This window comes from Schistocerca americana, chromosome 2, assembly GCF_021461395.2.
Source record: "Schistocerca americana isolate TAMUIC-IGC-003095 chromosome 2, iqSchAmer2.1, whole genome shotgun sequence".
Taxonomy (NCBI): domain Eukaryota; kingdom Metazoa; phylum Arthropoda; class Insecta; order Orthoptera; family Acrididae; genus Schistocerca; species Schistocerca americana.
In genome coordinates this window covers 899,092,778-899,164,866 of record NC_060120.1, presented here as the reverse complement: position 1 = coordinate 899,164,866, position 72,089 = coordinate 899,092,778, and the positions used below count along the sequence as shown (strand labels likewise).

General features: G+C 42.9%; 1 protein-coding gene across 1 annotated transcript; it reads right to left on the bottom strand.

Moving 5' to 3' along the window:
- Positions 1-13,903: 13,903 nt before the first annotated feature.
- On the bottom strand, positions 13,904-41,378 carry LOC124595133 (velvet complex subunit B-like). The gene is made up of 2 exons (XM_047133730.1): positions 41,201-41,378; positions 13,904-14,505 (listed from the first exon to the last, which is right to left on the bottom strand). The coding sequence occupies exons 1-2, from the start codon at positions 41,214-41,216 to the stop codon at positions 14,003-14,005; spliced, it is 519 nt and encodes a 172-aa protein (XP_046989686.1). The 5' UTR covers positions 41,217-41,378; the 3' UTR covers positions 13,904-14,002.
- Between the last annotated feature and the right edge of the window lie 30,711 nt (positions 41,379-72,089).

Here is a 72,089-nt window from a genome sequence, read left to right as displayed (position 1 = left end):
GTCTATTAGAAAACCATATTCTGGTCACACGAGTCCCGATTTCAGTTGGTAAGAGCTGATGGTGGGTTTCGAGTGTGGCGCAGACTACACAATGTCATGGAGGCCAAGCTGCAAACAAGGGGCTGTGCAAGCTGATGTTTACATGGAATGTAAATGGGTGTTCTGGTCCAACTTGGAGACCATTTTCAGCCATTCACTTACTTCATGTTCCAAAACAACGACGGATTCCTTGTGGCTGACATTGTACTGGGCCACAACTGTTCACTGTTGGTTTGAAGAACACTCTGGACAATTTTTCTCGAGCGAATGACCTGTCCACCCAGAATCCATGTGAATCCCATCGAACATATGTGGAACACAATCGAGAGGTCAGTTCGTGCACAAACTCCTCCGCTAGCAACATTTTCGCAGTTATGTGCGGCTGTAGAGGAAGCATGGCTGAATATGTCTGCTAATTGCCTTCCAACGATTTGTTGAGTCCGTGCCACGTCGAGTAACTGCAGTACACCGGACAGAAGGAGCTTCTAAACTACATTAAGAGGTATCCCGTGACTATTGTCACCTCCCAGTATGTCGGAACTAAGTGGATTCGAACGTGGGCAAACTGAGGATGCCCGTGTGGTCAGTGCTTTCATAACCACGATAGCCAAAGTGTTCGGTGTTTCATGAGGAACTGTATCGAAAATATACACCGCATACAGGGAAAGCGGAAAAACTTCATCTGCTAAGTCACTATGCGGTCAAAAGTGTGTGTTGAGTGATCGTGACAGACGGTCATTGAAGAGGAATGTGACAAAAAATAAAAGGATAACAGCTGAAAAACTCGCTGCAGAACTGAATGTCACTCTCTCAAAGACTGTGAGCACCAAAACAACATGAAGGGAGCTCTAGAATGAAATTTTCACTCTACAGCAGAGTGTGCGCTGATATGAAACTTCCTGGTAGATTAAAACTGTGTGCCGGGCCGCGACTCGAACTCGGAACCTTTGCCTTTCGCGGGCAAGTGCTCTACCAACTGAGCTACCCAAGCACTACTCACGGCCCGTCCTCATAGCTTTACTTCTGCCAGTACCTCGTCTCCTACCTTCCAAACTTTACAGAAGCTCTCCTGCGAACCTTGCAGAACTAGCACTCCTGAAAGAAAGGATATAATCTGCCAGGAAGTTTCATATCAGCGCACACTCCGCTGTAGAGTGAAAATTTCATTCTAGAAACATCCCCCAGGCTGTGGCTAAGCCATGTCTCCGCAATATCCTTTCTTTCAGGAGTGCTAGTTCTGCAAGGTTCGCAGGAGAGCTTCGGTAAAGTTTGGAAGGTAGGAGACGAGGTACTGGCAGAAGTAAAGCTGTGAGGACGGGCCGTGAGTCGTGCTTGGGTAGCTCAGTTGGTAGAGCACGTGCCCGCGAAAGGCAAAGGTCCCGAGTTCGAGTCTCGGTCCAGCACACAGTTTTAATCTGCCAGGAAGTTTCATGAAGGGAGCTCCATATACAGGAAATTGTAGGGTGAGCTGGAATTCCAAAATCTCTAATCAGTGAGGCAAATGTCCGCAACTGGAGAACTATGGAGCAATGGAAGAAAATCATTTGGTCCGAAGAGTCCTGTTTCACCCTGTTCCGGCCGAGTTTACGTTCGAAGAGTGAAATATGGCGGGGTTTTGGTGATGGTTTGGGCAGCCATACTGTGATCCCCATGCTTACTCTGCAAGGTTGATCAGTTCCATCTAACGTACAATATTTCATCCCCAAAGGTAGTGCTTTGTTCCAAGACGATACAGGGCCCCTGTTCACTCATTTCGCATCGTCCACAATTGGTTTTGTGAGCACGAGGACGAATTCTCGCATCTCCCCTGGCCACCACAGTCACCAGATCTCAATGTTATTGGGCCTCTGTGGTCTACTTTGGAAAGAATGGAGCGTGATCGCTATCCATCTTCATCATCTTTACGTGAACTTAGCACTATGTTGCAGCTGCAATGGTGTAAGGGTGGTGTAAGAGTCCCTTGAAAACCATACAGTGCCAGTATTTATCCATACCGAGACGAATGGAAGCTGTTTTGAATGCCAACAGGTTTTCTACTCTTTATTAGGCGCTGTAATGCATTCTGTATTTGGTGTATCCATATTTTTGTCCAACCCCTCTTGGTACATAGACCTCCACGACCAATGTCAATTTGAGTAAAATCCCTAGGCCACATCTTCATAAAATATTAACCAACTATAAAGGTGATGTTTCGGCAGCCTTTGCAGTCGTCTCTTTGGTACAGACGTTCTGTAGACGATCGCTGCAAAGTCGGTCGATTTTGTACGAGGGTCATTCAGTAATTAAAGAGACAAATTCGTCTGAAAAAAAGCGTTTATTTTTACAAAACAATACTTTTTCTGATTTTCAACATAATCCCCTTGAAAATTCATGCACTTGTTCCAACAGCCTACAAGGTTTTTTATTCCGGCTGCAAAGAACTCTTTACCTTGATGTTTGAACCAATTTCTCACAAACTTTTTCACGTCCTCGTTGTCCTGGAAGATCTTCCCACGCAATGCCTCCTTCAGAGCACCAAACAAATGGAAATCACTAGGTGCTAAATCAGGAATGTAAGGGGGATGAGGCAGTACTTTCCAGCCCATTTCGTCGATGGTTTCACGGGTTAGTTGAGCAATATGAGGGCGTGCGTTGTCTTGCTGAAGAACCACACCTCTCCTCTGATATTCACGACGTCTCTCTCTCATGGTTCGTTTCACCTTGTTTAAAATCAAATCTGAGTAGTATTGGCTGTCCTTCGAAATAATCACAAAAAACTGGACCTTCAGCATCCCAAAACACCGTCAACATGGCTTTTCCGGCTGTTGCTTGGGTTCTGAATTTTTTCTTGACAGATGAGTTGGTGTGCTTCCACTCCATGCTTTCTCTTTTTGATTCTGGCTCATAATAGTGAACCCAAGTTTAATCACAAGTTAAAATTTTGTTGAGTAAGTGCCCACCTTATCTTTCATAACGTTCCTTTATCTCTGTGGACACTGTCAACCTTGTTTCCTTGTGTAGCCGCGTTAACTCCTTTGGGACCCATTTTGCACATGTTTTGCGGTACTTCAGCTTGCTACAGATAATGTTATGAACTGTACCAGTATTAACTTGAACCTTATCAACTATCATTTTCACAGTCACACGGCGCTCGGCACGAATAATGTCATTAATTCGACTTTCAAGTGAGAGAGTTGAAACTGCAATTGGTTGGCCAGATCGGTGTTCGTCAGTCACTGAGTGTCGACCATTTTTCAACTGCTCTATCCACTTGTAAAAATTATCACGGTTCATACAACCTTCACCATAAACTTAAAACATTTTAAGGTATGTATCCACTTCTCTCCTGCAGCAAGTAAAAAACGAATAACAGAACGTTGCTCAACTAATGTGAATGTTTCAAGCGGACTTGCCATCCTGAAATGTATTTTTGAGGTTATAAAAAAAACAATGTTGATACACCAGCTGATCAGGGTGCATCCCAGTGGTGCCAACTTAAAGCCATAGAAGTACCAAACTTCCCCTACTAACAGTTTTTCCCCAGACCAATTTGTTTCTTTAATTATTGAATGACCCTCGTAATTATTTCAGTGATTTATAAAGACTCAGTCTTACATGCAACGGATTATACTCAAAGCTGCTGCAATTTAAGTATCTAACTAAAGATTTCCATTGAAGAATTGCTTTCGTGGTCTCCAAAATGGAATAGTATCTTAATCTCTTCCATATTTAATATGAAGTTCACAATCAGTAGTACATTACTAAATCGAGCTCAATGTGGCAAAAAATAAAGATATTTTTACGAAAATTGCAGTGTTTATAATCATAACAAAATTTGGCTTTATAAATGGTGGTCACCTATCTTCACCGTCGCACAAATCTGTGTTCCAGAAGAGGACAGGGCTAGGTTCCGGATATGTTAAGGCACTGCACAGTATTTGCTAGCAGCGGGGCTCAAAACGACGTTCAGCATCCACAGTTTGTATTTCCGTGGTTTTCCTTGAGGCGAATGCCACTATAGTTTATTCAAAAAGGCAACGCATGCCGTCCTGCCCAGTCTTGTCTAATCCGAGATCTTACTGCCACTGTAAACGGCTTGGCAGTAAATAAGCGGCTGCACACATGCACACACACCAAAGAAATAGATTACCCCTGAGGGGGATACCGCAACAACAGTCAGACAAACTGAACAACTCTCTGTCATGTTTTATTTTGCAAAGACAAATGGGTGAGGTTTAAGATAGTGACAGATAATGTGTCAAGGAACTACAAAATAACATCTAAACGTTAATATTCATCAGTTTCAAGCAGAAATGAATTACCCCAAATTGCAACGAAAGAGCACTTTCAACAGTGATTGTTACGTATAGATATAAATACTGTAGTCCCAAACAATCGGTTGTGTGACATTCACAGCGAGAAGAAGCGATCTGGAAAATTTAATTTTGGATCGGTCTTCATGTGGCTTAATGTATCCTTTCACATAGCAATGAGGACACAAAAGTCGTGGGACAGTGATGTGCACCTATGCAGATTGCAGTATGATCACGTACACGAGGTATAAAAGAGTAGCGCATTGGTGGACCTGTCATTTCTACTCTGGTGATTCAGGTGAAAAGGTATTCGACGGGAATTAACAGACTCAAACACGGAATGGCAGTTGGAGATAGACGCACAGGTCCATTTCGGAAATAGTTAGGAAATTCAGTATTGCGAGATCCACAATGTCAAGAGTGTGCCGAGAATACCGAATTTCACACATTACGTCCCACCTCAGACATCTCCGTAACCGATGGCCTTCACTTAACGACCGAGAGCACGGGGGTTTGGGTGGAGCTGTCAGTGCAAACAGGCAAGCACCACTCCATGATATAAAACCAGAAATCAGTTGGGACTTACGAGGAATGTATCCGTTAGGACAGTGCGGTGAAATCTGGCGTTAATGGGCTATAGCATCAGACGACCGACATGAGCGCCTTTGTTGACATAGACTAACTCAAGAGGGAGCAGCGCTTTTGATGGGGGAAGTGGCCTTTCCCGGAAGAACCTTGCCACTGGTCTACAGGGCCACCCAAAATCAGTTGCCCGTTGCCTGTCTAGCGGTGTAGATCGGCGTGCAGTGATATGCGTCGTTTCTGTTTATAGGATCTTAGTTGCAAGTGTCAGTCAGTTGACTTTGTGTACTCACTGATATACGTCAGTATCCGGAAGTGATGGATAATCGCCCTGCATTTGCAAGAAAATGTGCAGAATACGAAGAAGAGGAGGTATTGCAGAGTAACAAGCGTTCGATCGTCTCTAACGTTTTTACAGCATGTGTTAAGGAGGCGACACAAAAAGAACTGTTGGCTAATATTATCAGTCCCAATCAAAGGGCTGCAGTTTATGCAGATGTCAGCCTTGCCACAATAGGACGCATAGGAAGGAACGCGAAAACAAGCCGCATGGTTTACTGGAATTGCCACGAAGGACAACTAATAATTTATGGAGGAAAACCATCGTTATAGACAGTTTCATAAAATCCCACTTGTATGCTCTTGGTTTACTCATAAGAGATTCACCAAAAGCAATATTTAACATTCCTAAAAATTTGATACACTTCATTCCATTCTTATAAGAAAATTTAGTACAGATTCTCTAATCTATTTTTATACAAAATAAAAAATAGTTCATGCTACCAAAACCCATATAACGTTTTTGACAGATGACAACAGGGTAAATACCCAATATGCAAAACATTGCACAGATACTTTTCAGACATGTTTATGAAGACAGTGACAAAAAAAGCAGTGCGAATCGAACTAATACAACACATGAAATTATAAATTTCTGGTTACTTTTTAAACACTCTTCATGTTGCAAGAATTGTTAAGTTTCAATGCAGCCCTCAAAGAAAACTTCTACCTTTTGGTAGAAACACAAAATAAGAACAAGCCTTAAATTCTACAGATTGATTGCACTATGTATACGAATAGAGGAACATAAATTCGCATGAATAGGTACTCGGTTCTATGTTTGTAGTAGAATCCTGACTTCCATTCTTACGTTAATATTATTTACTCTACAATGTTTTGTTTCAAAGAAGCTATCGTCTTTTGTTTTCCTTATACTCTTACGGCATTTGTCTAAAAATAAACGCAGCCGAGACGTATCTGTACACGACGCCGCCACAGATTTAAAGCGCGCGCCGCGGCAGGGCCGGTACTATGTTGTGAAACAGCCTGTAGAAGCGCCCTGTGACGTAGCAGGGTACGCAGAGTGGGGACTCGCTCGCTCACTCTTCAGTTTACCGACAGACTATAGTGCGACACCGCCTGCAGCGCCTCTCCTGCGCTCGTGACCATATCAGTTGGGTCCTAGACGACTCAAAAATCGCAGTCTGGTCGGATCAGCCCCAATTTCAGTTGGTAAGAGCTGGTGGGAGGTTTCGAGTGTGGCGCAGAACCCACGAAACCATGGACCAAAGTTGTCAACAAGGCACTGTGCAAGCTGGTGGTGGCTCTGTAGTGGCGTGGACTTTGTTTACATGGAATCCTGGTTATGTTCGGCTGCTTGGAGACTATTAGCAGACATTCGTGGATTTCACGTTCCCAAATAACAATGGAATTTTTATGGCTGACAATGCGCCATGTCACGGGGCCACTATTGTTTGCAATTGATTTGAAGAACATTCTGGACACTTCGAATGAATGATTTGGCCACCCAGATCGCCCGACATGAATCCCGTCGAACATTTATGGGACATAATCGAGAAATCAGTTTGTGCACAAAATCTTGCGTAGGCAACACTTTCGCAGTTATGAACGGCTATACAGGCAGCATGTGTCAGTATTTCTGCAAGGGACTTCCAACGATTTGTTGAGTCCATGCTACATCGAGTTGCTGCACTATGCCGAAAAAAAGAAAATCCTGCACGATCTTAGGAGGTATCCCATGACTTTTGTCTTCTCAGTGTACATAAGATACATCCAACGCAGAAAAATTCCAAAAGAAACAGTTTACTTTTATATAGATTGTGCTGTAGTGATCTCAAAGGGCTCACCCCTGGCATGACGTGACATGCGGATAACTAAGGAGATCGACGCTTCCTCCCCACTAGGAGCCAATAATGAAGTAATTGCTGCATTCATACAGTAAAATCAAACAGTGAAAGGTTATGAGAGTAAAGGATTGATATGCGAATGTAACAGATTAACTGGAGGATTACACCATTAAATGTTTGCTTTTATTACAGTGCCTTTTACATAAATTACAAAACCTCAGGGCCGATTTGACAGGGCGTTGGCACAACTCAATTATTAAGGGGTAAGACGGGGGAATAAATCGTCTCATCATTCTTTGTAATGGTTTGTCGCATGGTCACCGCGCTAACTGCTCGCCGTGGCTTGCCTATCCGAAGCGGCATGACCGAATGTTAGGCAAGTCGAGCGCTGGGACGTAAAGATACGTCCGTTTGTCAGGGAACATGAAAAGAATAAGTCACACAGTGACAATGAACATTCGGATGGGACTAAGGATCAATATCGAAGTCACCGGACTAAGGAGACGATGGGTGGAAGTGCCTGCATATCTTCTTGCTTTTGTGCTGTCTTATCTAGCGTCTTCACTTTTCATCACACTCCTTAGCTCACAGACTACTTGAACTTTTTCTCCTGTCTCCTTTTGTCGTCATTGGCGGACTAAATTTGTCGTCATTGGCGGACTGAATTTGCAACGCCACTCCCAGTGCAGGGTGGAAATTTTCTATCTTCTGTGGGCTGAGGTGTGACTCTAGAACTGGTGTTTTTCTCACGAATTCGCTGTGAAGGCCATTCCCAGTGTTGGTCGCAATCAGTCCAGCACATTATCCAGATGTTTTTACGCTTTCTTTAGCTTCTGTGACATCCTTTTAACGGTTCTCTCTGGGCAGTCTTAAGTTTGTGCTTCGTCAAAACATCTGCTGGCGTTCGAGGCTCGTAAGCAATCGTCTTACCGCCTAGCAGACTTTCTTTAAGCAGCCTGATTCTTCTTCCGTAAATTCATTCTGTCACTTGTTGCATGGCAGACGCTCGACCAGGATGAGGCTTCATGATTTGACGAAACAGTGGTTACAATGATTTCTGCACCAAGTTTCTGACAACGTACTGGAACCTGGCCACACAACCAGTTGTGAATATGAGCATGTATCGGTGACAGTCTGTAGCACAGCCGTGCCAATCCTTCTCAACATAAGACGCTCACATTTTCGTTCTGCCGAAATACTTGGACGACAAAATGATAGAGGCGAAATGGTGCAGCACGAGGTGCTTACATTTTCCTGCTCATGTACAGCATGCACTCGTCAAGGCATTGTAGATGGAACAGTTCCTCGATCTTTTAAGGTCCTTGAACGATATCGAAGGGCAGGACGGCACATGCAAAAGCAACGAAGACAGAAAATAGTGCGCCACAAGAGTTTGCGCAGCGCAGTGACAGGCAGAATCCGCACAATAACGGACGAAGGAGAGAAGAAGGGACTAGGTGAGAGCTGGATAGACACCGTGGTACACACCAGGCTGAGAAAGGCAGCATCGAAGCGCCGGATCACGGACGCCACTTGGATTGCGTGCAAGCGTCGCATAATGAGAGAAGGCGAGAGAATAATGGAGGCTCACCACCCCTAGTCCCAACTCAGGCAGAGGTGCGTGAGATCGCACAAGCGAGTGACCGAAGACAGTGATATATCGCTGGGGACATCTCGGTACAGAAGGGACATCACATACGCAGCACGTGGCTGGATTTGTATTTGAATTTGAAATACATTTATGTTAAGTGAGTCAAATATGGAAACTCTGAATCACATATCAGGAATAATACGACGTGGACCACCCGGCCAGTCGAATACGAAACGAAACTGTTGGCTGATCGTTAAGTTTGTGGAGTTAAGGCTCTTCTCCTGTGTCAGTTTATCCCCTATTCACTATAACGTACCAGATTTGTCAAAACGACTATTCACTTACAAAATGATACCAAGTTTGTTTCTACTTCTTACTTTGCATCCAAAGGGCTCCCTTTACAATCTGAAGTTATAACTGTCTATTTACATAAAATTACGTATCTTTCTGTATGTAAAACACAGTTTCTCATTTGAAAGCATCGCAACCCGCACCGCTCTTTCGCCATGATTCTTACCTTGCCGGCCACTGTGGCCAAGCGGTTCTAGGCGCTTCAGTCTGTAACCGCGCTGCTGCTACGGTCGCAGGTTCGAATCCTGCCTCGGGCATGGATGTGTGTGTTGTGTCCTTAGGTTAGTTAGGTTTAAGTAGTTCTAAGTCTAGGGAACTGATGACCTCTGATGTTAAGTCCTGTAGTGCTTAGAGCCTTTTTTTCTTATCTACGACAATGACATTCGCATTTTCAGAGGTGGACTGTGTCAGCTGAGCTATCTGAGGCGGCCTGTTCAAAGTTTGCATCTGCCAGTTCCTGCCTTCTGCAGTAAAAAACTCCGCATGCATTCTGTGTGGTGACGGTGGTGCCCCGCTTCATAGGAAGAGGTCAAGCAGCATTTACAACGGCTTGACTTCAATCAATGTGTGTCTCCAGGGTGAATTACTCCAACTGCAGAACCGCGTAGACCTCGATAAGCCTATCTCAAAACTGTATCCCAGATCGATGCAAATGCTCGCTTGACTGGACAATCAAAACAGAAGTGTAAGGTCAGTTCATCTCACACTTGCAGCAAACAGGTCTACTGTAGTAACTCCTCGACTACCGACATTACGGTCAATTTTACCGCATTCTAGTCAAAAGTTACCGCGCCTAGTGCCCTCCTGGTCTCTTCCTTTTACAAACTGCAGTCTAGGAACGCCTACGCTCTGTATGCGTAATCGACGTAGAGTATGCGCAAAAATATCTCGTTGTTCAACGTCTACAAGATAGTCGTGCCAAAAACAAACGCCTGACACATTATCTGGCTCGATTTACACCGCAATAAACATTAAAGCATCAAAATTAAAATACATACAGATCTACTAAAAATTTCGAAACTCTATGTCCGTAACCACGTTTATTTCAGAGTATAGACGAAAGGTGCATCAGTAGTTTTATTCAGGAAAAATCTAAATGTGCTTCCCCACTATGTCCTTTCCACAGGAAATTATTTTATCTGTAATTTTCGTATAATCTGTAGCTTTATATGGAGGTAAACCATTGAACAGATACTTGGAGTGAATCGTGATCTGTCAAATGAAACCGATGAAACAGTGGCAGAATTTGGTAGTAAAGGTGTAGGGTGTCTGTCTATATGTGTGTGTGTGTGTGTGTGTGTGTGTGTGTGTGTGTGTGTGTGTGTGTGAGAGAGAGAGAGAGAGAGAGAGAGAGAGAGAGAGAGAGAGAGAGAGAGAGAAATACACCACACACACACACACACACATGTAAGCACATTCACGCACGCACCCAAGCATACCACTGGAGGAAAGACTCTATTCCAGCAGAAACTGCCTTTCAGAAGATGCCCACAACTCCACTCTGGCAGTAGCCGAAGACTGGGGATGCCTGGAACAACAAATCGAGCTCCTTTTCTGAAGAAAGCTTTCTTGGCTTTCCAGACTACCTATGATGCCTCATTTGCTTCGACCATACCACGATATGTTGCTTCATAGTTAGTTGAATTCTGACACATTTTTGCTACGTCTTCTGCAAATTTGTCTGTTGCCAAGCAACTATTGTCCTTTACGTCACTCTTCATGTCATTTTTTTCTTCTCTCACATGAAGGCTGTCCAATCTGTCAAACTGTTTCATACGTCCTTCCGTTCTTCGTAAACAGTGCAATGTTCGCTAGACTTAGAAGTGGTGTTTGTCCCCTAAATCGTTTCTTTACTGCTTCAGAACAATGTATCCTTTTTACCATGCCTTAAAACAAATTTGTCTTGTTGTATTACATATTTACTAATCCTACTTTCAATGCTGATTATTCGTGTGAATCTTCTCAATATTTGTAGTTTTATTTCTATAAAGCAGATTGACAGTACTTGGAGATTTACAAGTAGTAGTCGCAAACGATGGGCGACATCAAACAGTTATGTTGGTCGCTATAGACAAAGTCCAAACAAGCAACTAGTAAGAATCACAACTAGTTGTTCTTGTAGCACTCTCTGCTAGGCCGTGCTATGCTTTGCCATGTTCGCAGAGGCTACCAAGTGTGTCTGCTGTGATGAAAGAGGTAATGATTGATGTAGCTGACCATCTGAATCCTTTTCCAGTGCCGGCCGCGGTGGTCTCGCGGATCTAGGCGCGCAGTCCGGAACCGTGCGACTGGTACGGTCGCAGGTTCGAATCCTACCTCGGGCATGGATGTGTGTGTTGTCCTTAGGTTAGTTAGGTTTAAGTAGTTCTAAGTTCTAGGGGACTGATGACCACAGCAGTTGAGTCCCATAGTGCTCAGAGCCATTTGAACCTCTTCCAGTGATCGCTCCTCGTTCGCGGTGTCTTTATCTTCGCTTGTCTCAGGTTCATAATCGTCATCAGTGAAGTGAATTTCCGATTCAACTTTGAAATTCTCTGAGAGGTAACACTTCATGAAAGTCCACGCTGACGATACATGTTCGGAACCGTGTTTCGTGTACAAATACTACACTGAAGAGCTAAAGAAACTGGTACACCTGCCTAATATCATGCAGGGCCCCCCGCGAGCACGCAGAAGTGCAGCAACACGACGTGGCATGGACTCGACTAATGTCTGAAGTAGTGCTGGAGGGAACTGGCACCATGAACACTGTAGGACTGTCCATAAATCCGTAAGAGTACGATGGGATGGAGATCTCTTCTGAACAGCACGTTGTTCATGTCTGGGGAGTTTGGCGGCCAGCGGAAGTGTTTAAACTCAGAAAAATGTTCGTGGACCCACTCTGTAGCAATTCTAGACGTGTCGAGTGTCGAATTGTCCTGCTGGAATTGGCCAAGTCCTTCGGAATGGACAGTGGACATGAATGGATGCACGTGATCAGACAGGATGCTCACATACGTGTCACCTGTTAGAGTCGCATCAGGGGTCCCATATCACTCGAACTGCACGCACCCCACACCATTACAGAGCCTCCTGCTGACATGCAGCGTCCATGGATTCATGAAGTTGTCTCCATACCCGTACACGTCCATCCACTCGATACAATTTGAAACGAGATTCGTCCGACCAGGCAACGTGTTTCCAGTCATCAATCGTCCAATGTCGGTGTTGATGGGCCCAGGCGAGGCGTAAAGCTTTGTGTCATGCAGTCATCAATAGTACACTAGTGGGCCTTCGGCTCGGAAAGCCCGTGTCGATGATGTATCGTAGAATGGTTCGCACGCTGACATTTGTTGATGGCCCAGCATTGAAATCTATAGCAATTTGCAGAAGGGTTGCACTTCTGTCACGTTGAACGATCATATTCAGTCGTCGTTCATCCCGTTCTTGCAGGATCTTTTCCCGGGTGCAGCGTAGTCGGAGACCTGATGTTTTACCGGATTCCCGATATTCACGGTGCACTCGTGAAACGGTCGTATGGGGATATCCCCACCTCATCGCTACATCTGAGACGATGTGCCCCATCGCTCATGCGCCGACTATAACACCACGTTCGAACTCACTTAAATCTTGATAACCTGCCATTGTAGCGGCAGTAGCCGATCTAACAACTGCGCCAGATACTTGATGTCTTACATAGGCACTGCCGATCGCAGCGCCGTATGCTGCTTGTTTATATATAGCTGTATTTGAATACGCATGCCCATACCAGTTTCTTTGATACTTCAGCGTGTTGCCTGAATGACACAATATAAACTGCGGTAGATTAGAATTTACACTTGTCAAGTTGCAACAATAGGCAGCAACTGTTCTGCATGACTGCTGTCTGTTGCCGGTTCAGTGTCACATAATTTACAAATATTCAGAAGAGAGATTTGTGTGTGGTCAAATTGACCACTTCCATCAGTCTAGGTATATCGAATGAAATGACAGACAAAATATAAATATTTTGTAAATGCTAATACATCATCCTAGAGAGGAGAAAAATATAGGAAAACTCATATTATTTCATTAACGAAGTAAATAAACTAGATATGACAATGAAGGAAAACATTATGGAAGGGGTCATTTTGTCCATCTCCGTCGCTGCAGTGTTAAGTAAGAGCCTGATCAGCATTACACACAGGTGGTAAAAGATATCGCATTAGTTCTTTCACAGCCCATTAGAAAGAACCTTTGTTTTTCACATGATGTCCATAAAGCATTAGCTTACTTTGAATTCTTGACTGAGATACACAAGAAGAGGCATGAGTGCAGCTTACGCGTCACGTTGCGAGGCCGTTTCTCTGTCGGCGTCTAAACATAAGAGGAAATCAAAGTTATTTGTACAAAAGTGAGTAACACGCTATAAACTATGTAAAAACGTGTATGACTTTGAAGAGCGTGGCTCAGTCGGTAAAGTGTCTCAAAAACTGGAAAAAATTATTATGAGTCTTATTTCTGGGAACCCGTTCTTAACACTGCGTCAAGCGCAAGCAAAATTCACTTTGAAACAGCTGTCAACGCAAATTCGACGCATTTGGAGGTCTCTTGCTTGCGAAAACTTAGTTTCAAGCATGCCTTGCGGACACCAAGCAGTTATCGACACAGTGGATGACTGGATGTATTATCAAATGGCTCAAATGGCTCTGAGCACTATGGGACTTAACACCTGAGGTCATCAGTCCCCTAGAACTTAGAAGTACTTTAACCTAACTAAGGACATCACACACATCCATGCCCGAGGCAGGATTCGAACCTGCGACCGTAGCGGTCGCGCGGTTCCAGACTGTAGCGCGTAGAACCGCTCGGCCACTACGGCCGGCTGATGGGAAAAGGTTGTAGATAATAAAAACGTCTGTTCAAGTTTATGGAGCCGTTTACTGTCGCGAAATCCAACAAATGGCTGTCTAGTGCTATACAGTGGTGGTAGCTGCAGCGTCTGAAATATGAAGTCATTTCAGTGGGAATCGGTGCAATTTTCAGAAGATGCGCATGAGGCCGGCCTGCCGGTAGGCGAAGACGGGTGCGCCCTGAGGCAGCAGGTCCTGGTAGTGGAAGCGCGCCAGGTAGCCGGGGTCTGCGGGCAGCGACAGCCGCTCCGGCAGCAGCGGGGAGGCGGCGGGGGCGGAGGCCGAGGCGGGGGCGGCGGGCCCGTGGGCGTAGGTGATACGCTGGAGGCGGCCGTCCGGCTGCAGCAGGTAGTACACGCCGGACTCCAGGGCGCGGGAGCCGTCGGCAGCCGCTTCTGAGGGAGCCGTCGTGGTGGGCAGCTCGGTGGTCGTGGTCTCGGCAGCCTCTGTCGTCGTGGAGGCGGGCGGGGGCGGAGGGCCGTACTGCTGTGGCGGCGGCGCGTACAGGCCGGAGCTCCTGGAAGGCAGGAAGAATTGGCGACCTTCCGGACGCCAGCCTGAGGGAGGGTACGGAGCCGCGTCTGGTGCACCGTACTGCTGCGCAGGCGCTTCTGGCCGCGCAGAGGCGCACCCTGCGAGTAGTGCGATAGCCGACGCTACGAGGAGGTACATATTGCTGTCAGGGAGATGAGCAGGTACGGTGACTGATGCCGCACTGGGCGCCACCGCCGTACTTACAGCAGCCCGCTGACATTGACCTCCATAGCGTTACGACGCTGGCCGTTGTCTCGCTGGCCGAATGAGGCGGAGGTCTCGCAGGAACGTGGCCGGCTTGCCAATGTCCGTCCAACGGCCCCCGTGACGAAGGCATGTGGATATCGGACTTCCCCGTACCAACGACGTAACAGATACGTGCAGCACGTAACGCGTGCAATGTAATATTTCACAAAAGATTCCAGATTCAGTTCGTGGCATTCGGCAAGTGATACAACTCAAAGATATTAGCAAAAATCTTCTATGTTGGATGTTCTACAATTTGCATACTCTGTGTAAAGCCCGTTCTGCACGATACGTACAGGGTGACAATTATTGTACTGAATTGAAAAAACGTAAATCAGTTACAAACTACGGCGTGTGCACACTTTATTCAATATGTAAACGTCACTACAGATATTCGAACGAAGGTTATGACATGTTCGATATGCTTGCACCAATGGCGATGATGTGGCGGAGACAAATGGCGAAATTCTGCATGTCCCGTTCAGTTGTCGGAACATACACGTTGTCGATGACCCCCTGAATAGCTGTTTCCGGTTCAGCAATCGTTCTGGGGTTATTGCTGTACACCTAGTCTTTAATATAGTCCCACAAAAAGGATAATAATGCGGCCAATCGAGACCCATGTCAGTGGCTTCTGGGTACCCCAGAGACGGAATGCGGTCCTCAAAGTGCTCCTCCAGGACATCACTCTCCTGCTTCGATGGGGTCGAGTTCCGTCTTGCATGACCACCTCTTGTCGAAATCTGGGTCACTTTGGATAATGGAGATAAAATCACCTCCCAAAGCCTTCACGTACCATTCAGTAGTCACAGTGCCATCAAGAAATTTCGCACCGATTATTTTACTTCTGCCAGTATCTCGTCTCCTACCTTCCAAACTTTACAGAAGCTCTCCTGCGCAGGAGAGCTTCTGTAAAGTTTGGAAGGTAGGAGACGAGATACTGGCAGAAGTAAAGCTGTGAGTACGGGGCGTGAGTCGTGCTTCGGTAGCTCAGATGGGAGAGCACTTGCCCGCGAAAGGCAAAGGTCTCGAGTTCGAGTCTCGGTCGGGCACACAGTTTTAATCTGCCAGGAAGTTTCATATCAGCGCACACTCCGCTGCAGAGTGAAAATCTCATTATGGTTTCTCTTCTTATTACAGACGCTTATTCGCCCAGATCGCTCAAAAAAACACAGTGATTACTAGTTTCAGTGAAATAAAATCGCCACCTTCAGATAATTTGTATTGATTACTTTTCGGGACCATTCCATTTTATCGACTGTTTACATTAATTGTACACAACTGTAATGTATATAAACGTACAATTGCGGAAAACTCTAACGTCAAACCAACATAAAATGCATAGAAATTCAAATTATACATACCTTGTAGAGACGACATTCCATAGTCATGTTAAATCTAGACCTCGAGCTACGTTGTATTTAGTAGCTTGCTTTATTGTGACCACGTCAAACGAGGTAAAGATAGTACACTTTGTGAAACGGTAACACCACTTGTATCTTTTATTACTCGTCATATTCTACGAAGTTGGTACTTTTATCGATATTAATGCGGTCTGAAATCTAGTATTTAAGCTTTGTAGCGCTTTTTTATGTACTGAATTGGTAGTCTTATTGTATATTTTATCTGTTCCACGATATAGTGATATTACGCTGCAAGATGCTGTAATAGATTAAAACAGAGTTCACCAGTGTGTTTCATAGATAATGACGGGCCACCTGTTGTGTTTTTATAGTTCCATCTTACAGCCCTTCTCTCTCTTTTTAATTTTAAAGATGGAAATTACTACGAAAATTTTGTATAATAAGTCAGTATGTAACCTTATCGTAACCTAGACCATCACTCAGATAAAAGACGTTACCCATGACCGAGACCCCGAGCTACTCAACACACATCAGCTGGTCACTGAAGATACGTTATTATATAAGACTCTACATTCGCATGTAGTAAAGTTTCATATTCTGAATCTCTATGGACCAAGAATTTATTATTGGGGTGTTAATAGCTTACCACTTTATGTAGATGACAGCAATAACACTGATATAAGATACAGTAATAATATTTTTGTAATAATTTTTGACGTATGTACTTAGAAAACCAGGTATATAATTCTTTTAATTTTATGGATTTTTACATACATAAAAATATAAAAAAATGAAAAATATAAAGTTCTTTACATTATATTTCGAAGACGTAATGTTGTGATGTTAAAGACTGCTGTCGTCTGGTGGTGTGTCAAAACACGATGTATTCCTTTGATTGCCTCGTAAGTTTACTCACAGTTGTCAACAATGACACAATATGAAAACATTTTATATACGTCTTATGTATTTTATTTTTGACAGTTGTACGATGAGGGAAGGTGCTATGGAATGTTGTCTCTATAAGGTATGTCTACTCTGAATTTTTATCCATTTTATGTTAGTTTGACGTTAGAATTTTACGTAATTGTACATTTATATACATTACAATCTTGTCAAATTAATGTGAACAGTCTACAACACGGATTGGTCCTGTATTATTTTCTATACGAATGACCTGAAGATAGCTATTTAATTTCGCTGAAACTAGTAATCATTGTATCTTTTTGTGCGATCTGGGCGAATAAACATTTGTAATAAGAAGAACAACCATGTTAGGGATTACTTATTCATTTCTGTGTAGTCATGTGATATAAATATATCGGCAATGTATATGCCTCTTGGTGTTGCAAATACGCTCAATAATGGCGGCATCTTTAATTCACCTCCACTTCAGGGTCACACTTTAAATTTATCGCAATTAAGCCTCCACATAAGATATGTCAGGTGAAAGAGCGAATCATATCCATAAGATTTTGTGTCCTACTCCATACTGTATTATCAAGATTCGATGAACCACGATGGCAATTTGACAAGACAAAAAAGTGATGGTTCGCGGAAGTCTCCAATTTCGAACTGCAAAGTAGGAAAAACTGCAGGTGGATAAAAATTAGTACCATACACCTTTGTTACAAAACCGAAGCACCTACGTGATCTTAACTAAGATTACGAAATACTGATTATGGCAATCTGTCTGTTGTATAAAGGAATTAAGCAGCCTGCTTCGTGATTTTCTAGGTATATTTCTGGAATTGATAATATAAGGGACGGTCGAGGGTAAACGAAGAAAAGAGCAAAGAAGAATATTTTGGTCAGAGAACATAAAGCAGTGGAAAGAACTGCCAAGTGTGTATCAGCTGCTACATACTGCGTTTCATGAAATAAAGATGCTCTGTGTGGTCGCCAAAGTCCATTAATGGATAGGTTAAAGAAAAAGACGAAGAAGAAGAAGCTGTTCGTGGGAGGCTAAGCATTCTGGGAACGATTTTCTGAGACACCGTTCTGATCTCTGAGCCACGTCCCCACAACTCATACAGCCTGGGTAAGGCTGGACGCTAGGCACACACATCCTTCTCTCTGACGTCTGCTATGTGCTCAGTAGGCGCGTGGTCAGCATTCCTGAGCACACGCGACTCGTATTCTCTTCGCGGCGTGACGTACTGTGCCCTCAGGAGTACACGTGTATCTGATGCTCTGGTGGAAACGGCTGCACACTGACTTTTATTCGTCTAGCACTGGTGAGTAGTTGACTGCACTGTGATCTGTCTAACCCCTTTAGAATCCGTGGTAGTCAGCGGCACCCTCCATCACCAACAACTTGTGACACAGCGGTTGACTACAGTGGTGTTACTTTCTCCAAATCTACTTCCTCACTGCACACAATTGACTTAGTAGCAAGTGAAAACCCTAGTTCCTGCTCGACCTGCAACAGATGTCTAGCGAGATGTCCACGATGAAAGGGACTGACATAGAGCCTCTTCCCTATCTACACTCAACTGATGGCCACTATTAGGTCTGAGGACAGGCCAGTCACGTGTTTTGGTGAGAACTTCCTTCGGTTTCCGTTTATTGCTAGGTCCCATTACAGTATCCCTACAACTTCTTCACTGGTCTGTTTTTCAGTGTCCAGTCATTGTCACCTCCGAAAAATACTGAAGCAAGGAATCACTAGCACCAGCACAGTAAATGGTGACTGAGTTGACACAATGAAAATGACTTAATGAATAGGCTTACGTCGAACAACAACCGACCAGAAATACAAAGTGTTTTCTTCGCAGGGCAACCTCAGTTGTACATCTCCATTTTCACAAAACGAAGAAACGCTACCGCAATTTTTGTGGTTTTCTTCATTTTGAGAAATGACCCGAAATACTATCACCTGCCTTACGAAGAACCAACAACAATATGGCCCCATCGGCGACACGAAGTCCGCAGTGTCTAGACAGCGCCTCCTCGCTCCGCGCCTGATGTCACAAGCCGGCCTGCTGGTTGCTATCCGTTCCACAAGGCATAGAAGGAAGCAGAGGAGGCATTTCCTGTGGCGCAGGACTAGAGAGCGCTTGCCCCCCCCCCCCTCACCCCTCACCACCCCCCCTTCCCCCGTTTGGTACCTACCACGCCTGGCGCAGCACCACCAGTCTCTCTGCTGTTTTCCCTGTGTTTACTTGTCTTACTTACTACCTCATCTCGCCTTTCTAACGGGTTTCCTTTAGGTTTGTTAGTTTTTAAGTAAATTATAACCTCTTCAGTTTAATATAACTACTTACGGCAGCACGCGAGACTCGACTTTGTTTACGTACAGACCGGACCACAATATTCCACAGTACACGATTGACGCACGTGGCCCGGCAGTAAGGTTATACCCATAGCGCGTTACTGCTTCTGCGTATTCTTGGCGTCTGTCACAGTGGACAGTCATCGAGCAAATATACGTATCGAGGAGTAACCTGAGATGGAAAAGTGTTGATAAGTAAGGCAGTTCAGTTTTGTCGATAAGAAAAACGGAAAGTTTTGCTTCGTTTTAAAAAATATAAAAATATTCCAAGCTGAGAGGGAGGACATTGTAAAATGGCGTGCACACATTCCTAGAACAATGACAGATAACGAGAAAGGAGAGAAGAATACTAAACAGTAACCTAAACACTGACTCCAGTTATTAGATCGTAAAGCAAGTTTTACTTTAATTTCGTGCACTTCAGTGTGTGGTAAGCGTCTATGGGATCAAACTTCTGACGTCATTGGTCCCTAGGCTTAGACACTACGTAATCTAACTTAAAGTAAGTTACGCTAAGGTCAACATGCACACCCATGCCCGAGAGAGGACTCGAACCTCCGACGGGGGCAGCCGCACGAACCGTGGCAAGGGGCCCGAGACCACGCTGCTACCCCGCGCGACTCGTTCACTTCTCTGTAGAAAAATGTATTCATAGCCGATATATTACACGTTCGCTTCAGTTATTAATAGTAACACAACAGCTTTTTTTTCATTTTCTGTGCTTTCCTGCTAAAGAATAAGAGATCAAAAGCGAAAATTACTCTTGTATCTTACAACCACAGCTCCACCGTTCGAGAGTAATGGAAGTTTTATTTTCCTATTGTTCATTTCGATTGTTTTCTGTAGAGGAATGTGTTAACAGAATGTATGTTTGTTTTACCTGCCGCATGTATATGAAGCACAGTTCAGGAACCGTGTTCCATTTTGATGGAGCACAGTTATATCGCTCGGGCGTCATTCGAAACAACTGAATGAAACTATCAATAGCGGAACAAGTCAGCACTCGTTGCTTGCTCAGCTAAATGGAAGTTGTAAAATAAACAGGTTGTAAATAAATGACCGAATAATTTCAATAACATGAATCACGTTGTGAACAAAATAATATACGATACTGGCCGGTCATTGGACAAATATATTATACTAGAACTGACACGTGATTACATTTTCACGCAATTTGGGTGCCTAGATCCTGAGGAATCAATACCCAGAACAACCACCTCTGGCCGTAATAACGGCATTGAGTCAAACAGAGCTTGGATGGCGTGTACAAGTACAGCTGCCCATGCAGCTTCAACACGATACCACAGTTCATTAAGAGTAGAGGCAGTTGCTCGGCCACCACTGAGCAGACGTTTTCAGTTGGTGAGAGATCTGGAGAATGTGCTGGCCAGGGCAGCAGTCGAACATTTACTGTATCCAGAAAGGCCCTACAGGACCTGCAACATGCGGTCGTGCATTATCCTGCTGAAATGTAGGGTTTCGCAGGGATCGAATGAAGGGTAGAGCCACGGGTCGTAACACATCTGAAATGTAACGTCCACTGTTCAAAGTGCCGTCAATTCGAACAAGAGATGACCGAGACGTGTAACCAATGCACCCCATACCATCACGCCGGGTGATACGCCAGTATAGCGATGACGAATACATGCTTCCAATGTGCGTTCACCGCGATGTCGCCAAACACGGATGCAACCATCATGATGCTGTAAACAGAACCTGGATTCATCCGAAAAAATCACGTTTTGCCATTCGTGCACCCAGCTTCGTCATCGAGTACACCATCGCAGGCGCTCCCGTCTGTGTTGCAGCGTCAAGGGTAACCGCAGCCATGGTCTCCGAGGTGATAGTCCATGCCGCTGCAAACGTCGTCGAACTGTTTATGCAGATGGTTGTTGTCTTGCAAACGTCCCCATCTGTTGACTCAGGGATCGAGACGTGGCTGCACGATCCGTTACAGCCATGCGGATAAGATGCCTGTCATCTCGACTGATAGTGATACGAGGCCGTTGGAATCCAGCACGGCGTTCCGTATTACCTTCCTGAACACACCGATTCCATATTCTGCTAACAGTCATTGGATCTCCATCAACGTGAGCAGCAATGTCGCGATACATTAAACCGCAATCGCGATAGGCTACAATCCGACCTTTATCAAAGTCGGAAACGTGATGGTACGCATTTCTCCTCCTTGCACGAGGCATCACAACAACGTTTCACCAGGCAACGCCGGTCAACTGCTGTTTGTGTATGAGAAATCGGTTGGAAACTTTCCTCATGTCAGCAGGCTGAAGATGTCGCCTCCGGCGCCAACCTTGTGTGAATGCTCTGCAAAGCTAATCAATTGCATATCACAGCATCTTCTTCCTGTCGATTAAATTTCGCGTCTGTAGCACGTCATCTTCGTGGTGTAGCAATTTTAACGGCCAGTAGTGTATGTCGACAACATGGATTCCTGAAACCACGCAGCATAGAACGTAAAAACATACAGTGAGCGACTCCCGGTGTCTTTTCATTTCATTAAGTTTTTCTTTCATTACCAGCTTCGGTTTGTATCGGGAGCAAACGAAAAAGTACAACACGAGGCTGCTCCGCATTCCGCATAGCAGACAGCAATAGCGGTGGGTGTGGCGCGTAGGTCCAAGGTCGTCGCGGAAAAACTTCAATATGCCTAACGTATTTTCTTTAGAATCTACTTCTCCCTCCAGTGTATGAGTGGTGTTGTACGTTACTTTGAAGTATCACAATAACTATGGGCCATAATGAAAACAACTTCATTATCAATCTACAATGTGTGCCTACAGCGAATAGTTTCCTCAAAATCGAATGAGAAAGACTGCATAGTGCAAAACACGCGCTGACAACGAAACAATGTTCTTTTTTTTTTTTTTTTTTTTTTTTTACACGAAAAGTTTTGCTGAGAAACTAACTACAGAGTCGGATGCAGCTTTATCTACATAAAAAAAAATTTAAGGCAAATGGGATGACTTGAAATTTCACTCGCCGTGTGTCGTGCTATACGATCTGCACGGAGCGACCAGAAACTCTATGGTTGTGGGTACCCAGAGGGTTGGGGAAGCTTGACACACCTTACCCAACCCCCCTTCCCCTTAAAGGTTACTCTGTTTGCTTTTATGCTCTGTGGTCGAGTCCAGCTCCCGCGGAAGGCAGTCCGCGGGCTGCGGGTATCCGTCCACGTCGGCTAAGTAGTCCAGTCAATGAAGGAAAATTGGGGAAAAACTTTGAAGAGTCGCAAATTTTTTATAGTTGTAGTTAGGAGTGCCATGAACAACAAACTAAAAATCCTCACAGGTAGAATATGAAGGTAGAGGGGAGAGGGGGCGGCTAGTATGAAGGTTAGCATTTTTCGTTTTTCTTTAATAACTTGAATATCGGGCTTTTATCAAAAATGTTTTTCGGTGCAAAATTAAACTACATCAAATTTCCTACAAAAAAGTGCTATTCCTTTTTTCCTCTAGGACAAATAGTTTCCACGTCGCAGGGGCGGAATAATTGCAGTTTATTAAAAACTTTTTGAATGGTATAAAATTAATGTTTATTGTGGAATGAAGTGGGTTAAGAACAAATATTAAATGTTCGTATCACGCGTTAGTGCAGTAGGGCTGCATTGAGGAGTAATTTATGTTTTGGGTGTAGAGCAGGGTGCGGGAGGGGGAGGGGGGTGTAAAAGGTGAGGTAAGTAAGTCGCTGAATTGAAGCCATGCACTTTCGTCTTTCATAGTACTGCAAGTTGAAGACCGAGCAGGCGCCACCCTATATAACCCACTACGTCACAAGAAGCAATTTCTGGGTGTTTCACGAAGTTATCTGAAAATTTTGCAGTGCGCCTTATGAACAACTGGCGACGCAGTACACAGACGTACCGGGGTGTTTACTTTCCACAAAGTGCTTTAATACTACATGGAATACAGATATAAGTTATAAATAATACTAAGGTAAGAAACGTATGTGGGCAGAATTTACTTCTCCAGTTTTTTTATTTGCGTAGACAAAAATAACTTCACTGAGATAAGTTGGTACTTATTTGCAGTTACACGAAAGATCCTCCCCCAGCAGCATGCTGTCAATATGTTTTCGACAATGTCGAGTAAATTGTCTCCATCACCAATGACTGGAATACGCTTCACAGCGTGAGGGGTATAAAACGTATAATCCTAGCATTAGCTCTCCCAACATCTGGAGCGGCCCAGAGAATTAAACTGGAACCCTCTGCAGCAGTAGCAGGTCGCCAAGTTTTATGGAACTTCACAGATATTTCAACATAAGTAAGAAATGCATTACATCAGATTACTGTTCTAGACTTGAATATGATCAGTAACATTCCATCATATATATTGACACCCAATTTCCAAGATATACTGTGGATGTATGGTGGGTGGCTCCACTCAGTGCAGCCAACCCTACAAGTGCCGAACGGAAGAGATTTGTGCAGTCTACCAGTAACACTGTTAGTGGTGAAAGAATTGCAGTAACTTCCAGCTCACACAGTAATTCACCAAGTGACTACTAACTGGTTACATGGCTTTACAATACACTGTCAATGATAGCCACCAGGAGGGTGCCACATTTACCAGTCCAATTCCTTTTCCATCAACGCTACGTAGGTCATTGACAACATCATTCTTACAAATTTAATACTTCTCAGTCATTCTCTATACGAACGAATTTTACATAAAATCTCAGTAACTGCATATAAGTACTCGCTTAACAAACTGAAAATAACTCCACTATATAGACACGATCTCCTTGAAGTTATTTTGCCTACTCACATAAGGAAGCGGGACAGAAAATTCTGCAGAGGTATAGTTTGTTTAAACTGAAAATCGAGCAGCACTCGTGATATGAGAAGTCGCCTTTCCAAGAAAAACCCTACAACTATCATAAAGGAAGACTAAGAATCAATTTTTCCCACTAGCAGTGTAGAACGGTGTGCAGAGATTTACATAGAATCTGCCCACACACGTTTCATGCCACGGCGTGTCTGCACATAGGGTGGTAATGACTCATAAACTATGAGAAAACTGAAGAAGAACATCGAAGCGCTGAAGATGTGGCGCTATGCAAGGATGTTGAAAATTAGGTGGAGTGATAAAGAATGAGGAGGTTCTCAGCAGAATCAGCGAAGAAAGGAACATATAGAAAACACTGACGAGATAAATGGAGACGATGATAAAAAATGTGTTAAGTCGTCAGGGAATACCCTCCTGGAACTAGAGGGAGCTGAAGAGAGTAAAGGTTGTAGGGGAAGACAGAGACTGGAATACATCCAGCAGATAACTGACAACGTTGTGTGCAAGTGCTACCCTGAGATGAAGAGGTTGGCACAGGAGAGGAATTTGTGGCGGGCCGCATCAAACCAGTCAGAAAACAGATGACTCAAACGAAACTAGCACAGCTGAAAGTATAACAGATGTACGTCGGGTAAATTTAGAGAAACTGTTTTCTAAGTAGACTGTGTGAGAATTTTGCTACCTGAGAAATATGTCTTACACAGAGAACATCAGAATGCAATAAGAGCATTGGGGTGCACACGGAGGCGTAACTTTTCCCACGTCCGATACCGTACGTGATAAGGCACTGCATTTAGGACAAGACAGTGTTGGTGCGAAGTACCATTCACCGTGCACTGTGTTCTGCATAACTGAATATGTACATACGTAGATACAGATATTGGAAACTCAATATACAAGCAGACTACGTACAAGATATTACTGAGATTGATTTAGTTAAGGTATTATTAATCACATCCCTCAGAACATGTAGAGAAAACCTATTTTCTAAATCTGCCTGAAATGTTTACGTAGATTATTATCGGGCCATTGCGCACACCGAGCGAGGTGGCACAGTGGTTAGCACACTGGACTCGCATTCGGGAGGACGACGGTTCAGTCCCGTCTCCGGCCATCCTGATTTAGGTTTTCCGTGATTTCCCTAAATCGCTTCAGGCAAATGCCGGGATAGTTCCTTTGAATGGGCACGGCCGATTTCCTTCCCCATCCTTCCCTCACCCGAGCTTGCGCTCCGTCTCTAATGACCTCGTTGTCGACGGGACGTTAAACACTAATCTCCTCCTCCTCCATTTCGCACATCCAGTTGAAGAATCCAGACGGCTATGTGGTCCTATCCGATGAAAACTGAACAAATTCTAAAGATTTTCTGTAATGTGCTTAGATAACTGCTCGTACAGTCAGTTCCACCAGAAAGTTTTCGCCGTTATCTGTATGAAATAAAAGACACTATTATAAACATATGATTATATGGAATTATATGTTGTTTCTATTTGCACTATTATCTAACCCAATCGCAGTCATTATCGATTATAGCTTGGCATCTTTTTGGCATGCTTTCCACGAGATTTTCTGCAAATTCTCTCGGTAATGATCTCCATATAATGCTGATTTTAATGACAGCTGTTTCAAAGTATATATTGGCTTTTCTTTATGCTTCATCTTAATATACGACCAAACATTTGCGATCAGATTTGCATCCGGAGACTTTGCAGACCAATCAATCGTAGACACCCCATTGTCTTGTTTACACACTGTACAGAGACGGCTGCTCCTGAAGCACACGGTTTGCCTCGTTCGAACCACACAGCTTCTTAATGGACCTCAGACGGCATTTTAGATAAACATTTCACATTTTTAGCGTTTAAATTGGCTGTAAATAAGCGCAAATAGCCAAAACTGCAACCGGCAAAAAAAACATTCAACCCTCACACTGTTTATCTACACACTGTTCAAAAGCGCATTGCGTGCAGACTCGAGACCACTACCACAGATGTCGGTGCCGACGTTACCTTTAACATTATGTCGTACACTTTCTAGTGGAGCAGACTGTATATCAAATATTCACCTTTCCTGCAGAAGCTTCTACGTTGAGAAGATGGCAGTGAAAAATAAATAAAGTCAGGTCTGCGCAGTCGAGGAAATTGTTATACACAAAATATATTACCAAGCACCTACAATTTTCGGAGAATAATATCAGAAAACACGAATAAAACTTATTTGTCTTCATTTTCCACGATAAATTGTAGCAACGACAATCGACGTTACCTTTCCTATTGGTGGTATAAACACTCAGCCACTCTGATGATGGTACAGGATAAAGATGGAGCTCGGTCATAATTAACAATGAAATTTTCAATAGTTTACATCCTTTTTGCTTTGTGTACACAAGTACAATCTGTCTAGTGCACATAGGAAACAAATATTATCATAACGCACCCCGCAACGAAATAAATTTTAGCAAGCAGCGCTCCAGATCTACTGCGGATTATGAATCGAAATCCTTTTTAAGATGTGCTGCCCAAAAAGGAACGAAGCACTGAGTTCATTACGAAATCATTCGACCGCAGCAAAACAGCCCTGGAAATTTTCATAATAGCAACATTTCCGACCGTGAAGATCTGCGTTCTGTAACCAGATAATCTTCTTACCTAAGTATTTGCTGCTAATACCCTACACGCTAATCAGAAATTTCTCCTATATTAGTCTGAGAGCCTGTACCAACATCTTAAGCACTGGGATTATACTTGTTAATGGTCAAACCGACATTTTCCTTTACTCTCAGTCCTGAAGGTTCTTGAGCTAGTTATTTTCCGCACACGGCACTAGTTCTGTTCACTTGCTTCAATAGTGCTTGCGTCTCTGTCACTGTTTTTGCGCCTTTTATAACAAAATATGATGTTTATGCGTTGCGCCATTGCACTAATGCAGGGGCCTCACGCCCTTGCGCTTGAATGCCTGTAGCAAATTTTCAACTTACAAGGGGAGGCCACGACGTTTGGAACGTGGATTTACTTCAAACTTCGTACACTCGTAGTACTCCATAAGGACAACAAAATGTGTAAGCAGTAGCGCGTACATCTCAAGCGTTATTGAGAAAATCGCAATATAATTTCGGTCGTCAAATATATTCCTGTGCGCGGCCATTCTTATCAAGAAGCTGCGCAGCCGAGAGGTTAGCGTTCAAGCCCTGTAATCGCTGGATCGAGTTCCGTTTTTTATTTCTAACACAGTCAATTTCTTTACTATTTATATAACAATTGATATAATGGGAAAAGTTCGTGTAATCGGATGAACTTTTACTAAATTTACAATGTGCATAAAATGCATAAAGTCATACTGAAAATGTATGCTTGTCTGTGATTTGAGAAATCCGTTATACCTGGAACGAGCCCGAAACGACGTGATACCTCCAAGTTTTGAGCGGCACAGACGGCTTTCGAAATATGTGCAATTAATCATCGCTTTCGACATTACAAGTACAAGTTGCAAGATGGTATTTTTCGTAAAAACATGGAAAACATGAAGTTAAGCGTCACCAGCTGCATTGAATAAATGCTATGTTTCCGGATACGCAAGGTCTTTTGAGGTTTTCCATGGTAAAACAAACCTCGTTACCATATTCAAAAACCTCTCTTTCAGACGATGATTTGGAAGCAATCCATGCATAACGAAGCATTTCCCTAAATATCGGCGATGATAATTGGTCTTGCAGTATCGACTGTATTTTAATAGCGTCTTCAAGAGAAGCAATTTCTCGTTCTCTTTCGATTAAGTACGAAAAAATTTGAAGACACAGACAACCATATATTTTCAGTATCACTTGATGCATCTGGTCGTTTACTAGTCGATAGTTATGAATATTATATTATTTGTGATAGTAAAAATTTGTAGACAAATAACATTGTAAATTTAATAAAAGTTCATCCGATCACACGTATTTTTCCCTTTATATCAAAAAAAGGTTCAAATGGCTCTGAGCACTATGGGACTTAACTACTGAGGTCATCAGTCCCCTAGAACTTAGAACTACTTAAACCTAACTAACCTAAGGACATCACACACATCCATGCCCGAGGCAGGATTCGAACCTGCGACCGTAGCGGTCTCGCGGTTCCAGACTGTAGCGCCTAGAAGCGCACGGCCACTGCGGCCGGCCCCTTTATATCAATTGTAATATAAATAGTAAAGAAATGACTGTCTTGAAAATAAAATTACGGGGCTTGAACGCTAACCACTCGGCTGCTGCCGCTTCGTGGTAAAAATGGCCACGCACAGGTTTATATTGGACGATCTTAATTATATTACGATTTTCTCAATAACGCTTGAGAAGTACGCGCTAATGCTTACACATTTTGTTGTCCTCATGGAGTACAACGCTACGCGACTCTTTACGCTGTATGTGTCCATTCAGTCGCACACTTTTTTTTAACAACGTTGCCATTTAACTATCGTTACAAACACTGGACATTTGGACGCATCTTGCAAAACCTTGACTTTTCTCGTGTAGTTTGAATAAATATTTATCTGGGTGAACTTAAAATTTATTTTCGTTTCGTTGAAGACTGCTCCAGATACATGAAGAGTCTGTGATTTTTTGTTGTGCGTCGGTTCATGTGAACAGTTTTTATGCAGGTTTGTTGTTTAGGCAATGAAATGATAAAAGTTAAAACCCTCCATCATGTGTGGTCTCTTATTCTCGTTGTTCTTTAGGTCGAGGAGACTTCGCATGGGTCATGGGGTCAGCGTTATCTTGCTGCTGAGCGGCTTACTACGAACTCATGGCCGAGGTCGCGCCTCTTGTGATGTAATCGCCGCCACGTTCTACGCTCCAGAGCGCGAGTTTCTGCTGGCCTGAAGTTACTGCAGGTAACGTAGCTTAGGACAGGATCGAATCTTACATTGTACTCTACGTAGGTTCATTATCTACAACTATTACAGTCAATCGCAGATTCAGCAGTTTTATGAAAGTTCGTTAACCGTGAAACAATCTCCAAACACAAACCAATAGAAACGTTTAGAGACACATAGTGAATGGAAACCATGGGCCCCATAGATCTTTCGAATATTTTCCAACGTCTAAATCATTAGACAGGGTACGACCTGGAACTGGTCAAGAATGGGAAAGATAGTTGGTCATAGTGTTTTTAGGAATTCATTTCAGCTTCGTCGCAGTGACTGAGAGAAACCACGGAAAATCTGCATCAGGAAGTCATACGGGTATTCGAGGTTCGTTTATTTCTTCAGTACGAATCCTGGAGGTTTACAGAATTCTCCTGAGCTGGGGCACGAATTATTGCAATGTTTCCGAAACTATAGTTTCAAAGACATTCAACAAGAATACCTAATATTACCACCGGCTAAACGATGGAAATTCTAAGTTACCACATAGCACTTTGATGCATTCAGTGTGATCCCCGTGTGTAACACGACACACGTAGAAATGTTAGTGTCGTTTTCTGCAAGCCCTGCTGTGATTTTACTCGATGGCTGTGATACTATACATTCTCAATCATACGAACGTCATGTTTGGAAGTGAAGAAATGTGACCACTGTCATTGAGAAATCCCCGTAGGAAGAAATCGTGAACAGAGATATCCGGCGAGTTGGGTGGTCAACTGTTGAAAAGATTACCTGGTGCCGATATTCGCTCTATTCTTCAATCTTACAACAGTTTATTAGGTTATCAGTGGGCCTACGTATTTTGAAACGTTGGAGACTGAGCAATTTTCCCACCTCTAATGCGAGTTGTCTTTGATATTAAGTAATAGTCCCGAACGTGTCCAGGTATACATGTCCAGTCGTATGTTTCACCCATTTCTCTTCGCAGAGAAAACTACGTGCTATTCCAACAATTGCATGAAACACGTTTACTTCTGGATTGTCACATTCGATCTAAATCACTGTACACAGTGACCTGGACTGTGTCCTTTCTGGCAGTTTTCTTAGTTTTATCCGTTGCTGTCAAGTGTTGCTTCCCTGACTGTAATACTTTCGTAAAATAAAAAACAACAACGGTCCATAAATTTCTTAGACCTCACAGTTGTTAATGAACAGCGAGAACATATTCTTACATTTACCGGAAACCAACCTACACTGATATCACACCACATGACTCATCACACCATCCAAACACACACAAGTATGCTGCATTTACATCCATGTTGGACAGAGCACAAAAATCACCTTTAAAATTCGAAGCACTAAAGCAAGAAATAGACACACCAAAGCAACTAAATGGATCAAATGGCTCTGAGCACTATGGGACTTAACATCTGAAGTCATCACTCCTCTAGAACTTAGAACTACTTAAACCTAACTAACCTAAGGACATCACACACATCCATGCCCGAGGCATGATTCGAACCTGCGACCGTAGCGGTCACGAGGTTCCAGACTGAAGTGCCTAGAACCGCTCGACCACACCGGCCAGCACCAAAGCAACTGCAATAAACAATGGGTATTCAGAAAAATCAACTGACAAACTATCCAACGAAATACAGGCCAACATCAGTTATAAGAACACTACAGGTAAAATAATGCAAATTATCACAAGCATTCCCTATTTAGGCACAGCATGACAAAAAATGCTAACTTATTCAGAAATACCAATATAAAAATATATTTCTCCATAAACAACAAACTTAGACATCACTTCCCCCACACAGTAAGCATAAACAACTGAAAAACAGAACATAGTGGAATATATAAATTATAGTCCAACAGTTGCCTTTCAAAATTACATAGGGAAAACAGGAAGAACGTTCCATACACACTACAAAGGACACACAATACTTTGACAAACCCACAACAGCTAACCACATGTACCACAATAGATACAGACTAAGTGACATCCACAACAGTCTAACTTTATTCCACACGGAAAGTAATGGTAGAAAACTTGATGTACCAGACAAATTAGAAATAATGTTATACAAAGAGAAATCTTCTGAAAACATGAACAGGGTTAAACAGCCGAAGTTTTTTCAGAGAGCTCAAAAGTTATTTCTTTCCTCAAGAAACAAATATTTAACAGCCCAACCGTTCCATAACATATAGTCACATCTGATATTTATATAGATAACTGCTCTATATATAATTTGTAATGTAACATTTTTGTGTCTTCTTTTAAATAACAATACCTGTGTATATGTAGAAAGTTAGCATTTTTATACGTTGATATTCATTTACTTGTTTTGAATTGTATTTACAAGTGTGCTGTAAGACGAAAGGTGTGCATTTGTACATAAATATGACTACTCACTTTGTGTGTCAAAACCATGTAACCACTACTGGAAACAGTAAGTCATTTTTCGACGTTGTCTTAGCTTTATAAAAACATGTATTCACAATGTGCCATATTGTCATTACATCTATGTAATCGCAACGGGACGAATAGTATCCTAAATTTGAAAAATGATTTAGATTGATCAAAGACCTGAAGATGAGTCCCCAGTGCTCGAAATGCATCGTGCATTGAAATAAAATCACGATTTGTGACTGGAGGCGGCTAGGTTTTTTTCCGTCAGTTTTCAATTTCAACAAAGGCTTAGAAGCCGGCAGTCAGTCTATTTAGATTTCGGCACTCATCTCATCTACCAGGGTCCAAAATAACTGAAAGAATGTACATTTCACGGCTTAACGGTATCTGAGGGCAAAGCGGGAGCCGAGGAACGAACTTTGCGATAAAGAGTACTGCAGTATCAACAATACTTCACACACTTGCAAATGCGCGGGTACTCACTCGCACACACACACACACACACACACACGTTCTACGTATTTAATTTGTCCCCGAAATAAATTAGAACTAAAGTTAAAATCTTCTGGGTTATTAGGCCGCGTCATGTTTCTTCTAAAATGATCGACGTTTCGACCCTTCTGTTGGGATCTTCCTCAGGATCTTCTGGTGTCTACTACTGCTAGAGTGTTCTTACTTTAACTTCAGTGACATCCGACCACGAAAGCCTGCAGACTTACATAAATTAGAACTAGTTCCAGTGCCTTGGCTGCGATCGAAGAGTTCAACAATGGGGGAGCTTGGAAGGGGGGGGGGGCGGTTTCCCTTGGCTACTAAACAAAGAAACTAGTTATCTTTAACCTTTTACCCACCAGGGAACCTCTTGCCACACTCCCAGCTCCCTGTGTTTTATTTTGGCTGGAAAGCCAAAAATTCTACAAAGGCCGACTCTACCACCATGGGTATGAGTTGACTGGTAAGAAAAAAAGAGCTAGTTGGAACTCTGGCAGAGAGCGGACATAACACCAAATGTCGCAGGGCGTGGGAAGGCGACCAAGTCAGTAGTTGAAATTTTGGTAACCTGCAAACACATGAAAATGGTTCAGATGGCTCTGAGCGCTATGGGACTTAACTTCAGAGGTTATCAGTCCCCTAGAACTTAGAACTACTTAAACCTAACGAACCTAAGCCACACAGCCATGCCCGAGGCAGGATTCGAACGTGCGACCGTAGCAGCAGCGCGGTTCCGGACTGAAGCGCCTAGAGCCGCTCGGCCACTCCGGCCGGCTATGTGATTACATTTTCACGCAATCAGTACCCAGAACAACCACCACTGGCCGTAATAACGGCCTTGATACGCCTGGGCACTGAGTCAGACAGAGCTTGGATGGCGTGCACAGGTACAGCTGCCCATGCAGCTTCAACACGATACCACAGTTCATCAAGAGTAGTGACTGGCGTATTGTGACGAGCCAGTTGCTAGGTCACCATTCACCAGACGTTTTCAATTGTACATTTGCATTCCTGAATTTCTCTGAACATTTTTGTACTTCCTTCTTTCATCAGTCAGTTGGAGTATTTCTTGTTACCCATAATTTCTTTGCAGGTACCTTCTTTGCACCTATGTTTTTCTTTCCAGCTTCTGTGATTACCCTTTTTAGAGGTATTTATTCGTCTTCAACAGAACTGCCTACTGAGATACTACTATCGCAGTGTCTATAGTCTTAGAGATCATGAAGTGCATCTACTCATTTCTTAGCACTCCTGTATCCCACTTCTTTGGGCACTGATTTTTTTCTGACTAGTCTCTTAAACTTCGGCCTACTCGTCATCACTACTAAATGGTGATTTGAGCGATTATCTGCTCCTGGATACGCCTTACAATCCAATATCTGACTTCTGACTCTCTGCCTGACCATGATGTAATCTAACTGAAATCTTCCCGTGTCTCTCGGCTTTTCCCAAACACAATTCCTCCTCTTGTGATTCTTGGACAGATTATTCGTTACTACTAGCTGAAGTTCATTGTAGAACTGGATTACTCTTTCTCTTCTGTCATTCCTAGTAACACTTTCTTCCACTCCTTCCCTATAATCGCGTTCAAGCCCCGTGACAATTACATGTTCATCTCTCGTTACGTACTGATATCGTTGTCGGTGTTCGTTTGATGTCGATTCTGGTGCGAACAATCCTATCACTGGACTGTTCACAGTAACTCACTCTCTGTCCTACATTCCTATTCATAACGACTCCTACTCCCGTCATACCATTTTTTGTTGCTGTTGATATTACTCTATACTCCTCAGGTCAGAAATACTTGTTTTCTCTCCATTTCACTCCGCTGGCCCCACTATATCTAGATTTTCTAGCTCCCTACCACATTAAAACTTCTGACATTAGCCTCTCCGACTCGTAGAACGTTATCCTTTCGTTGCTTATTCAGTCTTTTTCTCATGGTCACCTCCCCCTTGGCAGCCCCTCCCGGAGATTCGAGAGGGAGACTATTCCGGAATCTTTTGCCAATGGAGAGATCATCATATACTTTTTCAGTTACACACCATGTGTCCTGTGGATACACTCTAAGTGTCTTTAGTGCAGTGGTTTCCATTCCCTTCTGCATCCTCATGCTGTTGATCATTGCTGATTCTTCCGTCGTTAGATGCAGTTTCCCAGCCCAAGAACAAGAGAGTGCCCTGTACCTCTGTCCGCTCCACCGCTCTCTTTGGCATGGCTGTTGGCTGAATGAGGGTGACTTCTTACGCCGGAACTTTTAGCCGCCATAAGAAGTCCTCTAGCAATTAATTTTAGTGACATACTTACCAGTGGCAAAGTATTCTATACCCTCTTTAGTTCGATGTTTTAGACAGTACGGCGCCATAGAACTTACTGAGTGAAAATAGTATACACCGACGGAAAAAAATCATAACACCGAGAATTAAAGTGCTACAGAAATGAAAGTTAGTATATGTGTTTCACTAACTGAAAGATAAAGTCTACTCAGATTTCACGCTAGTCGCTTAAGATTGGTGCTAGTAGCGTCTCTCTGAGGACGATAGCCAGGTTTGCTTTTAACACGCTCTGTAACGATCGTGAGAGTTATCTTTGACGTCTTGAACTGATGTTAGTAAGAATGCCTTCAAGGAGACAAAGACGCTCTTATTAACATCCCAATGAGTTCGAAGGCGGCGTGTAACAGGTCTACAAGAAGCTGGACGTTGCTTTTGAGTTACTGTAGAAATACTAGCCACTGTACAGGATTGCCGGCAGCGTTGTTCACCAGAATGTACGGTCGCGAGAAGACCGGGCTCCAGACTGCCACTTGGCACAACCGAGTGGGAAGACCATAGTGTTCGGCGTATGGCTCTGGCGCATCGTAGTGCATCTGCAGCAGCAACGTGATCAGCAGTTGGCACCAAAGTTCACAACACACTGTTCCAGATCAGTTACTTCAAGGACAGCTCCGAGACGGACGCCCTGTAGCATGCATCCACCGACCCCAAACCATCACCTTCTCTAACTTCAATGGTGAAGTGACAGTGCATTAGAGGGCAGGCTGGAGGTCTCTTGTGTTTTCTGATGAAAGCTGGTTCCACTTCGGAGTCGGCACAAAACTCGCTTTATTTCTCATTATTTCAATGTCTTGAATAATGCGTCATTACAGGTTCAGTCAACAAAGCATCTGGCTTGTGTTCTTGTGCTAGAGTGTAATTCTGGTTTTCTTGCGTAATTATGGTATTTCTATTTTCTTTAATTACTTCAGTATAAATGATATTTAAAATTTCTTGTGTTATTGAAAAAGAACCGCGCCAGATGGGTACGTTGAATCACACTTCCACACACAGAACAGTTATACTTGTGTTTTGGTTTCGTAGGTTTTACAGTTACTGGAGACTTAATTAATTAATTGTGTTAACGGAAATTTTCTTTCGTTCTTTGTTGTTATTCTATGCAGTCAGATTGCGTACAAATACTAGTCAGGGCCAACCGTTTACGAGAGAGCGTAACCGAACAGACAGCTACTAAATCAAAATTATTTGCATTTCATATTTAAATAATTAAGCCCCCATGCAACGTTTGCATGCTTGTACTCAACACTGTGGCGGTTACACCGGTTATTAATGTACCAGCATTTCACCTTTGCATTTCACCTCTCGCGCTTACATTAACGTGTAATCTTGCAATACTAATCACTTAAATATGTTACGTAGACAAATGTATTCCTGAAATTTCATTACTCTAGTATTTATTTTTTGATGTTCCTCAGTGTATTAAACTCGTATCTTAATTAATACACTACTGGCCATTAAAATTGCTACACCACGAAGATGACATGCTACAGACGCGAAATTTAACCGACAGGAAGAAGATACTGTGATATGCAAATGATTAGCTTTTCAGAGCATTCACACAATGTTGGCGCCAGTGGCGACACCCACAACGTGCTGACATGAGGAAAGTTTCCAGCCGATTACTCATACACAAACAGCAGTTGGCCGGCGTTGCCTGGTGAAACGTTGTTGTGATGCCGCGTGTATGGAGGAGAAATGCGTACCATCACGTTTCCGACTTTGATAAAGGTCGAATTGTAGCCTATCGCGATTACGGTTTATCGTATCGCGACACTGCTGATCGCGTTGGTCGAGATCCAATGACTGTTAGGAGAATATGGAATCGGTGGGTTGAGGAGGGTAAAACGGAACGCCATGCTGGATACAAACGGCCTCGTATCACTATCAGACGAGATGACAGGCATCTTATCCACATGGCTGTAACGGATCGTGCAGCCACGTTTCGATCCCTGAGTCAACTGATGGGGACGTTTGCAAGACAACAACCATCTGCACGAACAGTTCGACGACGTTTCCAGCAGCATGGACTATCAGCTCGGAGACAATGGCTGCGGTTACCCTTGACGCTGCATCTCAGACAGGAGCGCCTGCGGTGGTATACTCAACGACGAATCTGGGTGCACGAATGGCAAAACGTCACTTTTCTGGATGAATCCAGGTTCTGTTTACAGCATCATGAGGGTCGCATCCGTGTTTGGTGACATCGCGATGAACGCACATTGGAAGCATGTATTCGTCATCGCCATACTGGCGTATCATCCGGCGTGATGGTATGGGGTGCCATTGGTTACACGTCTCGGTCACCTCTTGTTCTTATTAACGGCACTTTGAACACTGGACATTTTATTTCAGATGTGTTATGGCGGCCGAAGACTTCCGGCATAAGAAGTCAGCCTCATTCTGCCAACGGCCTTGTCAAAGAGGGCGGAGGAGCGGATAGAGGTTCAGAGCACTCTCTTGTCCTAGGGGTGGGAAATTGCCCCTAAAGGCGGAAGAATCAGCAATGATCAACGACATGAGGATGCAGAAGGCAATTGAAACCACTGCATTAAAGACACGTAACGTGTATCGACAGGACATGTGGCCTGTAATTGAAGAAGTGTCATGATGATCTCTCCATTGGCAAAAGATTCCGGAATAGTCCCCCATTCGGATCTCCGGGAGGGGACTGCCAAGGGGGAGGTTACCATGAGAAAAAGATTGAATAATCAACGAAAGGATAACGTTCTACGAGTCGGGGCGTGGAATGTCAGAAGCTTGAACGTAGTAGGGAAATCTGAAAAGGGAAATGCAAAGGCTCAATCTAGATATAGTAGGGGTCAGTGAAGTGAAGTGGAAGGAAACAAGGATTTCTGTCCAGATGAGTATCGGGTAATATCAACAGCAGCAGAAAACGGTATAACAGGTGTAGGATTCGTTATGAATAGGAAGGTAGGGCAGAGGGTGTGTTACTGCGAACAGTTCAGTGACCGGGTTGTTCTAATCAGAATCGACAGCAGACCAACAGCGACAACGATAGTTCAGGTATACATGCCGACGTCGCAAGCTGAAGATGAACAGATAGAGAAAGTGTATGAGGATATTGAAAGGGTAATGCAGTATGTAAAGGGGGACGAAAATCTAATAGTCATGGGCGACTGAAATGTAGTTGTAGGAGAAGGAGTAGAAGAAAAGGTTACAGGAGAATATGGCCTTGGGACAAGTAATGAAAGAGGAGAAAGACTAATTGAGTTCTGTAACAAGTTTCAGCTAGTAATAGCGAATACCCTGTTCAAGAATCACAAGAGGAGGAGGTATACTTGGAAAAGGCCGGGAGATACGGGAAGATTTCAATTAGATTACATCACGGTCAGACAGAGATTCCGAAATCAGATACTGGATTGTAAGGCGTACCCAGGAGCAGATATAGACTCAGATCACAATATAGTAGTGATGAAGAGTAGGCTGAAGTTCAAGACATTAGTCAGGAAGAATCAATACGCAAAGAAGTGGGATACGGAAGTACTAAGGAATGACGAGATACGTTTGAAGTTCTCTAACGCTATAGATACAGCAATAAGGAATAGCGCAGTAGGCAGTACAGTTGAAGAGGAATGGACATCTCTAAAAAGGGCCATCACAGAAGTTGGGAAGGAAAACATAGGTACAAATAAGGTAGCTGCGAGGAAACCATGGGTAACAGAAGAAATACTTCAGTTGATTGATGAAAGGAGGAAGTACAAACATGTTCCGGGAAAATCAGGAATACAGAAATACAAGTCGCTGAGGAATGAAATAAATAGGAAGTACAGGGAAGCTAAGACGAAATGGCTGCGGGAAAAGTGTGAAGACATCGAAAAAGATATGATTGTCGGAAGGACAGACTCAGCATACAGGAAAGTCAAAACAACCTTTGGTGACATTAAAAGCAACGGTGGTAACATTAAGAGTGCAACAGGAATTCCACTGTTAAATGCAGAGGAGAGAGCAGATAGGTGGAAAGAATACATTGAAAGCTTCTATGAGAGTGAAGATTTGTCTGATGTGATAGAAGAAGAAACAGGAGTCGATTTAGAAGAGATTGGGGATCCAGTATTAGAATCGGAATTTAAAAGAGCTTTGGAGGACTTACGGTCAAATAAGGCAGAAGGGATAGATAACATTCAATCAGAATTTCTAAAATCATTGGGGGAAGTGGCAACAAAACGACTATTCACGTTGGTGTGTAGAATATATGAGTCTGGCGATATACCATCTGACTTTCGGAAAAGCATCATCCACACAATTCCGAAGACGGCAAGAGCAGACAAGTGCGAGAATTATCGCACAATCAGCTTAACAGCCCATGCATCGAAGCTGCTTACAAGAATAATATACAGAAGAATGGAAAAGAAAATTGAGAATGCGCTAGGTGACGATCAGTTCGGCTTTAGGAAAAGTAAAGGGACGAGAGAGGCAATTCTGACGTTACGACTAATAATGGAAGCAAGGCTAAAGAAAAATCAAGACACTTTCATAGGATTTGTCGACCTGGAAAAAGCGTTCGACAATATAAAATGGTGCAAGCTGTTCGAGATTCTGAAAAATGTAGGGGTAAGCTATAGGTAGAGACGGGTCATATACAATATGTGCAACAACCAAGAGGGAATAATAAGAGTGGACGATCAAGAACGAAGTGCTCGTATTAAGAAGGGTGTAAGACAAGGCTGTAGCCTTTCGCCCCTACTCTTCAATCTGTACATCGAGGAAGCAATGATGGAAATAAACGAAAGGTTCAGGAGTGGAATTAAAATACAAGGTGAAAAGATATCAATGATACGATTCGCTGATGACATTGCTATCCTGAGTGAAAGTGAAGAAGAATTAAATGATCTGCTGAACGGAATGAACAGTCTAATGAGTACACAGTATGGTTTGAGAGTAAATCGGAGAAAGACGAAGGTAATGAGAAGTAGTAGAAATGATAACAGCGAGAAACTTAACATCAGGATTGATGGTCACGAAGTCAATGAAGTTAAGGAATTCTGCTACCTAGGCAGTAAAATAACCAATGACGGACGGAGCAAGGAGGACATCAAAAGCAGACTCGCTATGGGAAAAAAGGCATTTCTGGCCAAGAGAAGTCTACTAATATCAAATACCGGCCTTAATTTGAGGAAGAAATTTCTGAGGATGTACGTCTGGAGTACAGCATTGTATGGTAGTGAAACATTGACTGTTCAAAAATGGTTCAAATGGCTCTGAGCACTTTGGGACTTAACATCTATGGTCATCAGTCCCCTAGAACTTAGAACTACTTAAACCTAACTAACCTAAGGACATCACACAACACCTAGCCATCACGAGGCAGAGAAAATCCCTGACCCCGCCGGGAATCGAAACCGGGAACCCGGGCGTGGGAAGCGAGAACGCTACCGCACGACCACGAGATACGGGCATTGACTGTGGGAAAACCGGAACAGAAGAGAATCGAAGCATTTGAGATGTGGTGCTATAGACTAATGTTGAAAATTAGGTGGACTGATAAGGTAAGGAATGAGGAGGTTCTACGCAGAATCGGAGAGGAAAGGAATATGTGGAAAACACTGATAAGGAGAAGGGACAGGATGATAGGACATCTGCTAAGACATGAGGCAATGACTTCCATGGTACTAGGGGGAGCTGTAGAGGGCAAAAACTGTAGAGGAAGACAGAGATTGGAATACGTCAAGCAAATAATTGAGGACGTAGGTTGCATGTGCTACTCTGAGATGAAGAGGTTAGCACAGGAAATGAATTCGTGGCGGGCCGCATCAAACCAGTCAGTAGACTGATGACAAAAAAAAAAAAAAAAAAAATCATTCGATCTCTGCGAAACCCCACATTTCAGCAGGATAATGCACGACCGCATGTTGCAGGTTCTGTACGGGCCTTTCTGGATACAGAAAATGTTCGACTGCTGCCCTGGCCAGCACATTCTCCAGATCTCTCACCAATTGGAAACGTCTGGTCAATGGTGGCCGAGCAACTGGCTCGTCACAATACGCCAGTCACTACTCTTGATGATCTGTGGTATCGTGTTGAAGCTGCATGGGCAGCTGTACCTGTACACGCCATTCAAGCTCTGTTAGACTCAATGCCCAGGCGTATCAAGGCCGTTATTACGGCCAGAGGTGGTTGTTCTGAGTACTGATTTCACAGGATCTATGCACCCAAATTGCGTGAAAATGTAATCACATGTCAGTTCCAGTATAATGAATTCCCGTTTATCATTTGCAGTTCTTCTTGGTGTAGCAAATTTTATGGCCAGTAGCGTATTTAATTAAATACATGCACATTTGTGTGAGATTTGGAATTATATGTTTAGACACCAGCTGCAACAGTAGAGTACAGATACATTGTAACTGGTTTTATTTTCCACGAATCACCAATTTTAGACCAAGACCGAATTTTGTCATGGATACTCACCTCAAAGCATCACAATACTGAACAGACAACACTTTCAATATTTTTGGGCATCGCTAGTGAAATGTACTGAAGATGCATCCCTGGCGAAGATGTACTGAATCCAATCGCCGAAAGAAAATAAAATTATGGCCGAATTTGACTAAAAGAAGGGATCGGTTAGTAGGAAATATCCTAAGACACCAAGGAATCGTCAATCCAGTAACAGATGGAGGTGTAAAGGATGAGGCCGGCCGATTTGGCCGATGTGGCCGATGTAGGCGCTTCAGTGCGGAACCGCGCGACCGCTACGGTCGCAGGTTCGAATCCTGCCTCGGGCATGGATGTGTGTGATGTCTTTAGGTTAGTTAGGTTTAAGTAGTTCTAAGTTTTAGGGGACTGATGACCTCAGATGTTAAGTCCCATAGTGCTAAGAGCCATTTGAGCCATTTGTAAAGGATGACAAGTATAGAGGAAGACTAAGGATTGACGGCAGTCAGTAGAGATTAAGAGAGTTGCACAGGATAGACTGTCGTGGTGAAAGCTAGCAAACCGATTTTCGGGCCGAAGACGACAACAACAATAACAATTTAATAGTTAGTGAATCAATACTTACTAAAATTGTTGTCCATTCTGTTGATGAGCTCCGGTCCACTTTATCCTGGTTTTAAGTTTTTGTAACCTTGAGACAAACTCAGAACATTTGGAAGCAATATTTGAAGGCACTATCTCGTGGCGTGTGCCAGTTCATTGCATTATCGGGAAAGTCAACGACGGCGGCGCCATGGGATACGCGGCTTCTGCAAAGATAACATTTTTAGCTCAATCAGCAGCTTGTGTGTGTCAGCCCAGAAAGCTTAAATTGGAACTGATGACAACTCGTACATGTACCAACTATGTACGAAATATCATCGGTGGTCTAGCAACGTCATATCTGAGTTAAAACTCGACTTTCGGCGATGTTTACCATCTTCTTTGTCATAAGCTGATGAAGAAGATGGTGAATATCTTTCAAAAGTTCAAGTCTCAACTCAGACACGACGTAGCTAGATTTCTGAGAGAGTTTTATACTTGGCTTCGAAAAAGTCGAGGGCCGTCTGCCAACTATATCTGGCTAAAAGTTCTCTAGGAGGAAAAGGAGGAGGACTGAGTTTGAATGTGTCATCGACAACAAGGTGATTATAGACAGAGCAAAAGTTTTGATTGAAGGAAGGACGAGATGGGAAGATGGCCACGTCGTTTTCTAAGGAAAAATTTCGGTACTTGCCTTAAGTGATTGAGGGAAATCATTAGAAACCAGAATCTGGATGCCTGGAAGAGGATCTGAAAGCTGTCTTCCGGAATTCGAATCCAGCGCGGTAATCACAGTGCCGCCGACCCGACTCATCAGCACTCACGACCAGAGTCTGGAGCCAAGTCGCAAGCAAAAGTCATCCAGCACAAGTGTAACAGGGAGGTCTAGGCAGCAGTCTTCAACAGGAAGATTAGGTGCCTCCCTGTCTATTCTCGTAGCTTTCGCACGACGCTACTTACATTCGCTTGGCCTGGATGTGTTTTCAGTTCGACCAACAGAATTATATATTGACAATAGCCGTCACGTTATGGACAGTCCCCCTTTTCACTCCACATTTGTTTGTGAAATATTACTTCAAAATGTACCTTACAGCAGAAAACAGTTTTCACCGAAATTTTTTCCGAAGATCAATACACTTCGATGCAAGATCTGGAGTAATAAAGTTTCCAGCCCAGGCTTCTAGCCTGGAACGTTTGTGGTAAGCTATTTCCTGTTTCCACCAGTGATGTCACGTGTACAAATCTCTCATTGGATACAACGGGGCTTTAACGGCGCCCTTGCTATCCTAGCCTGGCGAGATTCGTCTTTCTCTTGAGTTATAAATCTCCCTCGCTACAGAGACATCTGTGTATTATCCCAGCAACACACCCAGCGAATCCAACTCATCACGTGTGATCTACCTTATTTCACTCTGTAGTAAAGGTGTAAAATAATTTTTCTTCTCTGAAAAGAAATTATTCACTTGCCATTATTATTTCTGAAATTGCAAACCAAATAGGACATGTAAAAGTCTTCATAGTTACGCGCATCAGAACGGCAGTAAGTGCTTTAACATAGAAAAGGATATAATCCATTACAACACGAGCATAACCCGTTAAAACAGCAGATAACAACTGATCGTCATGTAGTGAACACATCTATCAATTGATTTTTCCGATAATGAAGCAACGCTGATTTGAAACATTCAGCGTTCATTAGTCTTACTAGTGACCATGCTTTTGAGATGGCTTCATTGTTGTTCACCTGTTCTCACAAACGTGATTTTGCTATGTGGAACAGGTACATATTTTTTCCGTGTTCTAATATCAGCCATCGAGATTATAGAAGTTCGAGGAAAGGATCGCACGTGACATGAATGGTGAAAGAAACTCGTCAAAACTTGTTGCAGCCATCAGTTAGACAAAACACGGAAAACATTAAAAGGGCTACTGTGTATCGGAATGGATGTTTCCGAGTAATGATTAGTGACGTGCCAGCTCCCTCAAGTGAAGGTAAAAATGCACGAAAAAAGGTCACACCTAAAAATAGAAATTTTTAGACATGTTTTCTCGTAGCAGGAAACTGCACTGCAAGTTTATCGCAAATTTAATACCTTTAGGAACAAGACAGACGTGCTGTAATTCCACCCATTGCAGCGCTGTTCTTAGAGTGCATTTATACTGTGACTTCATTCACATGGGCACTCCAGTAACAAATATATGCTAAACATAACACTGCACTATCTCAGAACTGTAACAAGAATTACTTGTCTCCTAACAATTTATAGTACGCTGCTTGTGGTCTCGCGGTGGCGTTCTCGCTTCCCGAGCACGCGGTCCCGGGTTCAATTCCCCGCGGGGCCAAGGATTTTCCCTGCCTCGAGATGACTGGGTATTTTTGTGTCGTCTTCATCATCATCATTCATCCCCATTTCGGTCGGAGGAAGACAAGCAAATCACCTCCACTAGGACCTTGCCTAGTAAGGCGGTGCGGGTCTCCCTCATCGTTCCCCTACGCTCTGTCAAAGAGTATGAGACTTCATCATTCATCACTTTAATTTAAAGCCTGTAGCAAAAAATTTCTTACTTCAAATATATAACACTTTATACCATTTGTGGACTTTTATTACGGCGTCTCTCTGAAATCAAAAGAAATCAAATTTAAATTAGTTGAAATTATAACTGTAGCCAATGTCAAACTTACATTTCTGCCAGTTGTAAATATACAACTGATATTGCTAATATTGGAACCACACCACAATCATCGTAGCGCCCTTGTCTTGCAGACAAATAGTCCAACAAGCACAGCACAGCCTCTACCGCAAACAGTTGCCTTTAATTAATGTTTAGAACTTCTGCCTTTGGTAAATACTTTGCCCTCTACTCTGCGTCAACGTCCCAGTAGCTTTTTTTCTTTTTTTTGTTTTTAATTCGGTTCAAAATGGCTCTGAGCACTATGGGCCTTCACATCTTAGGCCATCAGTCCCCTAGAACTTAGAACTACTTATACCTAACTAACCTAAGGACATCACACACATCCATGCCCGAGGCAGGAGTCGAACCTGCGACCGTAGTAGTCCCGCGGTTCCGGACTGCAGCGCCTAGAACCGCACGGCCACCGCGGCCGGCTTTTTAATTCGGTTTATTGGCTTTCAGGACATGGCCATACAGTGGAATGTCATTTCTGACGATACGAACTGAAGGACTGTTCCCCGAGCGAAGAAAATCTCCGACCCGGACGAGAATCGAACCCAGGCTCCTTCGGCTAGCAACCTAAGGCGCTGCTCGCGTAGCTACCGGGGCAGACAGCTGGCAGCTGGTAGCCTTTAAATCTTGTGAGAATACCGCATCTCCATCATATCCAGCTTTCAAGAGTCAAACAAGCAATAGTTATTTATTCGCGTTTGTATTTAAAGTACGGACGAGTTCGGAAATGGGAATTTCCTGGAACTATCGTCATAACACATACGAACTGTCTGATACCGAATAATTTAAGTCATCAATGAGACAGCTCTTCACAAAAAGTTCATACATCAAAGGCAACTACCAGTGAGCGTTTCTAATGCACAAAAATATTTTAAAAAACTGGAAATGCTCACGGAATGAGCCGTTCGTGTGCAGCAAAGTACAGCAGAACAATAAATTTTGCTAACACGGAGTTGTTCCATTGCACGCGCTCTGCGTTACTCATCCAATAACGTGACTCCTTGAAGTAACCACGATGTCTGACTGCTCGCAGTAGAAAGGTCACACACAGGCATCTCATAAAACGCCCAAGCAGAGCGGTTACTAGGTAACATGCAATTTCCTTACATCGACTTATTTTTGGGAACACACTAGTGTTTTTTGACGTAACAGACATTCAAGGTCAAGTAGCAGATTCTGTTTGCACGGTTCGCGCCGCCTGCTCATGTCCTTGAGCTGCATTTACCAAGGTGCACTACACTGCTCGTCAAGTGAAACGAACAGTGCACACACAATGAAGCATCTTAGCATCTAGTGGCCATTGTTTCAGGGTGAATGTTGACGAGAGATTATGAGTAATGTCCTTGGATTTGGCTTTCAGTTATTGCATAAGCTAGTGGTTCGCTGCCCTCTAGTCATTTTATTCCTCTGTGTCTGCCACTTATCGCAATACCAACAAGTCCCGCGTGATGTTAAGACTTTATCTTGCCTGCAGCGTTGACAACTGTGTTTTGCGAAAGTCAAAAAAGGTTTCTTGTAGAATATCGTCTCAATATAACTATTTCCCATACTGATAAAACGTTCCACCGTTTCTATGGATATACAGCTATAAAATAACTTCGAATTACTTGCTCATCTACGTCTACATCTGCAGACATATTCTGCAAGCCATGGTGCGTGATGGAGGGTACCCTGTATCATTACTAGTCTATTTCCACGTTTCTTGTAGTGGCATTTTCGCAGCAGCTGTATATAAATTGCAGTTGTTTCAAAGAAAAAGCCTTTTTTTTCATGCTGCAGATCGAAATGTTTATTTTTATTTATGCACCCAGACGCGTTTCGCCCTTTTTTGCACGGCATCTTCAGTGGGTGTCATGAAATATTACATGATTTGTCCATTTTTATATATAGGTTATCGTTTCACATCTAGGTTATAGATTTAAAAACATTTCCTTAACTTTTTTTATGAAATGGAAAGGTACTTACAGGTAACTTCTAATTCACTGCATCTGAGCAAACTGCTTTTTCTCATCTGACAACCAGGTGGATATCTTACAGTTCACTTTCAGTTCACTGTTTAAGTTACACATCACTGTAACTGCCATCTTTTTAATACCGAGTTTCATCTGTTTTTCTAAGTGTTGCCAGCTTTCCAGTTTTCTGCATTCAACTGTTTTGTGTGTGTGTGTGTGTGTGTGTGTGTGTGTGTGTGTGTGAGAGAGAGAGAGAGAGAGAGAGAGAGAGAGAGATTTTTTTAATAAAATAAAAATTATTTATTTTATTTTTATTACGTTATTTATTCTTGAAAATAATAATGATTATTATGTAGTCACCAAATTAAACAGAAAAATTAGAAAACAAATACAGTCAGTGAACAAAGTACATAAACACCCAAAAACAACACTACAAAAACGGGCACAAACAGTGACAGAACAATATCGACACAAAGAATACAGGAAAACAAGAAAGAAGATTCAAGATGACACACAATGACATACAAGCACAAACTCACACATAAAATAACAATCATTTTCAAAAGACAAGGGATAAACACAGCATTCAAAACAGACAATTCAATCCAAAGGCACAATAACAAAAACACAGAAATATACCAAAAAGCAGTAATATACCAAGATCAGTGCAACACATGTCATGGAAGGTATATAGGACAAAGCAGCAGAGCATTTGACAGCCGGTACAAAGAACATATCAAAGCATGGCAATATGGAACGAGCCACTCAACTTTTGCAGAACATTTGACAGAAAACAACAACAACAAACCTACTACAAGAGAAAATGATATGAAAAAATTAAAATAAATAATGAAAGACATCTCCTAACACTACAGGAAAATTATCATATATACAAAACAAAGGCTGTAAACAAAGAATTACTTAATGACCAAGTAAATATGACTAACAACTCACTGTTTACATTGATTGATCATATAATAGACAGAAATCCCAACAAATGATTACACATCTGATTCCTCTCATAAATTTATACTGGAAAATATAACAATAATAATAATTATTATTATTTTTAAGAATAAATAAATGAATAAAAATAGTAATAAAAATAAAATAAACAATTTTTATTTTATTAAAAAAATCTCTCTCCCTCTCTCTCTCTCTCTCTCTCTCTCTCTCACACACACACACACACACACACACACACACACACACACACACATTCACAAAACAGTTGAATGCAGAAAACTGAGAATGTTGGCAACACTTAGAAAAACAGATGAAACTCTGTATTAAAAAGATGGCAGTTACAGTGATGTGTAACGTAAACAGTGAACTGAAAGTGAACTGGCAGATATCCACCTGGTTGCCAGATGAGAAAAAGCAATTTGCTTGGATGCAATGAGTTAGAAGTTACCTGTAAGTGCCTTTCCATTTCATAAAAAAAATTAAGGAAATGTTTTTAAATCTATAACCTAGATGTGAAACGATAACCTATGTATAAAAATGGACAAATCATGTAATATTTCAGGACACCCACTGAAGATGCTCTGCAAAAATGGCGAAAAGCGCCTGGGTGCATAAATAAAAATAAAAATTTCGATGTGCAGCATGCGAAAAAGGCATTTTATTTGAAACAACTGCAATTTGTAGTCTCTTTACTCTACCACTCGGAGATACAGCGAGGGAAAAACCCCTGTCCTTACGCCTCGACATGAGCCCTGATTACTCGTATCTTACCTTCGTAGTCCTCACGTGAAATTTGTGTTGGCGTCTGCAGGATTGTTCTGCTGTCAGATTCAAATGTCGGTCCTCTAAATTCTCTCAAAAGTATTTCTCGAAAAGATGGTCGCCTTCCCTCCAGTGAGTCTCATTTGAATTCCCGAAGCGTCTCCGTAACACTTCGTGTTGGTCGAACTTGCCGGTAACAAATCTAACAGCCCGCCTCAGAGCTGCTTCGATGTCTTCCTTCAAGCGCCGGCAGGAGTGGCCGAGCGGTTCTAAGCGCTTCAGTGTGGAACCGCGCGACCGCTACGGTCGGAGGTTCGAATCCTGCCTCGGGCATGGATGTGTGTGATGTCCTTAGGTTAGTTAGGTTTCAGTAGTTCTAAGCTCTAGGGGACTGATGACCTCAGAAGTTAAGTCCCATAGTGCTCAGAGCTATTTGAACCATTTTCTTCCTTCAAGCCGGCCTGGTTCGGATCCAAAACACTCGAGCAGTACTCGAGAAAAGGCCGCACCAGTATCCTATATGCGCTCTCGTTTACGGATGAACCACAGTTTCCTAAAATTCTCCCGATAAACCGAAGTTGACCAATCGCCTTCCCTACCACCGTGCTCACATGCACGTTCCATTTCATGTCGCTTTGCAGTGTTACGCTCAAATATTTAAATGACGTAACTGCGTCAAAAGGGACTCAACTAATGGTGCATGCGAAGAGATAGCTGTCATTCATCACAGCAACTTTGTCTAGGTCATCTTGTTTCCTCCAACAGTTACTCAATTTAGACGCCTGCCCGCAAGCACAGCATCATCAGCGAACATCCGCAGATTGCTGCCCACTACGTCCGCCAGATCATTTACGTGTATAAAAATAATGACGGTCCTATCATGCTTCCCTGGGGCATTCCTGGCGATACCCTTGTCTCTGATGAACACTCGCCATCCTGGACAACATACTGGGTTCTATTTCTTAAGAAGTCTTCGAGCCACTCACATAATTGGGAACCTATCCGGTATGTTCGTACCTTCGTTAACTGTCTGCAGTGGGGTACCGTACCAAATGCTTTTCGGAAATCTAGAAACATGGAATCTGCCTGTTGCCCTTCATCCGTAGTTCGCAACAGATCATCTGAGAACAGGGCAAGCTGAGTCTCGCACGAGCGATGCTTTCTAAACATCGTACTGCTTCGTGTATATCAGCTTTTTGGTCTCTAAGAAGTTTATTATATTCGAACTGAGAATATGCTTCATAATTCTACATAAAACCAAAGTTAAGGGTATTGGTCTGTAATTTTTCGGGTCTCTTCTTTAACCTTTCTTATATACAGGAGACAACTGCGCTGTCTTTGAGTAGCTTGGAGCTGTGCGCTGGGCGAGAGATTCGCGATAAATAGAAGCTAAGTAAGGGCTCAATGCCGTGGAGTGCTCATTGTAAAACCGAACTGGGATTCCATCCGGACCTGGTGATTTATTTATTTTCAACTCTTCCAGTTGTTTCACTACACCAGCGATGCTTATTATTGTGTTGTCCCTACGGAAGTCTGTACGATCGTCAAACGACGGTATGTTTGTACGAGTCTCCTGCGTGAACGATTACTTAAATGCGGACTTCAAAACTTTGGATTTGTTTTTGCTACCTTCATCTGCCACACCAGACTGGTCAACGAGTGACTACACTCCTGGCCATTAAAATTGCTACACCAAGAAGAAATGCAGATGACAAACGGGTATTCATTGGACAAATATGTTATAATAGAACTGACATGTGACTACAAATGGTTCAAATGGCTCTGAGCACTATGGGACTTAACATCTAAGGTCATCAGTCCCCTAGAACATAGAACTACTTAAACCTATATAACCTAAGGACATCACACACATCCATGCCCGAGGCAGGATTCGAATCTGCGACTGTAGCGGTCGCGCGGTTCCAGACTGTAGCGCCTAGAACCGCTCGGCCACTCCGGCCGGCTATGTGATTACATTTTCACGCAATCAGTACCCAGAACAACCACCACTGGTCGTAATAACGGCCTTGATACACCTGGGCACTGAGTCAGACAGAGCTTGGATGGCGTGCACAGGTACAGCTGCCCATGCAGCTTCAACACGATACCACAGTTCATCAAGAGTAGTGACTGGCGTATTGTGACGAGCCAGTTGCTAGGTCACCATTCACCAGACGTTTTCAATTGGGGATAGATCTGGAGAATGTACTGGCCAGGGCAGCAGTCGAACATTTTCTGTATGCAGAAAGGCCCGTAAAGGACCTGCAAGTTGCGGTCGTGTATTATCCTGCTGAAATTTAGGGTTTCGCAGGGATCGAATTAATGGCACAGCCACGGGTCGTAACACATCTGAAATGTAACGTCCACTGTTCAAAGTGCCGTCAATGCGAACAAGAGGTGACCGAGACGTGTAACTAATGGCACCCCATACCATTACGCCGGGTGATACGCCAGTATAGCGATGAGGAATACACGCTGCCAATGTTCGTTCACCGCGATGTCACCAAACGGTGATGCGACCATCATGATGCTGTAAACAGAACCTGGATTCATCCGAACAAGTGACATTTTGCCATTCATGCAGCCAGGTTCGTCATTGAGTACACCATCGCAGGCGCTCCTGTCTGTGATGCAGCGTCAAGGGTAACCGCAACCATGATCTCCGAGCTGATACTCCATGCTGCTGCAAACGTCGTCGAACTGTTCGTGCAGATGGTCGTTGTCTTGCAGACGTCCCCATCTGTTGACTCAGGGATCGAGACGTGGCTGCACGATCCGTTACAGTCATGCGGATAAGATGACTGTCATCTAGACTGCTAGTGATAAGAGGCCGTTGGGATCCATCACGGGGTTCCGTATTACGCTCCAGAACCCACCGATTCCATATTCTGCTAACAGTCATTGGATCTCGACCAATGCGAGCAGTATTGTCGCGATACGATAAACCGCAATCGCGATAGGCTTCAATCCGACCTTTATCAAAGTCGGAAACGTGATGGTAAGAATTTCTCCTCCTTACACGAGGCATCACGACAACGTTTCACCAGGCAACGCCGGTCAACTGCTGTTTGTGTATGAGAAATCGGTTGGAAACTTTCCTCATGTCAGCACGTTGTAGGTGTCGCCACCGGCGCCAACCTTGTGTAAATGCTCTGAAAAGCTAATCATTTGCATATCACAGCATCTTCTTCCTGTTGTAACCTCTCCACACAAAAAATCTTAAAAGTCAATAAATGTGTAATTGTAACCTCCCAGCAAGAATATAAAAGTCAATGTTAAGTGAAATGTTATATTCCCACAAAACTGCATAATAAAAGTGAACCAAGCGGAACCTGCTTGCAAAATTAAGAATAATAATGGCCCAAATGTAAACTCCCCACAAACATTAACTAATGAAGATTGCTCATTAAACCCACAATAAAGTTAATTAAATAATGAAGCATAAACTATGTGTAACATCTGAACACAAATAATTAAACCTGACAAATTTTATAAGGGCAGCGGCGCTGACCTTCGGCCCTGTGCAATAATTAAACCTGAACACAAAAACCAAAATTCTTACATCAGTAAACTCCATCAATATCTGCTCTTATTTTTCGGCACAGCTCCGTGCAATGCTGGCCCATGTTTAATGTTAATTCTTGGAGGGAATGCATAGGAAGTATTACTTGACTTGAAATGAATCTTTTTGTTTAAAACAGTTACTTTATAAGAAAATTATTATTGGGGCAATTCTTGAACAAATTAATTACAATTAACATATGTCATTAGCTGAGCGCAATGCTGCTTCATTACCTTCTAAAACAATATACCTCGTCCTGAATCGTGACCAGAGATGGAAGGAGAGCACGCCGCCGACGCATGCCGACGGCCGCTCAGTACAACCGTCCACTCGCTACAACTACTGCCGACTGAGTCCCACTCGCAACTGACTACTACTGCAGACAGAGCAACTCGCAACTGACTACTCGCAACTGAACACTCGCGCGGTCAAGCGCAGACTAGCAACGATAAATAACTCTCTGGTCAGAGATTCTGTCGTGCCTCGCCATCGCTGGTAATGAATACGTACGCGTTTCACTGTAGGTTACATTTCGCGTCTGTAGCACGTCTTCTTCGTGGTGTAGCAATTTTAATGGCCAGTATTGTAGATGGATGCCCTAGACCCACTTAGCGATTTTACTTAGGACCAGAATTTTCTCGAGTTTTCGGCCAGTTATTTTGCTATGATTGTTGTTGGTATAGTATGCTTCGCCCATGGATCTTTTCACAGATGCACGAATCTCTACTAACTTTTGCCTGTCGTCATTTGCGTGTTCTCTTTTGAACCGAAAGTGCAACGGCCTTCGCTTCCTCAGCACATGAGGGAAACGCTTTGATCGTCGTCGAAATATCATACACATAAACGTGATGAATAACTTTGCTGAACACGCAAAAGCACATCATTACTAATAATAGTATATACTGTGTGTCCCAAAAAGAATGACCCAATTTTAACTTGTAATAATATTGAGACAAATGTCACTAGGTAACTGCAACAGCGCTAGATGTAACCGGCATGGTCTACAGTTTCAGAAAAATCTGCTAGATGACCTGGAGCGTGCAGCCAGATCGCGCAATATGGCGTCCGCACAACAGAAGGCGTATTGTGTTATTGAATTTAGTCGTACTCAATCAGTGATCGCAGTTCAGCGGGCGTTTCATATTCGATTTCGTGCTAAACCACCATCACCAAAGAACATTTGACAGTGGTATAAACAGTTTGAAGAAACATAATGTCTCTGTAAAGGCAAAAGTCTTGGCCGGCCACGCGTTCCTGAACAAACAGTGAAATAAATCCGACGAGCATTTGAGTGGAGCCACCGCAAGTCTACGCGAGAAGTCTGCGCGTCGTGCTGGTAGGCAACTTGCGTTACCGCGAATGACAGTGTGGCGTCGTTTAGCCCTCAAACCATATCGATTACAACTGGTTCAAGCTCTTCAAGATACTGACAAAGTGAAGTGGGTGGACTTAAGCAATGCTATTCTAGAGGACATGGAAGATGACACTTTTATGTCACGGTTGGTATTCAGCGATGAAGCAACTTTCCATATTAGCGGTAAGGTTCCATCATAATGTGCATATATGGGGACTCGAAAATCCCTATGAAACAATTGAACACGAATGTGATTCACCAAAAGTGAATTTTTTTGTACTGTTTCGCAAAGCAAGGTTTATGGACCCTACTTTTTTGAGGAAGAAACCGTAACGGGACAATCATATTTTGCAATGCTACGGAACTGGTTATTCCCACAATTTGACTCTGACAATATCATCTATCAGCAATATGGAGCACCACCGCGATGGCACAACAGCATGCGCAGTTTCCTCAATGCCAATGTGCCTCAACTTTGGATAGGGAGTACAGGACTGCGAGACCAGGCTTTACACTCTCGGCCTCCTAGGTCCCGTGACTTAACACCATGTAATTTCTTTCTGTGTTTACGTTCCTCTCTTACCTCATGACATTGATGAACTAAAAACAAGAATATCAGTTGCTGTAGCTTCAGTGACGGAAGATACCTTACATTCCGTTTGGGATGAATTCGGATATTGGCTAGATGTCGTCCGTGCAGCCAATGGAGGATATATTGAGACATTTATGATAGATTTTTATAAACATCTGTCTTTTCTGGCCGCGCGGGATTAGCCGAGGAGTCTGGGGCGCTGCAGTCATGAACTGTGCGGGTGGTCCCGGCGGAGGTTCGAGTCCTCCCTCGGGCGTGGGTTTTTGTTTGTCCTTAGGATAATTTAGGTTAAGTAGTGTGTAAGCTTAGGGGCTCATGACCTTAGCAGTTAAGTCCCATAAGATTTCACACACATTTGACATTTGTCTTTTCTGAGTAATTTAGTAAGCAATTTGTTGGTGTTAAACTCATCTTCCTAATAAATAATTGTATTTAAAATTGGATCATTCTTTTTGGGACACCCTGTATTTTGGATTACAGAAAATGTCATGGATGTTCACAGTGTCGATTAATGTTTGTGCAAATCTAGCTAGTTATAGATACATTTAATTATCGATGGTGGAAGTGGTTTCAGCTGTATCAAACTGAGTAGTCGATATTGAGTAAAAGCCTCTTTCAATCTCTAAACGCTTTTTTTTTTCAGTCATGCATATTGCACTTGGAACCCTGTGGAGTGATCTTCTAGCAATATTTCCACTCACAGCGAACTCGTGTACAGGATGTCTCAAACATTTTGGGACAAATTGAGTCAGGAATTAGTGGCTACATGACCAATTATATTGAGAGAGGGAACCAATGGTCCGAAATGCACATTTATCGTGTTATGGACATACACAGAGAACACGGTTTAAAAACAACGTGGGTCATAATAATTCTTCAAAGTGACAACTGCCATTCTTAATGCACACTTGGCAATGGTGCATGAAGCTTGCCACAAGCTGTCGGACACAATGGACAACTAGCACCAGGAACAGTGGTATGTGTGCAACACAGGTTAATGCGCCAATGCGATGCATGTGGTCGTCACATCAGACACATGCTATTAGCTAAGTTGTGTGCAGTATGTCTGTTTGGTGGTAAGGGGTGTACGTTGTCGCCATACAAGCATTGTGACTTTCGGTGCTCATCTGGAACAGTTACTATAAGCTACGTTGCTGTTATGCGATGTACCCTCTGTAAGTCGATATAACAATGTATGTGCACTTCCGAATACTGATTCCCTATCTCAATATAATCGGCTGTAGATCCGCTATCACCTGTTTCAATTCGACCCAAAACGTTTGAGACACTCCGTATAGAATATTGGCCCCTGCTTGTCTGTAACGGAAATTATTTAAACTTACAGCTGTCATACATTTACTGTGAATACATTCGGACTGCATTACTCACACTTCACCCAAACTAACACAGACACACACACACACACACACATTTTTCTCACTTTTCCACTGACACTCACAGGAAGCAAATCAAAGATGTGTAAAAAAGTGCTGTAAATATTTTCTGCCACTGTGGCGATTATAGATACAAAATTTTCAGTTGGAAGTTTCTATTAGTTCCTAAGAGTAACTGTACAGCTGCTACAAAATGAACCGTTGAAGTGAGTTTATTCATTAGGCAAGTTATTAGCTATTTTTAGTTAAATATCAGTCCTAAGTTTATACACTTGAAGTGTATAAAATTATGGCGGCACGCGAACAGTTTAGAAAGTTAACCGTTTCGGATATGATTCCTCACATAACATCTATTCCTAGTGCGGTCACTTACCTACTGTGAGTGTGTTATTGCACGTTGACACTGAACACAGGAGGTGGATACATTAATGTGACTAGACTGTGTATAAACATGTTTCAAGCGAGTGATAGAGGCCGTCGCTAAGCAGGCGGGTGCTGGTAATGTCGTTCTAGAGATAAATATAACTGATTCATACTTCCTGCACCATCGATAAACGAGAACCGCTACACCACCGTATTGTACTTAATGCAGTCTACTATCATCTGTTTGCACTTCCAGGCTTAACAAATTATCCAGCAGATTGTTTGGCTACAAGGTTATGAAGTATATTACTCTTTTTATAAACTTCATATAGTACTGATCATACTTCCGAAGCTTACGATTGCATTTAAGAAACAAGATAATTCCGTTTCTTTTCATCCAAGGATGTTTCAAAACTCCTTTGAAAATACTGAGGATGCTATAACATAGGCGAAATACGTTTAGGGAGAGGGGTGGTAAAGAAATATTTTTTAACATAAGGCTGGTCCACTTCAAACTGAGGAAAATGTCTGTCTACTGGATATGGCTGGATCGTGACTTCGTCTGCGAAGATGACTGGGTCATGACATCGTCAGAAAATCTTTTTCTTCTGCGACTCCATAACTTAGAAAATAAACACGTTACGTAACATCGTCATCGTCACTGAATCATCAGGCTTTTTTTTTTTTTTTTGCCTGTTACGGTGCCGCCGGCCGGTGTGGCCGAGCGGTTCTAGGCGCTTCGGCCTGGAACCGCGTGACCGCTACAGTTGAAGGTTCGAATTCTGCCTCGGGCTGGATGTGTGTGATGTCGTTAGGTTAGTTAGGTTTAAGTAGTTCTAAGTTCTAGGGGACTGATGACCTCAGATGTTAAGTCCCATAGTGCTCAGAGCCATTTGCTCCATTTGTTACGGTACCCATCGCTTGTTCTCACTTCCTTGACTTTTATCCCAACCGGCTAAAATATTCTTATCTGGAGAGGTAACCTTCTCCCATCATTCTTTAGAGATGTTCGTTCCTGCTTCTCCTGTTCTCTTGTATGTTAAATTTATTAAATTTTTTATTTACATAGTTTACACCCACATTGGAGCACTAAAATCAAAGATAACATAACAGAGTCTTAGGTCTTAGCAGTCAGCAATTTTTTCGTTTCCCAAAACATCTTCATTGTCTGTGATCTGGCTGTTCGTTCTTCTGCAGATATGACATACTTCTTCTGTTCTGATGGTTTGAATGTCAGCCGTGTGTATTTGTTCTTCAGAAGCAATTTCTCTCCTCTGTGTTGAATTTGGTGTGTGGTGATGTTCAGTTCATCCAGATCACTTTGTACTTCTTTAAACCAGATGTTTGGTTTTACTGTTCCAGAAGTAGTCAAAAAGTTGCTTCAGGATTCTAGTATTTGGTAGGCGAGATATGTGGCCGAAAAATGCAATCCTTCTTTTCTGCATTGTATCAATAATGGATTCACTTTCTTTATACACTACTGAATTGGGCAAAAATCTTCACTGCCCATTAATTTGAAGTTTCTTACTGATAATTGTTCGGAGTATTCTTCTATCAACTTTCTGCAATTTGTCAGTTGTTGCTTGAGTATTTAGTCTGAATAGTGTTTCACTTGTATATGTTGCTTCCGGTTTAACGACGGAGGAGTACTGTAGAAATTTAGCATTTATTGAGAGAGATTGTTTTTTGTAGGTTGGCCATGTGGTTCTCTGCGCTCGCTGAAGTTTTAATGTTCTACTATCTATTGATGCCCTTTCATTAACATTCCAGGTAATAATCTCACCATGATATTTAAACTTTCTTACTACTTTAATTTTTGGATCATTATGGAGTATGATACGGGATAAGTCAACTGGGAAACTGGATATCATTTCTGTTTTTCTCAAATGAAATTTGCTATCCGACTTTTGCCGCTAATCGTTATAGTTTTTCTATCTTAACCTTTGCTTCATCGATATTGTTTGCTAACAGCTCCAAATCATCTGCACAAGCAAGGCAGTTAAGTCAAATCTTTCTTCCAATCTTAATAGATGGTGGGCATATCTTGTTCCATTTACGCTTGATTTTCTCCAGCACACAACTGTACAATAATGGAGACAATCCGTCACCTCGTCGAAGGTCAGTATGGATCTCAAAAGTTTCAGAGAATTCGTTTCTGAACCTTACTCTAGCTTTAGTATTTCGAAGGGTGACTGCAACGAGGTTGACAAGTTTCTGATGTAAACCAAATTCTTTAAGAATTGACAGCAGAGATTCACGGTGTATACTATCGTATGCTTTTTTAAAATCGACAAACGTGATCACTAGTTTCTTGTCCCTGACCCTTTGATGTTTCATTATCCATTTGAGACTAATAATTTGATCAGGACAGCTTCGTGCTGGACGAAAGCCTCCTTGATATTCGCCTAGTTCACCATCAAGTTGTTCATGAATTCTGAAATATAGAACCTTGGAAAAAATTTTATAAGTAATATCCAGCAGGGATATACCCCTATAATTATCTGGATACGATCTATCTCCTTTTTTGTGTACTGGATGGATTATTGCGACATTCCATTCCTCTGGTAGCTTCTCAGTATTCCAAATGTCAGTAAGATGTTTGTGTAAGTTCAGAATAATTTGTACATTTGCATATTTCCAAAGTTCTGCCACTAGTTGGTTCTCGCCTGCTGCTTTATAATTCCGAAGTGAGTTAATCACTGCTTGTACTTCCTCTGGATGTGGTGGTATAACTCTTTCTAAATGTGTTTGGTTTCTTGGATAGGGGTCAAATTCCAAATGATGATCAGGTTCCAGGCTGTTTAGTAACCGTTTGAAATATTTAGCCAATGTCATTGAATTATCATTGTTATGTGCCACCTTTAGATTTGTATTCTTCATCATAAGAGTAGGTGGAGTGTATTTCGACGGGTACTGTTTGAATGTCTGATAGTAATCTCTTGTCTTGTGGCGATTGAAAGATCCTCGATAGATTTTAGAGAGTCCTTGTGAAATTGCCTTTTGACCCTTCTAATTTCTTTGGCGGTTGATCATCTAGCATTTATTAAATCCTCCATGGAGCTTTCAGTTCTTTTTTTGGTCATTCAACCAGGCCTTATGTGTACGTTGAATCGCTACATCGCATTCGTCATTCCACCAAGCACGTTTCTTGCGTTTCCGTACAGGAGCTACTTCTTCAGCAAAGGCTTTTAATCGACTGACAGTGGCTTCTAGATTGTCACTTAAAGGTATTCTTGATCTCTCGTTATATATCTGATTATTAATAATATAATTAGGGTCATATGTTCTCTCTGTATCTAAGTTTTGAGGTTTGCTTTTTCTTTTAGGTGTTCGTTTGATTTTAATTTTTGAAATGTAGTGGTTTAAATCAATATCGACGCCACGCAGCACCTTAACATTATAGACTACTTTATGGAATTTCTGATCCATGGCCACATTATCTATCTGGAACTCTCCTAGCTTGGCGTTAGGACATTTCCATGTCATTCACTTATGTGGTCTTCTCTTAAACCTTTTTGTCTTCAAAACCAATCCATTTATAGTACAAAATTCAATTAACCGTTCCCCGTTCTTGTTTGTAAGTTTATGCGCTGGCCATCACCCCACCACACCTCGAAATTTCTTGTCACGTCCTATCTTCGCATTACAGTCTCCAAGCAGAATTTTAATGTTAGTTTCCGGTATGGTCCTTACTACACTCCTGGAAATGGAAAAAAGAACACATTGACACCGGTGTGTCAGACCCACCATACTTGCTCCGGACACTGCGAGAGGGCTGTACAAGCAATGATCACACGCACGGCACAGCGGACACACCAGGAACCGCGGTGTTGGCCGTCGAATGGCGCTAGCTGCGCAGCATTTGTGCACCGCCGCCGTCAGTGTCAGCCAGTTTGCCGTGGCATACGGAGCTCCATCGCAGTCTTTAACACTGGTAGCATGCCGCGACAGCGTGGACGTGAACCGTATGTGCAGCTGACGGACTTTGAGCGAGGGCGTATAGTGGGCATGCGGGAGGCCAGGTGGACGTACCGCCGAATTGCTCAACACGTGGGGCGTGAGGTCTCCACAGTACATCGATGTTGTCGCCAGTGGTCGGCGGAAGGTGCACGTGCCCGTCGACCTGGGACCGGACCGCAGCGACGCACGGATGCACGCCAAGACCGTAGGATCCTACGCAGTGCCGTAGGGGACCGCACCGCCACTTCCCAGCAAATTAGGGACACTGTTGCTCCTGGGGTATCGGCGAGGACCATTCGCAACCGTCTCCATGAAGCTGGGCTACGGTCCCGCACACCGTTAGGCCGTCTTCCGCCGCAACATCGTGCAGCCCGCCTCCAGTGGTGTCGCGACAGGCGTGAATGGAGGGACGAATGGAGACGTGTCGTCTTCAGCGATGAGAGTCGCTTTTGCCTTGGTGCCAATGATGGTCGTATGCGTGTTTGGCGCCGTGCAGGTGAGCGCCACAATCAGGACTGCATACGACCGAGGCACACAGGGCCAACACCCGGCATCATGGTGTGGGGAGCGATCTCCTACACTGGCCGTACACCACTGGTGATCGTCGAGGGGACACTGAATAGTGCACGGTACATCCAAACCGTCATCGAACCCATCGTTCTACCATTCCTAGACCGGCAAGGGAACTTGCTGTTCCAACAGGACAATGCACGTCCGCATGTATCCCGTGCCACCCAACGTGCTCTAGAAGGTGTAAGTCAACTACCCTGGCCAGCAAGATCTCCGGATCTGTCCCCCATTGAGCATGTTTGGGACTGGATGAAGCGTCGTCTCACGCGGTCTGCACATCCAGCACGAACGCTGGTCCAACTGAGGCGCCAGGTGGAAATGGCATGGCAAGCCGTTCCACAGGACTACATCCAGCATCTCTACGATCGTCTCCATGGGAGAATAGCAGCCTGCATTGCTGCGAAAGGTGGATATACACTGTACTAGTGCCGACATTGTGCATGCTCTGTTGCCTGTGTCTATGTGCCTGTGGTTCTGTCATTGTGATCATGTGATGTATCTGACCCCAGGAATGTGTCAATAAAGTTTCCCCTTCCTGGGACAATGAATTCACGGTTTTCTTATTTCAATTTCCAGGAGTGTAGTTGATCAAGTTCATCCCAGAATTTTTCCGCTCCATCCTTGTCAGTTCTATTGTTGACATTAGTAGGAGCATGAATATTTATCAGTGTGTATCTTTTGTTTTCCACCTTAATTGTTAACAATGCCATTCTTGAGCAATTGGATGAAAAATCCTCAGTGGAATCCAATAATCTATTGTGTACCAAGAAATATGTTAAATGTACTCAATTTCTTCCCTAATTTCTGAATTTAGAAATCTGCATCTCTTTACTGCTCTGAGAAAACTCATCTCTGTGGCTTGTACACTATGTGATCAAAGGTATATGGACATCCATATGAAGATAGTAACTGTTCTCGAAAAAACAGATACCATTGACGACAGTGCAGCTTCTCTAGAATAAATGATAATTAATTGAAACCCTCAGCTGCCGATAGGTGTTGTTGATATACCTCGATGGGGAAGCCGGTATCTCCTGCTTTCATGGCAGACGCTCTATCCATCTGAGCCATCGAGGACACCGGTGAATAGCGTGACTGCAGGGCCTTATCCCTTGCACGCTGCCCGTGGGACCTACATTCCTAACTGGCCACAATCTACGTACATAATGTACCTAATAAATGTTTGCCCATCCGCTCATTACTCGCGCACATTAAGGTGACGATTCCCGTAAGAGTTCGGGCAACCTGTGCGCACGAGCGAGAGAATATGAAAATCTCGCGCATGGTTGCAAGTTACAAGTTGCAAGTTGTGAGTTTGCATAAAACGGCATCGTAGGTGCAGCCGAATCACACTGTATGGACAGCACTTCATTTAGTCGCAGCTACGTTACTACACATCTTCATTCACCTGCTCCACTGCAAAAGACATATGGTTCGTCAATTTTTTCGGTCTGGCTATGGAGTCTTTCACGACGAAGTCCTTGGATAAGAAGTTCCCTGTTAACCTCTTGCGTCAAATTCGGATACATGTTTCTAAGAAATTTTCATAAATTATTTGCACAACCTGCACATCAAGTACAGTCATACCAAAACTTAATACTAGTAATAATAACAATAATAATAAAGACAATAATTTTATGTTACTCTTCCCAGTGTGGCAATTTAGTAACTGTGTATAATGTAACACAATTACTTCTTCCTTCATTCGCTCTGAAATGTTACTCGAATATGTCCGTCTATTAACTGTATGAAATACACATAATAATACTTTTCACGTGGCATGCCTTGTCTAAGTGTCATTCTTCCTCGAGACGGCCGGCAGAAGGTTTATAATCAGTGTTTTTGAATTTCGTCTTTAAAATTAATTGCGACAGCCAGATCATTTATGTAATGACTTCCACTCCTGAAGATATTCAACGAACGAAACAAGTGGTAACACGAGAAATGTGTAATAATACAGCTGAGGTTATTTTAGTAATCATTAACATTACCGTCAGTATGGGATTCAAGCACAGCATATATTTTATGATCTAGGGATAACCAAATCCGGCTGAACCCGATAATTTAGTTTGAAATTAGTATGATCCTGTCGGACAATAAATTATTTCCAAAACAATCACTGTAGCCTCCAGATCGACTAAAATATCATTTTCTAAAAGGTAAGAGAAAAGGGAAGACTAAGAAACAATTTGTTTAATCTGCTCGTTAAATGAAAGAGAAGAGGATGACACATATGTAAGGTTTTTATCTAAAGTGAAGCGATGGGTACTTCTGTACATGTGTCTCTTTTTAGGCTCCAGTGCCTCAATCTGTAAAAAGGATACCATTATAAGATTGCTTTGTTGTCTGTCTGTCTGTCCCACTGTTAACAAACCTTTTCTCAGGAACGGGTATACGTATCAAGTTCAAATCTATGTCACACATTAAGGACTATGGCCCTTGGAGGTGTAAAAATTTCAAGCTTCTACGTCACTTCAGTCAAAAGATACGGCCATTTATGTCACATTTGATACTCGAAAACTCACTCATCAAAACCTATAGGGTGCTTCCTGTAGATGTAGAATCATAAAATTTGGCAATAAGCAAGGCTTCACAGTAAAAGTAAAGAAAAAAATCCGAAAACTTGTAATTATAAAACACGAAGAAATATTTTTTTGTGATTTTTTATACGTCTGTTTGTTTGTCTGTCTGTTAAAACCCTCTTCCTGTGGAACCTTTCGGCGTATCACGTTCAAATTTATCAAATGGTTCAAATCGCTCTGAGCACTATGCAACTTAACTTCTGAGGTCATCAGTCGCCTAGAACTTAGAACTAATTAAACCTAACTAACCTAAGGACATCACACACGTCCATGCCCGAGGCAGGATTCGAACCTGCGACCGTAGCGGTCGCTCGGTTCCAGACTGTAGCGCCTAGAACCGCACGGCCACCACGGCCGGCTTCAAATTTATGTCGCATACTCAGGTCTATGGTCCCTTTGCGGAGTTAGAATTGTAAGTTTCTAAGTTAGTGCAAACAAAAGATGTGGTCATTTATGTCACATATTTTGATACTCGTAAACTCTCTCATCAAAAGCTATAGAGTGTTTCCCGTTGAGACAGAATCATGAAATTTGGCAAGAATCAAGGTTTCACACTACCAGTGATGTAAAAAATCTGCAACTTATTAAACTGTAATTATATCACATAAAAATACCTTCTGCCATTTGCATATACATTGCATTCACCATCCATCAAATGATAAAAGACGAATATTACTGCATGCAAACATAAAATGTAAGTGGTAGTCATGTTTTAGTAAGTAAATAAATGTTTTATTAAATATTCTATCTCTACGTATATAAACTGAGGTCCCCTACTCGGATCTTTTTGTATTCCGGGCACTACAGTAGAAATTTTACAGTAGAAATTTTTAGAAATACTGCTCCTGGGATTCCCAAGACCAGTATCTTGCCGGTATCGATATCGATAACAGGCAAAGATAGTTGAGATTCTCGATTCTCAGGATGGATGAACTACATGTATTTGCAGAAACCTATTTATTTCTGCGGAACCCTCAGTGCGCGACTCATGTTTGCACTGACCAGTTTTTTTTTATGAAAGACCAGAGTTATATTTCAGGAGAAGATGAAGCTCCAATAACTTTTAAGATTCTTCCCGCTACGGAAGACTGAGCTAAGAAACAAACATGTCGATTAACCTCCGAGGACCCTGAAATTTTAACTCGGCAGCTCGTATACTGTACACAAATTAACAGCGCCGCTGGGAAACGCTGTTGACTCCTCAATTGCCTCTACTAGACAGCGAAACAGGGCTACTGTAAACACACTAACTGATCCCGTCTCATCGCCCAGGGAGGTCGGTAAGTAGTCTATAGTGAAGTGGTTAGACGCTCCGCGTAACTCGGTTCTGGGCTGAGTATTAAGTTACGATGTCATTCCTTTATTGTAGTATAGTTCAAACGTCCAATATCCAGGCCGTAGGCGCACATGTTGTGATGCCGGTTGCGTTTGTGTGGGGCTTTTGTCTTACAGTCTGTACCGTTGCCGGTTTGCCCGTGCGCCGTCGGAAACTCGTCTCCGGTCTCGAGACAAACGCAGGTGATTTCGAGGTCACGGACAGGAAGTGAGGTCGATGTCCTCCCGCTCCTCTCCACATACAAAAACTCCTGCAGTAAAGGTTCATCTACATCTGCCGGCCGCGGTGGTCTAGCGGTTCTAGGCGCTCAGTCCGGAACCGCGCGACTGCTACGGTAGCAGGTTCGAATCCTGCCTCGGGCATGGATGTGTGTGATGTCCTTTGGTTAGTTAGGTTTAAGTAGTTCTAAGTTCTAGGGGACTGATGACCACAGATGTTAAGTCCCATAGTGCTCAGAGCATTTGAACCATACATCTACATCTACGTGATTACCCTGCTATTCACAATAAAGTTCAATGAACCACCTTCAAGCTGTCTGTCCACCGTTCCACTCCCGAACTGCGCTCGGGAAAAAGAAGCACTTAAATTTTTCTGTGCGAGCCCTGAGTTCTCTTATTTTATCGTGAACATCATTTCTCCCTATGTAGGTGGGTGCCAACAGAATGTTTTTGCAATCGGAGGAGAAAACTGGTGATCGAAATTTCATGAGAAGATCCCGTCGCAAAGAAGAACGCCTTGGTTCTAATGATTGCAGCTCCAATTCACGTACCATGTCTGTGACACTATCTCCTCTATTTCGCGATAATAAAAAACGAGCTGCCCTTCTTTGTACTTTTTCGATGTCTTCCGTCAGTCCCACCTGATGCGGATCCCACACCGCGCAGCAGTACTCCAGACCAGGGCGGACAAGCGTGGTGTAAGCAGTCTCTTTAGTAGACATGTTGCACCTTCTGCTAATGAATCTCAGTCTTTGGTTCGCTCTACCCACAATATTATCTATGTGATCGTTCCAATTTAGGTTATTTGTAATTGTAATCCCTAAGTATTTAGTTGAATTTACAGCCTTAAGATTCATGCGACTTATCGAGTAATCGAAATTTAGTGAATTTCTTTTAGTATTGATGTGAATAACTTCACACTTTTCTTTATTCAGGGTCAATTGTCACTTTTCGCACCATACAGATATCTTATCTAAATCTTTTGCAATCCGTTTTGGTCATCTGATGATTTTGCAAGACAGTAAATGACAGCATCATCTGCAAACAATCTAAGACGGCTACTGAGATTGTCTATGTAGTTAATATAGGTCAGGGCCTATAACACTTCCTTGGGGAACGCCGGATATTATTTCTGTTTTACTCGATGACTTTCCCTCTATTACTAAGAACTGTGACTAGGAAATCACGAATCCAGTCGCACAACTGACGCGATATTCCATAGGCACGCAGTTTGATTAGAAGAGGCCTTGTGTGCAACGGTGTCGAAAGCCTTCTGGAAATCTACGAGTAAAAATATGGAATCAATTTGACACCTCTGTCGATAGCACTCATTACTTCATGAGTATAAAGAGCTAGTTGTGTTTCGCAAGAACGATATTTTCTGAATCCGTGTTGACTATGTGTCAATAAATCGTTTTCTTCGAAGTACGTCATAATGTTCGAATACAGATTCCTTGTAAAAATCGACTGCTAAAGGAACGTGCGCGTGACAAGCCAACCTCGTCACGACAGAGTCGGTGATGCCAAGCTCTACACAGCAACTGCGTCCATACTCTGCAAGCCAATGAAGTGCACGGCAGAGGGTACGTTGCACTGTACAAGTTATTAGCGTTTCTTCCCGTTCCATTCGTGTATGCAGCACAGGAAGAGTGAATGTTTAAATGCCTCTCTGTGGGCTATATATACAGGGTTAGCTGCCCCTACCGATCTCGCAATGTTCGTCTGTTCTACACAAACCGTGCACAAGACTTTTATATTCTTTCGCTCGTTAGGCGCAAACTATTAGTCCTATAGTCCTCTAGCAAAAACGTGTCAGTACAAAATTTAACTGCATTAAATATCCTGTCCATTTTTCTGTAGGGCTGATAGTTTGCGCATAGGGAGCGAGAGAATAAGAAAATCTCGTACGGGTTGCATAAAACGACATAGGTAGGGGCAGTTCAGTCATCGTGTATTTGACCTGGTCCTCATGTCACCTGATAGAGCGAAATATAGGGGGTTGCAGTATATTCCTAAATTCATCATGTAAACCTTGTTCTAGAACCATTGTAAACAGGTTTTCTCGGAATGGCTTGCGTCTATCTTTAAGTGTCTGCCAGGTCAGTTCCTTCATCATCTTCGTGGCACTCTCCCATGATTCGAACAGTCATGTTACCATTCGTGCCGCCCTTCCATGTATATGTACAAACCTCCCTGCTAGCCCTGTATGGTACAGGGCCCACGCATTTGAGCGATATTAGAGGATGGATCATACGAGTATTTTGTAAGCAGTCTCTTTTGTAGACTGATAGCATCTACTTAGTATTCTACCAATGAACCGAAATCTGCCAAGTGCTTTGCCTAAGACTGAGCCTATGTGATCGTTCCATTTTATAGCCCTACAAATTGGTACACCATCGTGTTTATGTGAGCTGACCGGTTCCAGCTGTGACTCGTTGATATTGAAGTTATTGGATACTGCGTTTTATCGTTTGTGAAGTGAACTGTTTTATATTTCTTAACATTTAAAACAAGGTGCCATTCTTTGCACCACTTTGAAATATTATCAGGATCAGACTGAATGGTAGTCCAGATTTCTTCAGACAGTGCCTCATTACACAATCATCTGCGAGAGGCCTGAGGATACTATTAATACACTCCTGGAAATTGAAATAAGAACACCGTGAATTCATTGTCCCAGGAAGGGGAAACTTTATTGACACATTCCTGGGGTCAGATACATCACATGATCACACTGACAGAACCACAGGCACATAGACACAGGCAACAGAGCATGCACAATGTCGGCACTAGTACAGTGTATATCCACCTTTCGCAGCAATGCAGGCTGCTATTCTCCCATGGAGACGATCGTAGAGATGCTGGATGTAGTCCTGTGGAACGGCTTGCCATGCCATTTCCACCTGGCGCCTCAGTTGGACCAGCGTTCGTGCTGGACGTGCAGACCGCGTGAGACGCCACTTCATCCAGTCCCAAACATGCTCAATGGGGGACAGATCCGGAGATCTTGCTGGCCAGGGTAGTTGACTTACACCTTCTAGAGCACGTTGGGTGGCACGGGATACATGCGGACGTGCATTGTCCTGTTGGAACAGCAAGTTCCCTTGCCGGTCTAGGAATGGTAGAACGATGGGTTCGATGACGGTTTGGATGTACCGTGCACTATTCAGTGTCCCCTCGACGATCACCAGTGGTGTACGGCCAGTGTAGAAGATCGCTCCCCACACCATGATGCCGGGTGTTGGCCCTGTGTGCCTCGGTCGTATGCAGTCCTGATTGTGGCGCTCACCTGCACGGCGCCAAACACGCATACGACCATCATTGGCACCAAGGCAGAAGCGACTCTCATCGCTGAAGACGACACGTCTCCATTCGTCCCTCCATTCACGCCTGTCGCGATACCACTAGAGGCGGGCTGCACGATGTTGGGGCGTGAGCGGAAGACGGCCTAACGGTGTGCGGGACCGTAGCCCAGCTTCATGGAGACGGTTGCGAATGGTCCTCGCCGATACCCCAGGAGCAACAGTGTCCCTAATTTGCTGGGAAGTGGCGGTGCGGTCACCTACGGCACTGCGTAGGTTCCTACGGTCTTGGCGTGCATCTGTGCGTCGCTGCGGTCCGGTCCCAGGTCGACGGGCACGTGCACCTTCCGCCGACCACTGGCGACAACATCGATGTACTGTGGAGACCTCACGCCCCACGTGTTGAGCAATTCGGCGGTACGTCCACCCGGCCTCCCGCATGCCCACTATACGCCCTCGCTCAAAGTCCGTCAACTGCACATACGGTTCACGTCCACGCTGTCACGGCATGCTACCAGTGTTAAAGACTGCGATGGAGCTCCGTATGCCACGGCAAACTGGCTGACACTGACAGCGGCGGTGCACAAATGCTGCGCAGCTAGCGCCATTCGACGGCCAACACCGCGGTTCCTGGTGTGTCCGCTGTGCCGTGCGTGTGATCATTGCTTGTACAGCCCTCTCGCAGTGTCCGGAGCAAGTATGGTGGAATTGACACACCGGTGTCAATGTGTTCTTTTTTCCATTTCCAGGAGTGTATTTTCTGACGACTCTCCATCCAAGATGACATGCTGCGTCATGGTTACGAAGAGATCCTCGATCCAGTCACAAATCTCCCTTGATACTTCATAGTGGTAGTGTAATTGATGGCGGCATGTATCCAATGATTGTTGATTTTATTTGGTCTGCAGAAGTAGCATGTTAGTCATCATCGCTATTTATCAATATATTTTCTCCAGTTGTTGGTATGAATCCAATGGTAGCTATATTTTCGTGGCTGCAAATAGTCACATAATGCCCTCTTCCCCTTCTTATCGTATTTGCCATCTATGGACCACTCCGTTTCAATTTTACCTGTCATTTTCCTTGCACCTGGGGTTCAACTCCAGCCCAGTATTCCCTCTTTGTTTCTAGTTCTCTTCAGTCCACGTTTCGTCAGTTTTTAGTTTTGTCATTTTTTGGATACCTGGGTACTCTTGATGTTTCTTCTAGACCGGAAAGCGTTTATGGATATATGGACATCCTGCTGTGCAATCCGCAATCCCCACTTCTGGCAAGTCTTCATGTCTCTTTCTATCCTTCTTCTTTTGTGCGAGAGATTAGGTTAATAACTGATTTCTTAACCTTTTAGGACCCACACTAGTAGTGCGACCATAGAAAACAACCTCCCTCTTACGAATGATGTCTGTAATCTTTTCTACATAGTCCACCTATCAGCTTGAAAAGCCACTCTGCCAAAACACTGAGATGAATTATTTATGGAAGAATGAAAAAACTCGTAGAATCACTTCGGGGAAGATCAGTTTGTCTTCCGGAGGAAAGTAGAAACCCTAAAGGCAGCACTGACCCTACGACTTACCTTAGAAGATAGGTTTCGGATAGGCAGACATACGTGTATAGTAGAAGCAGATTTAGAGAAAGCTTTTAAGAGTGTAGACAGGAATAAACTCTTTGAAAGTCTGAGAGTAGCAGATATGGAATACAGGAAGCGAAAGGTTATTTACAACTTATACAGAAAACTGACTATAGTTGTAAGAGTCGACGGACATAAAGGGGAGGAAGTGGTCGAGAAGGGAGTGAGATAGGGTTGTAGCCTACTCCGAGGTTATTCTGTCTGTAGATTGAGCAAGCAGTAAAGGAAACCAAATAAGAATTTGGAATAGGTATTAAAGGTCAGGGAGAAGAAATAAAAACTGAAGACAATGTAATTCTGTCAGAGACTGGAGCAGTTGAACGGGAGATATAAATTGAATGTCGCCAATGCAAAACAATGTTAATGGAATGCAGCCGAATTAAATCAGCTAATGCGGTGGGAATTAGGTTAGGGAGCAAACTAGCTGATGATGACTGAGGTGGAGTGGAAATAAACTGGTGACTGGCTGTAGTACGAAAAGCATTTCCGAAAAAAGGAAGTTGTTAACATCTACCATAAATTTAAGTGTTGGAAAAGATTTCTGCTGGAGATCGAACGGAAATGTGGATCCGCACTGAAGGCTGTGGATTCAGTGTCCTTATAGGTGAATTCATATACAGGCATTGAATGATACTGATTTCTCCATGTAGACACTTCTGGTTAGCCGATATACTGCTTAATTTTCCTGATCCGTGGTTTTAAGGCTTCTTTGTCATATGAGTTTGACTCTGTCCATCATCGCACGTATTTAAACATATCCGTCTGCTTGATTTCCTTTCTACCTCTAATACTCTGGGTGGTGAATTGGTATTGTAATGAATTCCGTCTTCTCGGAAAAGATAAGGAGTGCCGCGTTTGTTAGTTGCGTCCTCAGTTCGTGCATTTGTCCTGCAGCTGTGCCTATCCAGCCAGGAAAATTGCGAGGTCATCTGTAAAGGCCGGGCTATCAACTGTAAATTTCATTTTTCTGTAGCCAAGCCAGCCTCAGTGTTAAACACTTTCGTCACTCATTATTTTTCGTCACTTGCAGATTCACCTGATTTCTGAGCTGATTTCAAAAGCAACTGGAATTTCCGTCGGAACCATTATATGAACACTTTGTTGTCCGTCTGTTTGCCCATCTGTCTGTCTCACTGTTAAAACCCCTTTCCCTCAGGAGTAGTTTGACGTATGGAGTTAAAATTTATGTCACTTGGTAAGGTCTATTGCCCCTTGGCGGTGCAAAAATTCAAAACTCCTGAGACAACGCAACCAAGAGATGAGGCCATTTTTGTCACATATTTTGATACTCAGGAACTCACTCATCAAAACCTATACGATACTTCCCGTTGGTCTACAATCGTGAAATTTGGCAAGAGGCAAAGTTTCATTGCACAATTAAAATAAAATAATCCGAAATTGTTAATTTGTAATCAAATCACACGAAAAAATACATCTTTTGTCATTTGTTATCTGATTTCAAACTTGAAATTAAAACATTCTCGAAAGTCTTGGAATACCTGAGACTAATGTCTTGAGTGTATCGGTGTAGATAACAGGCAAAAATCGTCGAGATCCTCGATCCACGGAATAGATGAACTGTCTACGTACATAATTAACTCGTGTATTTCATATAATTAACTCTGTAAGGAACCTTGAGTGCGGGAGTCCAACTCACACCTGGCCATTTTTTTTTTTTTTTTTTTTTTGCTCATGCGTGTTTTGTATGTAAGTTTGACGTCTAAGTCACATAAAATTATTAAATCAAATGTGTTATTGCTTATATCGATATACAACTACATGTTCCTGACTTCTGTCCCTCATCTGCTGACCTCTTAAATCTGGCAAAAACACATTTACATACTATAAAATAAAAGCCACTGTAAGAATCTATTGTAGCAGTCTATTTGCTGTTTCTCGCGTCTGTGCTTGTTTAGCGGCAGCTGGGTAGGTTCATCATATTCACAGATTATGTGGAAGCAGAGCGTGGTATTCTGTAGAATGGAATACGCAAAGAATCTCACAGTAGAACTGATCAGTGCATATCAGAGACAAAATACGCTAGAGTCGTTCCCAGTGAAATCAACACAGAAAGCTGCAATACCCAACACGACCACCTCCAACATTTGTCAGATTTGCTATGTTAATTGCACGTGATAAAAGAATGAAAAATATCAAATTACAGAACTAAAGCACAAGAACAGCAAAAGTAACGGCCGCCCGAAATTCTGAAAATGGGTGGAAAATACACAAATAGTGCAGACAACAACGACTCCAATTTCTGTCCTAATAGAGACACAACTGTGGAACAGCCAATTTTGGAAATATCTAGAAACAAGCTTTCAAATTATATCCAGCATGGTACATTCTAAATATGCACCAATTATGGTCAGTGACCGTGACCTTAGAAATCTAATACCTGAAAACATGCCACCTTCAATATTGATGAAAGAAATTTATTTGCTTTTTCATGTTAAACTATACAATGCACTAAGAATCAATTTGGAGCATCTGGACTAAGAGATATAAATTAATATATACAGCTATGTGATGCAATAAAGCTATACAAATTGTATGCAGACAGCAACAAAATGACAAAGTACTGAAAAGATATTAACTGGTAAACGGTGGTGTGATAGCAGTGCAAAGAAAGGTAGCAATATGAACAGGCCAAAAGCAAGTATTTTTATTTTGAACAGTCACAAGTAAGCTGACAATCTGAAGATGCTAATAGCAAGTATTCTTATTCTTAACGATCATAGTTAAACGTTCAGTGTGAACAGGTCAATAGCAAGCAAGCATTCTTATGCACATCAGGAACGTGATGTAGCCACTCAAATGTTATTAAGTTCTGTTACCTGACAGTAACTGACAAGATAGGAAATCTCGTGTGTTAAGTGATGGCTACCAAAGCTTAGATGGTAGTGTAGATGCTTCATGTGCAGAGGAATCTGTGGCAGAAGTACACGAAGAAGGAGTTCGATAGCATCATGTATTGCTATAATCCCTTAAGGTAAGACAAACACAACAAAGTCTACATAAAGTGAAAATGTGGATGGTTGACATCATCAGTCGCTTAACGAAATGCCGCAGAATATGAGATAGAGGGAGGAAAAGCTAAGAAACAAGGGCCTGCGGCTGAACTAACTACAATGAAACAACAAGGTATCACAAATGTGCGTAACTTCTCACACGATTCAGATATATCTGTAGCGCCAAATACTGCTTTAGTTGCATTGCAATAACAATCTGGTTTCTCTTGATGAGTCCTCCATGAGAAAGAAGAGACCGAGAAAAAAATATACGCGCATAAAGAATTCGAGAAGGTGCCGGAGGTATTTCAAAGCAAATATGTACACAGTGTGCGACAAAATACCATGATGAAACAAACGTGAAGTCTGAAATTATAATGCAACTGAAAGGGAAATTCATTACTAGTACAAAAAGGAGCGAGAAAATCTAAATATTGACACTTCTTCCGAAACGGGGAACATTCTAAAGACTGAAAATAGTTTACATCGTTTCTACGTATAAAATATTAGTTCCGTGACGTTAAAGAGTAAGGCATGAGTGAACTAACTAGATATCCGCTCACTTCTACCTCCTACGTCAAAGATCTTTCCATTCAGGTGTCCGCTTTAGATTATTTGTATTTTATTTTGAGCTGGATCAGCAAGAAACTTACATCTTTGCTGCGACATCGCATTCAGCTGCTATGGAAAAGG